A 72,089-nucleotide genomic window follows, 5' to 3' on the forward strand; every position below is an offset into this window, starting at 1 on the left:
AAATGATATCTAAGATCACGATAATAACAAAGAATAATAATGTAGCATAAATACTTCTAAGTTATCATGAGACACAAGATATTATGTGGTTCGACTTTCGTCTATGTCCACGGGGTAATGAGTGATTTGTTTGTATTAAGTTTTGGTGGTTACAAAGATCTCAAATGCTTCCCAAAGTAATAGAGAGAACTCAAGTCGAAGTAAATACTTAAGTTCTAAACATTAAAGAGGTATAAGCTTAAGACTAGATCTCCTTCTCCTAGATATTGAATGTCCTTAGTTTGTTGGTGAGGCTTGGTACTTATAGCCCCCTATGCTCCAGGTATATCTTTGCTATCTTTGGATCTATCGTTTCCTGATATACCTTCCGTGCAAATGGTACCTTCATTTGCCGCGTGCTTTCTCCAGTCGAACTCTTCCACCTCAGCTGACCCACGTTCCTTCGGGAACTTCCCAGCCTCAGTACATATTGTACCTTCGTTCACCGCTAACCTTTTCCAAACAGATTCTGCCACGTCATTCCTCTTCACGTGCTTTGGTTATGCGTGTAGATAAGAGATTTTTGCATTTAATGCTGATTAGATGCGTCATCTAACTTTGTCCCTTCGCCAGCTGCCCCTCCCTAGACTAGGTTTTACTTTTTCCATCTTGACCGTCGAGGTATCCCTTCTTGGGATGAGATAAAGTAGATATACAAAGGTATCTTCTGCTACTCAGGTTTATCTGTATAGCGAGGGCTACACAGTTATCTTGTATGCGACCACTAAGATCGTGACACGTGCTCCGCGGAATATTGGTATTCACAATTGGTATTGTTATTCATTGCATATATTTTGAACTACTAATATATGTGATTAGTATAACCTCTCATGACTTGTTTATGTTCTTGCTAAAACTATTCAAAAATGCCTGACTTTTGTATTGGTATGACTTTTATTAGTGAAACCGATCTTAAGTAATCACCTGAGATGGTACGATCGATTTAGTGTTATTGGTATGACCAACTCTGGGAAAAGGGGAACCGATCCTATGAAGAGGTGCAACCGATCACAAGAGGGGAATCGATCCTTGTATGAGGTGCAACAAGTTTTTAGTAGAAAGGGGACCGATCCTATGAACATGTGCAACAAGTTTTTAGTGAAAGGGGAACCGGTACTATGGACATGTGCAGCAAATACAAGTAGTTACCATAAGTATGTGGGGAACCGATCCTAGTACCTAGTCAACCGAATTTTGGTAACTAGCGTGACTATGCAAAGTACTCACATGGAGGTAGAACTGAAACATGTTTCGGCTCTTCTTGATCAATCACGTACTTCTTGAAAGTCAAATGAACCAATTCTAAACTTGTTTGGAAGTGTGGCAAATCGGTTTCAAGATTGTAAGTATGAAATATAACTTACAAAGTAAAGATGTCAACATACTTTGAACATGTGCAGTAACGCTTATCTTTAATTGTTCATTGATATTCCTTAATAGCTAAAGGAAAAATTCCGGATCGAAAAATAAGTTGAGAATATTTTAAGTAAGGTTTTTAATTTTATTTTTGGAAAATGAAAATTGGTAATGTGCATTTACTAATTGGAGATTTTCTAAGAGATTTTCGGTCAATGTTTGGACAAAGCATTTCCAGGAATTATGGAAACCGAATTTGGAATATATTGCATATCTTGAGAATTTTTTCGGTTATGGAAATTCCTTGGTGTCCAAACTTCCTTGTCTATAAATATCTAAGTTTGCATTTCTAGCAAACTAATCCTCAAAATTACCTCAGTTGTATTGTTACTGGTGGAGCCGCCTATTCGAAGTTTATTAGGCGAAATCTCTTACGGCCGCTCGGTTTAAAGACTTCTTTGGGATTGAGAAGCTCTATTAGTACCGTTGGTGGGAAACTAGATAATTGCGGTTTATCTTTTGTTTTCGATTGATTTGATTGACTAACGGTGATTGAACTTTGATTGCACCTAGTTTGTTTATGCTTGAGAATCTTCTCTTCTGATATAAGATTCACTCAAACTAGATCGAAGTTTCGACGGGGATCTTTAGACTGTTGGTAGATCTAAAGACGTCTTGTGATAATCCATCGTTAACAAACTCCGTTCAGTGTGTGATTGATCATAAGAGATTCAAGTTGATTATGTGCAGGTGTTTATTGAAGGTCTAAGAAGATTTGAAGACAAAGAAGACTTCGAAGATTTTTGATTTGGTTTCATAATCTTTGGTGTGCACAATACTTGTTTCGGTAAAAGAGGATCCAACTATAATCAGTTTATCCTTGTAGTAGATTGGATTGATTAGTTGTGTAGATCGGCATGATACGTTTCTTTGTGACTAAAAGTATTGATTGAAAAATCTTAACAATTACTTTGGTAGTTGTAGATAAGATAGATCTAAGAACCTGAAAAAGGAGTTTATTGAGATAAACAGAAGATCCTTTTGTCGAACTCACATCACTTGGTTGAAAAGAGTTGGTACCAAACAGATTTGTTGTTCCTTTACTGTTTGGAATACGAACCAAAGGAATTGTTCCAAGTACGTGACTTATTACAGGTCGGAGGCGTGTGAATACAGACGGAACTAGGTGAACTATAGGTTTAGTTGCTTGGTTTCAACTATACGAAGTTGGTTTGATTTTGTATAGCGGATTAATCCTGAGAGTATTTAATTCTTGACAAGGTCCCAGGGTTTTTCTGCATTTTCTGTTTCCTCTTTAACAAAATCGTGCTGTGTCATTTACTTTTATTTTCCGCAATTGTAATTGTTGTTATTATAATTTAAAGTAAATTACACAAATATTAATTCCTATTTAATTGATAGTAATCCTATTGTGTTTGGTTAAGTCCAAACCATTTATCAAGTAAACATACTTCGTTGTTGTATTGTCTCGATCTTTTATCCATGGTCAATCACACAAGTTATCTTGTTGGCGTACTGTCTCAATCTCGTATCCATAGACGATCACACGAAGTGTGAACCAATTTTTTATATTGTCTCGATTCAGTCTATAGACAATCACTTTCGGAGAAAGGACTTATAGGTGGAAAAGTTTTAGATTGAGGTATATTTGGGTACCCTCGTCTTTTCAATTGCTATCAGAGTAGGAAAACATGAAAATATCTAACAATCCGTGTTTGGTGCGATACAACCTATAAGAAATTGAATCCAATGGTCGATTCAGTTAACATAACGGTAGGATTTGACTACTTCAAAAGATCGTGCTGGAAGACACGAATGAAGTATGTAATACTCTTATTCCTAAATGTTTTAGGAATTGGAATTATGTATATGTATGTCTTTAGTGACTTACATAATTCTTTGGATCCGATAGAGTTGTATATCATTGTGTTTGTTACTAATGATACAACTCTATATGAGACAGATGTATCTTGGAAATGCATAGGATTCCTCTCAATATTTTTCATTACTATATGAACCACTGCTATTGTGTTCTTGAAAAATCTGGAATCTTAAATACATTTTGGATGAACCATCAAAGTACATATATGTACACTTTCAGAGCAAATACTGTCAATGTTTTACTATCTAAGATGCGATTCTGGAAAATATGAATTCCTACAAGGAATGAGTTTTCAGTTAATAATTTTATTAACAATGGATTGCTTCATACACCTCACAACTGTTTTAATGAAGCAAGTGATCTTTTGAAATTTGACAGGGTTTATGATTCTAATGGTATTTTTAACAAATATCATACTTTGTCCAAATTTATTAATGTATACTCTAATAGAAAAATCTTGAGTAAATCTCAAGTAATATTATCAAATTCTGGTAATAAAAGAGTAAACATACTTTTGGACAAAAACATGGAATCAATCCAAAATAAAGATCCAGTCCATGAAAAATCGGTTTTCCTAAAGAAAGACCTAGATATAAAATCGGAATTGTTTCCCCACAAGTCTCGGTTTCCGATTTTGATAGCATTTCCTGAAACTAGTTATTTCCGCTTTTTGATATCAAGTCTTCCTATAAAATATAACCTCTTACTATGTGTTCAAACACATTGGGGAAGATTGATCAAAACCGTAACTAGGGTTTTCCATATTTTCTCAAGTATGGGAAAAAGGAAATCAAGAATCAAATCTACTGATGATCGGGTCAGATTTGATGATATTGATAGGATCAGATTTCCTAACAGTACTGATAACAAGCATGAATTTGCACGTTTCGTTGACATCTTTTGCTTTAGAAAATACGAAACTCTCAAGGGTATGGAATTTACTACTGAAAAGAATTTTGATCTTGATGTCCAAAATAAGGATTATGTGAAGTTTGTTCAAGATCGAAACTGGGGAAATCTTTTTGATCTTGAAGAATATTCACCTGATATGGTAAGAGTGTTCTATGCAAATATACACAATGTTGATCACAAAAAACTCAGCTTTGTGACTCTTGTTGGTCGAGGAATCTATTATGTTGATTGTAAGACAATTTCTAATGCTATTAAGTACAATGTGGAATGTAATCACTTGATTACTGGAGTTCAAATTGAACACAATATCATTTCAACATGTATCATTGGAAAGAAGTCTACCTAAGAAAATGATAGATTACCAACAAAGGATATACCCTTTCATCTGAGGGTTTTCGGTAAACTTTCCTTAGCAACCATATTTACAAGTACAAGAGATAAGTCAGTTTGGGATAAGACGCTATTTTCTGTTAAAAGAAGATTCTCAAATAGATCTCCGTGGAATCATTGTAAGCCAAATGATCAAGATATCAGATTCTATCTCATCTTCTGGTATCAAGAGACATCTCGGTTTTCCGTGTATAATTACCAAGATTTGTGAATTGATCGGGGGAGATGACTTTGATGATATGATGAGCATAAATAATGTGACTGATAAGACTATAAGTCAAATGATTGGGGGAAAAACCCACAATGATGTGGTTAAAAAAATTCCACCAAATTCTATCAACAAGTCTCTTCTAGGTCATCTTGAAAATCTTGGTAAACAACTTGACTGTTTTCAGAAACAGCTGGGCTTTGCTGCTCGGAAAGATCCAGAAACTCTTGAAGGAATTCAAAAAATTGAATCAGAGTTTTGGAACCAAGAATCGAAAATTGAAGAAGAGCGTCAAAAAACACTTGGTCACGAGGAATGTTCTTCCCAATATCTGAGTTGCAAAATTAAAACAGACAGTAGTTTTTGATTTTGCTCATTAATTGTATTAGGTCTACTATGAATAAAACTATCTTATTATGAATAAAATTATTTGATTTATAATTTTTTTGTGATAGTTTTTTGATGTACATAGCATGTGCTTGAATGCTTTATCTTATTGCTATGTATGTTTTTGGGATGTTTGATTTCGGTTTTCTAATCTTGATATTCGATCTCATAATGTTGTGAACCCTTATGGTTTGGGTGACTTTTTGGTTTAGCAGGATTAAGTTCTAGCCCATATTGGTAGGATTTATCAAAGGATCATGAAGGATTCTGATAGAAACAATATGTGAAAAGTCACAATATGTTGAATCAGTTGGTTTAACATAAAAGCATATGTGTTTCGGGGTTTTCAACCTTTCTCTGGTAAAGGTTGGTTGTTGTTATTCTTTTGTTTTGCATAAGGATGACAACATAATGATATTTCGTTATCAATTCTCTTCTGGAAGAAGATGCAAACATATTGGAGAAGTGGATGCGAAATTTGAGGTAACAATCTTGTTAGTTAATTGTTTTTCTGTTTAACAAAAGCCTGAGTTTATTGCGTGTATCTATTGCTTTTGCTTAACAAAATTTCGGTACAATTGATATTTTATTCCATTATTTTTGTATGGATGTGTCTGTGATTCAATTGGTTCCGGTTAAGAAAAACAATTGTTGTCTTGCTTTATTGTGTGGTATCAATTGTTTGGGCTTACAAAATTTCGGTGCAATTGTGGTGCTTTAATGTCTATGTTGTTTCAATTGCTTCCGGTTGAGGTGAATAATTATGCAAATTGATTTATTTGGTTTGTATGAATTATTTATGGCTTAACGAAAGAAAAGGTTTTCAGGATGAATCGTTTAGTCCAATTCGATTCCGGATAAGAGAAAATAATTAAGTTAATTCAGATCTTAGTTAGACTTATCAAAGTGGAGGTTTCGGTTATTCAAGTCTAATTGAATGGCTTAACAAGAAATCCTAGTTAACTAACCTAGTACTTTCCTTGTTTAAAAGTTAAAGGTCTAAGTTATATGGATAATTAGAACCTGATGAGAAAAATAGAGTTATCGTTATTTTGGTCTTATCGAACAAGCGATTGTATTTGTATAATCGGTTTACCAACGGAACTAAGGTGCTTAGTCGATTTTTGGTTTGCTAAACTATTAGGGAAAATTGCTTCGGGAAATTGTTTCCTTAGTAACATATCAAAACAAAATTACTTTGTAGTTTAGGTTTTGATATTTGTTATCAAAAATGGTGTGTGGAACCCTCGTGCTTAACTCTATAGGTTGCAAGTCTATTGAGATCTGTAAGATCCTTTCGGTTTGTCCTTTATTTTTCATTTCTTTGTCATTTTGTGAGAAAAGGGGGAGAAACATATGGAGTAAACAAGTGATACTAGTATTGATTTATATTAATTGGTATCACTAAGGGAAAGGACATTGGTGTTTAAACACTTATCCAACGAAAGAGTAAAAGCATAAACTAAGGGGGAGTAGCATATCATATGATACTTGTAGTTATATGGACTACAAAGGAATAACAAAGACGTGCAAATTGATAAAATCTACCTATCTTACCTTTAGGGGGAGTATTAGATTTGTTATTATAATGTCAACAACATCATTTAGGGATTGAATGTATACAGGTTATTGTGTTGTTGAGTTCGGGAATCAAGCGTATGTGTAATATATTCTTGTAATTTGTTTATCCATATGATGTAAGAATTTTGTCACTAAAATTGACAAAGGGGGAGATTGTTAGAGCATAGCTCGGTTGAAACCACCAAGCGTTGGTATGTCAAGTTTGGTTGTCATATTTTAGTGAGCCAAAACTCATTTAAAGAGTCGCTTTATTTGTATAGGTTAGCTTGAAAGTATTAGGATATAAGACATTACAAGTATTGCGAAGACTTGAAGAAGTGAAGAAAAAAGGAGCTACAACGACAACATCATCCTTCCGCTCGAGGTTAGTGATATTTGACTTGAACTGTTTCATTCCCTAACGTATCTTTCAAGTCGTGCATATTGAAAACATACTGCGAAGCAGCATGAATGATTACACTCTAGTTAGACGTAGTATTAAGGAATACAATACAAGGTTTATTGCTTAACCATTAAACTTTTTACATAAGACATCGACATAATCGTTTGAATGATATTGTGAATAGGTATGGGTATAAGGTGAAGATTTCATCCTAGGAAATAATGTTTTATATTTGTTTAAAGGAAGTAAATTCACGAACTTGTTTTGTGAATCGAAAGGGAAATAGCTAGGTTTTATTGATATTTTTATTCATTGCATATTTTTTGAACTACCAATATATGTGATTTGTATAACCGCTCATGACTTGTTTATGTTCTTGGTAAAACTATTCACAAATGCCTGACTTTTGTATGTGTATGACTTATATTAGTGAAACCGATCTTAAGTAATCACCTGGGATGGTATGATCAATTTAGTGTTATTGGTATGACCAACTCTGGGCAAAGGGGAACTGATCTTATGAAGAGGTGCAACCGATCACAAGAGGGGAATCGATCCTTATATGAGGTGCATCAAGTTTTTAGTAGAAAGGGGAACCGATCCTATGAACATGTGCAACAAGTTTTTAATGAAAGGGGAACCGATCCTATGGACATGTGCAAAAAATAAAAGTAGTTACAATAAGTATGGGGGAACCGATCCTAGTACCTAGTCAACCGAATTTTGGTAACTAGCGTGACTATGCAAAGTACTCACATGGAGGTAGAACCGAAACTTGTTTTGGTAGAACCGTGAAACCCATGTTTGGTGATTGAGTGTTCTTGATCAATCACGTAGTTCTTGAAAGTTAGATGAACCAATTCTAAACTTGGTTGGAAGTGTGGAAAATCGGTTTCAAGATTGTAAGTATGAAAGAAGACTTACAAAGTAAAGATGTCGACATACTTTGAACATGTGGAATAACGCTTATCTTTAATTGTTTAAAGGTATTCCTTAATAGCTAAAGGAAAAATCTCGGATCGAAAAATAAGTTGATAATCTTTTAATTAAGGTTTTTAATTTTGTTTTTGGAAAATTAAAATTGATAATGTGCATTTACTAATTGGATATTTTCTAAGAGATTTTCGGTCAATGTTTGGACAAAGCATTTCCAGGAATTATGGAAACCGAATTTGGAATATATTGCATATCTTGAGAATATTTTCGGTTATGGAAATTCCTTGGTGTCCAAACTTCCTTGTCTATAAATATCTAAGTTTGCATTTCTAGCAAACTAATCCTCAGAGCCAGCAAAATTACCTCAATTGGGTTGTTACTGGTGGAGCCGCCTATTCGAAGAAGAAAGTAACCTAATTAGGCCAAACCTCTTACGGCCTCTCGGCTTAAATACTTCTTTGGGATTGATAAGATCTATTAGTACCATTGGTGGGAAACCAGATAATTGTGGTTTATCTTTTGTTTTCGATTGATTTGATTGACTAACGGTGGTTGAACTTTAATTGCACCAAGTTTGTTTATGCTTGAGAATCTTCTCTTCTGATGTAAGATTCACTTAAACTAGATCAGAGTTTTGACGGGGATCTTTAGACTGTTTGTAGATCTAAAGACGTCTTATGATAATCCATCATTAACAGACTCCGTTCAGTGCGTGATTGATCATAAGAGATTCAAGTTGATTATGTGCAGGTGTTTATTGAATATCTAAGAAGATTTGAAGACAAAGAAGACTTCGAAGATTTCTGATTTGGGTTCATAATCTTTGGTGTGCACAATACTTGTTTCGGTAAAAGAGGATCGAACTATAATCAGTTTATCCTTGTAGTAGATTGGATTGATTACTTGTGTAGATCGGCATCAATACGTTTCTTTGTGATTAAAAGTATTGATTGCAAAATCTTAATAATTACTTTGGTAGTTGTAGATAAGATAGATCTAAGAACCTGAAAAAGGAGTTTATTGAGATAAACAGAAGAGCCTTTTGTCGAACTCACATCACTTGGTTGAAAAGAGTTGATACCAAACAGATTTGTTGTTCCTTTACTGTTTGGAATACGAACTAAAGGAATTGTTCCAAGTACGTGACTTATTACAGGTCGGAGGCGTGGGAATACAGACGGAACTAGGTGAACTATAGGTTTAGTTGCTTGGTATCAACTATACGAAGTTGGTTTGATTTTGTATAGCGGCTTAATCCTGAGAGTACTCAATTCTGGACAAGGTCCTTAGGTTTTTCTGCATTTTCGGTTTCTTCGTTAACAAAATCTTGCTTTGTCATTTACTTTTATTTTCCGCAATTATAATTGTTGTTATTATAATTTAAAGTAAATTACACAAATGTTAATTCATATTTACTTGATAGTAATCCTATTGTGTTTGGTTAAGTTCGAACCATTTATCAAGTAAACATACTTCTTTGTTGTATTGTCTCGATCTTGTATCCATAGTAAATCACACAAGTTATTTTGTTGTCGTATTGTATCGATCTCGTATCCATAGACGATCACACGAAGTGTGAACCGATTTGTTGTATTGTCTCGACTCAGTCTACAGACAATCACTTTCGGATAAATGACTTATATGTGGAAAAGTTTTAGATTGAGGTATATTTGGGTACCCTCGTCTTTTCAAAAACACTTAACCATGACAGGACAGTGATCAGAGTAAACTCTACCTAAATTGGTGACTCTAGTTTGAGGAAGAGCTGTAACCCATTTATCATTCATAGAGCCCCTATCTAGCTTCTCAAATATAAAATGTAATGGGTTTTTTAATCTTTTGTTACACCATGTGAAAGGATTGCCATAAGAAAACACTTCATTCATATTCATCTTTAAAATATTTTCTCTAACAAAATTAGGAGGGAAAAACTATCAGTATTAAGACCTTGTTTCTCAGAGCTATCCAAGATAAAATTAAAATATCCTACTAATAACCAAGGATTGTTGTTGTTGTCATTCATATTACTCGGAAAGTTCCTTTGGTTTCTCATGCCAGCCAGATTTAAAGACCCATAGATAAAAGAAATAACACAATTCTTGATTGCAGGCGTAATGTCGCACAAGATATGAATCATGTTTAAAGAACTACCTAGTACTTCAATGCTCGATTTTTCAAAATAACCAAAAGAAAGACCACCCGATTTACCAACAACAGGAATGATAGTCCATGAATCAAAAGGCAAGTGATGAGTCTATTTTCCAACAGAATCAGCATCAACCATAGTTTCTTTGAGACAAACACTATCTAATTTATATTTCCTAATAAGATTAAACAGATGTCGCCATTTCTTATCAGAACAACACCCATTAATATTCCAACATAACAACTTCATCTTAAGAATAAGAAGGAAAACCAGCTCAAGATGATCAAAAACAAACAACAAAATTATGCAACACAAAACAAAAGCAATATATGGAGACTAAAAAAGACAAAGTGAACTAAAAAGACAGATTTAACTGAAAATAACGGAAATAATGAGAGATTGATATAGTTACTTACTAGATCATGAGCATAGGAGGTTTCAGCAGCCATAGAGTCGGAGTCCAACATCATGAGATCAATTTACTTTTCAAATTCCTCATTAGTGATAACAGGTTCATGAGGAAGATAAGATAACGGAGCCGGTTCAAGGACAATATAATCTTTGAAATCATCATTCTGAACAATATTACTCATAAAATCATTTCCTCAGCTTAGGGGCATAAACGATTCTGAAGAGTAATTCATTTCCGAAGCATCACTAAATATAAAACCCGAAGAAGTAACAATAGCCTGAGAGAAAGAGGAACATGAATAAGACCAGAACACACTCGCACCAGAAGAACCCATGCAGTAAGACTCTCCTAAGCTCCCAACATCAGAGGAAGCATCTGAAGGAGGGGTAAAGGGGGTAAATAAGATGAAGGAGGCCAATGAGGAGTAGGCATCATTGAGTAAGAAGAAGAGAAGGAGCTAGAACCTAGGGAAGCAGATTCAAAGGCAGTCCTAGGTCTCTTGCCTTTTCTATCATGAATAGTAGCATTAACTCCAAGGTAAATATTATCAAAAGGCGACAGATAACATGATGTGTTCAAATGTGTAGGAGCAAGAGAATCAGAAGACTGACCAGCATTTCTAGGCTCCCTAATGGTCAAAGTAGAAACTGAAGGCATAACATAGGAGAAAATATGAGAAGAAAAGGTCGAACCCCTATTACCTATGACCCCCGAAGGTTGAAGACTAACAGAAAAGGCAGACGTCTTGGATTTCTCCTGAGGAGAAACAACAACATCATCAGCATTAAAATTAACAGATTTCGCTGACTTGGAGCTCACACCACCTTTTTGATTCACCATCACTTTAGTTACAGCAACATGAGTAACCCGAGGGGATGGAGCAGGAAGGGCTCTGACATAGATTCTCATCTGAATCTCCTTAAATTTTTCTTCATCATGGTAAAGTACAAAACATTTCTTGCAAGCACGAAAAGGAAGCTTTGGGTAAAAACCAGTCATATAGTAAGTTTTACTATTAGTATTTAAAACTACCTTTCTTGCAAGAGGAGAGTTTAAAGGAACCATAAGATTTGCTTCATAATTATTTCCAGCTGGGGTGTCAACTGTCACAAAAGTTCTTATCTGATCCAGAACTTCCTTAGACTTTCCTTTGTTAATCAGATCTGTAGGAATAGTAATTTGAACCGGCATTGAAGTAGTGTCCCAAACCAAATCAAAAACAGACTCCAGATCACCTAAAGGTTGAATTGCAAAAAGTTGTCCAAACGGCAAGGTAGGTCTAGCTGCATATGCTATATCCCTATCTTGACTCTTCTTAAACATGACTACAAACAAATTTTGAATACCTATTCCTTGGACATAAGGTTTTGCAAGTTTAAAATCTGGAGAGTTAATGGTCCAGATTCTGTTAAGGTGATGTTTCACTGAAGTTTTATAGTAGCTATGATATTTATCACGTAATAAAGCAACAAACCTGTTAGGAAACTCTTCCACATATTCATCTAAGTCTATCACCCTAACTTGATCAACAACAAAAGCCATAGCAGTCTCAAAAACAGATAGAAGATAAAATGTAGCTAGTAAAACGCAACAACTCAAGAGGTGTAATGAAAAAACTTGAGCAACTAAGGAATATATAAAGTTATAACCTAGAAGATGCAATTAAACCAGTTCTTGGAATTGAAAGAAGATAGGCATGCAATAATGATTTAGACATCACGCTCAATTGGAACCATTAAGAGCAGGCAACTGAAAATACCAATATGCTTATTATCAATGCACAGAAGATCAAAGAGTAATAGATATTAGCCAAAAATACTGCCAAGTGTAGCAAAACTTCTGAGACAACCTCCCATTATCAGAGAGAAATTGTAGATTGATAAAAATAGAATTTATCGCCTTAATATTAAATTATCTGCTTAATGAGGAATTAAAAAGAAAACGCAACTTTTAATGCAATGTTGCAGCAATTTAATTCCAACAAGAAACCCCCAGTAAATTAATGCCTAAGAGCCTATCAAACAAACTCACAAAAATCATCATGAAGAAAAGACTTAACAACACTAAAGCAGACTTAACAGCGCCAAAGAAGATCAATTCTGAAATTACACTAGATATAGAGAACGAATATTTAATTAAATAAAATAGAATCAAATCCCTACACAGTGTAGGATCTCAATCTCCCCAAAATCCTTCGAATGACTAAACTTCACAAATTTCATATAGAGAAACTTCAGAATCTTTTAAGAGATAATATAAAATCATAATGAAGAATCAGTGAACCATACCCAATATCGTATCTAAACCAGTCTTCTCAACTATCACTTTTGATTTATCGAATCTCATGATGAAAACGCTGAATCTTTATGACTACACCTCCATTAGCTCATGATCTAAAATGAAAAAAGCAAAGAGAAAAACTACAAACAAATCAAAACAGTCAGAAGATAAGAGGGAAAGGATTAAAAAAAATCAAATAGCTTATAAGCACATGATTTATTAAACACAAAGGATACTGAAAATTTCAATTGGTCTGTATTGAAAATTAGGGCATAACTTAAGAATAACATCTAGAAAGATAAGAACAAAATCAGCAATTAAAAGACAGAAATATAGATTAAAATTAAGAGGTGAACATGAATTTATCAATGAATTATAGAGAATATTTCTGAATTGATCATGAAAACGAAGAAGAATTCAATTTTGACTAAGTCAACGTCGCATGAAAATCGCCTAAAATCACCTTGACCTTTCTCAGTATTCATTTCTCTGTTTTATTCAATTCAAAGAAACAGTGTTATCCTTTACCTAAATTCCTCCAAATTTGCTTACACTTTCCAGCCAAAAAGTTTCACTCCCAAGCTTCAAATAGATGTAACACAGTGCCCGCTATTGGCCAACAAACTCGCAAAGATTTGATAAAGAAGTTCCACAGTTTGAACGAGTGGGGACAATGTAGCAACAGATGGTCAGACGTTTCCAATACATCGTTGCATAAAGGGCAAACAATACTGTTCAGGTTAACCCCTCGGTGTCGAAGCATTTCTCTCGTAGGGATAGAGTTGTGAAAAACAACCCAAAGAAGAAAACTTACCTTCTGTGGAATGTAATTTTTCCAAAGAAATTTCGAAAAGGAGCATTCTGACATATTCCCAGCCAAAGTATTATAGAAAAACTTGTTATTGTAATTGTGAGTGAATTCTACCTCATCTTCTCCTTCCACTAGGGTAGGAACAACACCAATGTCCCGACGTAGCAGGTCCCATTCCAACTGCTCATTGGCATTTAGTTGGTGTCGAAAACTTCCATGCCATTGACCGTCTCTAATCATTTGTGCAACCGAATCATGTTTTCGAGAGCAAGCTTTGAATATTACCGGGAAAACATCTTTTAGACAGCCAACTGTTGACCATCGATCTATCCAAAATCTTACCCCTTTCCATTTCTAGCATTGAAAGAAATCATACTGTGAATTCCCGGCACCAACTTCATCAAATTACGCCATGAAATTCTTTATTGAATTACATTTTCATCAATCGGCATGACCATATCTTTATTTGCCTGAGTTTTTTGTTGAACAATGGTTCGCCATAAAGCCTTTTTCTGTTTTGTATAACGCCAAATCCATTTAACCAGTAGGGTCTTGTTAACAATTCTAAAATTATTCACACCCAATCCACCTTGCTTTTTTGTCAAATTCATCTTATCCCAATTAACCCAAGCCATTTTGTTACGCCCTTCGACAGCTCCCCAAAGGAAATTTTGCATCAATTTTATCATTTTCTTCTCCACGCAAAATGGTAGGTGGAAAAGAGATAAGAAATAGACTGGTAGGCTAGCTAGACAACTCTTGATAAGCACCATCCAACCTGCTTTATTCAATAATTTTTTCTTGCCAGATGCTAGCTTTCGTGCCATCTTTTCTAGAACCGTATCCTATGTAGAAGTGCTTCTCGAAGTTGCGCCTATTGACATGCCAAGATATTTAAATGGCATATTCTATATTTTATAGCCAAGTTCCTTATATAACTCACCAATACAAAGATGATCCCACCATTTTTGCATGGGAACTTATTAATGAACCTCGCTGCCAATCCGACCTCTCTGGAAAGACCTTATAGGTACATAAATGGATCTCGCTCCATGAGTTTATGTTTAAATGTGTGTTTAAAACCATATGGATACATTTACATTATTTTAAGATTGTTTGATTTAAAGGTATAACATTTTGGTAAGTGGATGCTCAATATGTTTATTGCTGCGCTAATTATTTTTTTGTCTGTATGACTGTCACTTACTTTGTTCAATGAAATCAAATGCACGTAGAATTGGATTGCAGAGATGGATAGACATGCGAAATCGATAGATTCAAACCACCTCCTGGAAATCAGAATGGAAGGATATTACGGGGAATCGGTTCCTCACAGGAAGCACTATAACCCTGGTTACCAAGTTGGTACAAATTTTATCCCCAACAATCAAATACCTGAAGTAGATTTCACCATAATTCACCTCTACCCAGATCAATGGTGTGAGAAAGCTAATGTCGTTTGAAAAGCTTCTCTGGTTTTGATTTCATTCACCTTTGATTTTGAAATTACAGACTCAATCTCTCTCTCTCAGGTGTTTTTAAACACTTCAAAACACGCTACCTGCTCAACAGGTGACTAACGTACATTTTAACTGTCACCTGGCAGTTACCACACGCACACACTACACATGACTTTATAATTTTGCACACTCACTTTTCACACAAGTTTAAGACTATTTCCCGACACCCCTCGCAAGAACATGGTCTATGTAGAGGCAGAGACACTGAGCTTGTACCTTAATGTGGAAACCTACTGCTACATAAACCCTTTGTGAAAATATCTGCTATTTGATCCTATGTTGAGAGAAAACGAACATTAGAGCTTTTGCAACAACTAACTCCCTGACATAGTGAAATGCAATCTTTATATGCTTCATTCCGTGATGAAATATTGGATTTTTTGTTTAGTATGTGGCTCCAATATTATCACACCACATAACAGGTACCCTTAGGGAAGGAAACTGTAGCTCATGAAGTAAGGACTGCACCCAAACTAGTTCTGAAGTAGCATCTGCTAGAGCACGGTACTCTGCTTCTGTGCTAGATCTGGAAACTGTCTTCTGCTTTCTGGAGCACCATGAAATAAGATTAGGACCCAGAAAAAATGCCATGCCATCAGTAGATCTTCTATCAGTAATATCACCAGCCGAATCAGCATCTGAGTAAGCTTGAAGTTGAAGAGATATAGAATTCTTAAACTGCAAACCATGAGAGATAGTGCCCTTTAAATACCTTTGTATCCTCTTCACAGCTAACCAGTCTGCATCAGTTGGGTTCTGCATATGTTGACATGCTCTATTAACAACATAAGAGATATCAGGTCTTGTAATTGTTGCATATTGAAGTGCATCAACTGTGCTTCTATAGAGAACTGGATCTTCAAATGGAGAATAATTTATCAAAAAGGTTGTTGTAGAAATAGGAGTGGCACAACTAGCAACATTATCCATATTATCCTTGACTAGCAGATTAGAGACATGTTGTTCTTGTGAGAGTAAGATACCTGATAGTTCTGTGTAGCATGAATGTATAAAAAAATGCAAGAGACCCAACTCTTTAATGGAAATTCTCTGCCTAAAGCAGCAATCAAAGAATCTATGTTAGCAGAAGAACTTCATGTCACCAAAATGTCATCCACATAGATTAAAATGTAAAGCACAGAAGTATATGTCACTCTAAAGAAAAGTGAAGTGTCAGTCTTAGCAGAATAAAAAGCATTCTTGACCAGAAACTGACTCAATCTCTCAAACCAAGCCCTTGGGGCTTGTTTCAAACCATATAGAGATTTTTGAAGCTTGCACACATGATTGGGAAGCATTTTATCTGCGTAGCCTGGTGGTTGAATCATAAAGACATCTTCAGATGAGTTACCATGTACAAAAGCATTCTTAACATCTAGTTGTCTTATCTGCCAGTTCTTGTAAAGAGATATAGAAAGAATGATCCTTATAGTAGTATGCTTGACCACAAGGCTAAATGTATCTTTTAATCAATCCCTTCTACTTGATTATAGCCTTTGGCCACCAGTCTTGCCTTATACCTTTCAATAGAACCATCTGCTCTTTTTTTTTACTTTTAAAAATCCAGTTGCAGCCAATCACATTTTAGCCTGCAATTGCATGCACCAGTTTCCAAGTACCATTCTGCAACACAACAGTGATTTCTTCATCCATAGCAGCTCTCCAATTAGGATCCTTACAAGCTTCAGTATAACAAGTGGGAACTGTAATATCTTCACACACAGACTGAACTTCTGAAGCATAAATTCTTGGTTTGGGTCTTGTGATGCCCATTTTACCTCTAGTGTTCATAGGATGAGCATTTGTAACAACATAAATAGGAGGTGAAGCAATATTAGATGAAGATGAAGTGGCAGATGATGAGATATCCGCTTCATTAGGAATAGGTTGCAATGTAGTAGCAGGTAATGACTCAGTAGCAGGTGCAGTTGGTGAAGTAACATTCATAGTTGGCAGAGAAGCAAGAATAGGATAAGAGACCAATATGGAAGCATAAGGAAAAACTGTTTCATCAAACTTTACATCCCTTGAGATAATAATTTTGATCTTGGAAACAACTTGTGATGATTAAACTTCCTGAGACATGGATAACAAGCACTGCCAAATGTGTGTAAAAACAGATAGTCTGGTTTGATTTGAAACAAGAATTCCAGAGATGACAAGTTTTGGAGTTTTGGTGTTGGAAGTCTGTTAATCAAAAAGTTTGATATCTCAAAAGCATATGACCAGAAAGTTAAAGTCAAAGAAGCATGATTAAGTAATTAAGGCCAATCCTGTTTCAACTATGTGTCTATGTTTCCTCTCAGCTGTTCCATCTTGAGCATGAGCATGAGGACAAGACACTCTATGGACAATGCCACACTTATCCAAATAAGAGGAAACAGTTCTGTATTCACCTCCCCAATCAGACTGAACAAACTTAATTCTTCTATTAAGTTGATTTTCCACAAATGCTCTAAATTTCACAAATGTTTCAAGTACTTCAGATTTATAAGCTAATGGATACAACCATGTAAATCTACTAAATGAGTCATAAAGGAGACATAATACTTGCAACCATTAATAGAACACAATGGTGAGACCCATACATCTGAGTAAATCAAATCTAAAGGACCATACACATTATTTGTAGAACTAAGTGGATAAGGTAGAGCATGATTTTTTGTTGATTGACAGGATGAACAAATAGTAGAGGATAAATGATAATCAATAACCTCATATACTGAAGACAGAACATGCTTGAGAGTCTGATATGCTGGATGTCCAAGTTTGTTGTGCCAACTTTGTGATGAAGATAGCCTAGAAAACAATGCTTGCTTGAGCTGAGCAGAAGTAAAGTCCATGTGATAGAGACCATCTTTAACAGTATCATGAAGGAGAACCTTGTGTGTAACCATATCCTTTATAAGAAATTTATCAAAGTAGAATTCAAAATAGCAGTTATTTTCTTTGGTGAATTGAAGAACAAATATCAAGTTCTTGGTAATAGATGGTACATGAAGCACAGTAGAAATAGTAAACTGAACAGAATTATTGGTGAATATGGAAGAACCAATATGAGTAATATTCAAACCTGACCCATTGCCAACTTTGACTTGATCAGAACCTTGATATTCTGAATGCATATTAAGATTTGAAAAATCCGAAGTGATATGATGTGTAGCTCCAGAATCAGGTACCCAGCTAGATGATGAAGAAGCACCTTCCTCATTGTAAACAGCAAAGGCCTCAGGTTTGGGGCACCAATAATCCTCAAAATCATCACCATATGAATCATAAGAAGTATGATATGCTTGCAACATTGGATGATCATTAGACATAAATCTATATTCGCAGTCAGGAGCTAAGTGTCCTGGTTTCTTGCAAAATTGGCATGCAACATAATAGTCGTATTTTGGTGTAGGAGGATAAAAGTTGTTTGAGCCACAATAGTGACCAAATCTTGCACCATGAAAATTTATACCTCCTCTGAATCCTCCTCTGAAACCTCCTCTAAAGTTTCTACTACCACCATTTCTATTTCCTATAAAGACAGAATAGCTATTCCTTCTAAAATTGCCACGATTGGAAGTATTATGCCAAGAAGGGTAACCAGAATTGTTTGGATATGATGTACCTGAATGATGTGTATAATCATTGTGTGGATAAGCAGGTGCACCAACATGTTGTGAAGATGGGAATTGTTGTGTTGTGGTTGTGACACATTTGCAGAAGCAGTAGTAAGATTCACCTTGGAGTCAACAACAACTCTAGCTTCTTCAAATAACAACAATCCAAGAAGTTCTGATGAAGTAATGAGATTCTCATTCTTCAACTGTTGAGTACAGATCGATGTTTTCAAAGCATTAAACTCAGACGGTAAGCCTTGTAGAATATGAATTACCAAGTCTTCATTAGATATTGCTCTACCAAGTTGAGATAATTGATGTAAAATGGAACGTGCCATATTGAAATAAACTAACATCGAGTTTGAGATCTTCTTCAAACTAATAAAATCAGTCTTAAGTTGTAATAGGCGAGATTTAGTAGATGAATTATAATTTTGTTCCAATCGATTCCAAATATCATGAGAAAAAGTGCAATCAATGACTTGAGAATGAATTTCTTCAGTACAAGCAGAAAATAACCAAGATAAAAGAGCTGAGTCTTGATTTACCCAATAAACATAAGCTGGATTAGAAACAAATTCATTATCAGGATCAAAATCGACGAAAACTGAAGCAGTGACGATAGCAACACCAGCATGAGATTTTTTTCTTACATATTTCACAGGACAGTGAAAGAATCCATCAATGAATCAAAGGAGATCATAGCTTTGTAGTAGCGGAGCTATCTGAGATTTCCAGAAAGGATAATTGTTTGCAGATAATTTCGATGGAGGTTTGAATGTTAATATTATATGTTTGTTTGAATTATCCATGGAAGATTGAAGATGATATTCAAATTTTAAAGTTAAAATTGAAAGGAATATGAAGTTAGGATTTTATCTGATACCATGTGAGAAAGATAATATCGTTTGACAAGCTTCTCTGGTTTTGATTTCATTCACCTTTGATTTTGAAATTACAGTCTCTCTCTCTCTCTCTCTGGTGTTTTAAACACTTCAAACCACGCTACCTGCTCAATAGGTGACTAACATACATTTTAACTGTCACCTGGCAGTTACCACACGCACACACTACACATGATTTTATAAGTGGGAAAATTAGGCGCAGACCCACAAAAATAATATTCTTATTGCTAGGCCCAATATTATTTTTTGTTTCCATGACACCCACAATTATATGAAATTTTGAGAAGTGTCTGCATAACAGGTTATGCATCAGGGGTAAGGGGTATAATTGACAACACAACTTGGATATAAAATATCCAAAAAACCGCGCCTTGGAATTTTACAAATTTTATATCGTCGGAAATCTTTTTAAGAGAGCTACACAACGAGTATAAACAACAATATCAAATTTAAGTATTTGCGAAAAAATCGAAGGCGATTGTTCTTTTAAGAAAAATTTTCAAAAATTTGATACCTAACCATTATGCAGCCACCAAAAACGATCCATAACACATTATGCAGACACAACAAAAGATGCGTAAAACGTTATGCAACCATATTTTGGTTCATGTATCTATTAATTTATGCATACATTTCCTTGGATGCATAAAAGATTATGCATCAATTCTTTTAATTCAGTGCTTACAAAAATATGGTTGCATAATGCTTTATGCATCCATTTTCTCGACTGCATAACATGTTATGCAGACATTATTGTAGGTGCATGACAAGTTATGCAACCTTTTTTTTTGTTGGTTTCAATACTGACAAAAAAGTAGTTGCATAGCGTGTTATGCAATTTCTTGACTGAATAACAAGTTATGCAGCTATAGTTGTGGATGCATGACAAGTTATGCAATCTTTTCTTTTTATTGGTTTCAATATTAACAAAAATGTTGCAACCATTTTCGCAACTGCTTAACGAGTGTAAAGAGTTCAATCATATGTTCGTCGTCAATACAATAAGTCCAAATGAAAAAAAAAATGAAATCTATTTGTCGTTGTTCTTGACCGAAATCGCAATCACACCGAAGGCTGCCCATACTTCTTTTTCCTATTTTTTCTGTATATGTAGTTGTTAAACTTACTACGTACGTACTAACCAAATACTGTCCAAACACATGCATACACAGAGATGGAATTAGGAGATTCAAGACTCGCAACTGGGCCACATGAAACGGCTAACGTAGAGCGAGATGGAAAGATGAGTGTGGATTTAGAGAATGGTCAAGTAAATACAAATGGGTGCATTGGAGTGAATGCAGCCTTAGAAAACGTGAACATGACTTAAAAAATGAACGCGTAAACAAAGGAGGAGAAACTACCGTAAATGCCGAAAATGGATTGGTGGATGGGTTGATAAACGTCTGTGAAATTAGTAGGCAAAGTATCCTTTGGACTTCCAACAAATAAGATTGCTGCAGTACCAGAAAATTCTTATCCAGCAAATAAGGATACACCCACAACCAAAAAACCAATAATATGTAGCCAACACACCGGAAAAGTAATTGTAGAAATTCAACCTCAACCGAACCTCTGAACTATAACATCCTTGGTCATCTTCTATATCCAATAAATGCAAAGACTGTGAAGCACAATATGTGTCCATACCACAAGGTATATAAACCCAAAATGCATTCTGCACAAGGAATAATTAGCTTCTTTTCTGATGGGTAAGACTATGATGCTTATAACCATCCCAATTTAAATTAACAGCCTAATAAACACAACACAATTAAAATTAACATCCTAAAAAACATATAAAATTCAGAAAACTCCTAAAAAAAATTCACCTGAAATCAGTTTACCATCTCCCTCAATTCGTCATTTTCTTCTTCGTTGCATAAACATCAGCTTCTTCATAAGCATACTCTGAATGCAAATCTTCATGAGGAACTTTCTCAATAGAAAAAACATTTTCACATAATTCCCAAAACAATACATTAGCTTGAGGTGACCTAATTCGATAACCTAACAAAATAAAACCAGTATCAGAAAAGGAGATCCGAACGGAGAAACAAGATTCCCAACATATTCTTAAATATAAAGAGCATCAGCAGCAATTACAAAATCATAAGAAGAATTTAAGGTTTTGATTTGACTAAGATTATTCCAATAAAGTTGAGAAACCATATCTAATTAAAAGGAAATCAGAAAAAAAAAAATCCTAAAACTGCAAAGAAACGATGAAACCTAATAACCAACACATGAAGTTCTTATGCTAAGTATCCCAATGTTAGCTACTCTGTGCCGAGAATCGGCGGTTTCTTAAAAAATCAAAAGAATAGAGAAGAAAGAAGAATGAGGAAAAACGAAAAACCATTTCCTTTTAAGTTTGAGTCTGTGAGAAATTTTTCTATGGAAAATGGGTGCGCGTGTGAAGTTTCACGCCCGTGAGTTTGAGGGTGGAAAAAAAGATGGCAAATGGGTTTGACAGTAGTTTTCACTTTATAAATTTGCACGATCACTTTTCACACAAGTTTAGAACGATTTTTTGGGGACCATGGTTCTATTTTTAGTAAGACATTTAGAAGTAAATCTATGTCACCCCTTATCTAGATATTTATATTAATACCTAAACTACCCTCCTAATTAATTTTGGATAATGATTAGTGAAATCATTAGTGAAATGATTAAGCTAAAGAAGTAGAATTATTGAGAGAGTAAAATTAGAGAAGATGAAGAAGAAAAACATGGAAAATAAATTTTTTTTCCAATTCACTAAGCTTAAGTATTCAAGTGATGATAGCTCATCTGATTCTTCATCTCCATCCTCTCCTAGAGTATTTGTTAATCTTCAATGATCTAGATATGAGTTATTTCTTAGATGGTGAATGTATTCTTCCACAAACTCAATCTCAAGATGAAAATGATGGATTTTCCCAACCACAACCGGAGGAAGAGTATTTGGGTACCCAAGTATGATTCAAACTTAGATAATGGTGGTTGAATTGGTCCAAATATTCATAAAATTGTAAATTTTTATAAAAAGTTCCTGCTAGGTTCAGGTAGTTCGGTTACCAAGTGTGAAGAACAGGTAACCGAACACGGAGTTCAGTTAATAAATGTCAAGAACATATAACCGAACACAGAGTTCGGTTTCTTTCTTCAAACACGCAGGTAGCCGAACTTTAGTAATAAGATTTACAGAGGTATGTTCTGTTAGTTCGCAAACTTCAACGCAACCAAGTTCCCAACTGAACTGCAGGTTAAAAGTAACCTAGTGTTAGAAGTTCGGTTGGTTCGCAAACTTCAACATATTTTGCGAATCAACTGAACTGGGCTTATATATGCATATATGCAATTAGGCAAACGTTCGGTTACTAAGAAATTTATTTCTTGGCGAATTAGGTAGAGTTCGGTTACGAAGTTTCAAAGGTAGAGTTCGGTTACAAAGAAAACTTAACATTTTTGCGAACGAACCGAACTTTTGGACTTCTCATTATTTTTGTAAACTAATGTTCGGTGATATCCTTATTTTGCGAAGGAACCGAACTTATGGACTTGTTTTTTTCTAATACAAGGAGTTCAGTTAAAAGTATTTTTTGCGAATCAACCGAACCCTGAGTTCGGTTAAGAAAAAATTAATTCGTGATAACCAAACTTTTTACGATGAAACCGAACGTTTTGCGACGTAACCGAACTAAAAATTCGGCTGAGACTTGTTTTTTGCGACGTAACCGAACTTTTCTCTGGAAAAAAAAAACCCTCCATTAAACCTCTCTGCAACTTCCATTTTCAACTCATTTTGATGATTACTTCTCATTTATTCAACCAAAGCGAATGACAAGTAATGGGTTTGTGAGAATATCTTTGTTAATGTTCTAAATTAAGATATATATATATAGAGGTGGTGGTGGTTGTTGGTGGTGGTGGTAATTGGTTGTTGTTGGTGGTGATAATCGGAGGTGGTGGTGGTGGTAATCGGCGGTGGTGGGCGGTGGTGGTGGGAGGTGGTGGTGGTGGGAGGTGGTGGTGGTGGTAATCGGTGGTTGGTGGTGGTGATAATCGGAGGTGGTGGTGGTGGTAATCGGCGGTGGTGGACGGTGGTGGTGGGAGGAGATGGTGGTTATATATATATATATATACATAGGTGGTTATTAGGTTGGTTTTAAATTAAATTAGGTTAAGGGTATGTTAGTCATTTCAACACTTTAGGACACCCCTTATAACTATATGGAAGGTGGCTTAATAAAACCATGATCCCCTCAAAAAAAAAATCTTGGTCCCTAAAAAATCATTCCAAGTTTAAGACTATTTCCTGACAAATGGTTAACTGGCTCAAGTGACCAAGCCCAAATAGATTTCGTCGACAAATGGGTGCACAAGCCCATATTCAGGACTCCAACTCAGCTGCAATTGGGAAACCATCATTGTTGATCGAATTCGGAAAATCAAGTAGGACATCAGGATATAATGATGGCCAAAGGAATGCCTACTTTGCGAGACTATACAACACCATATATTAGGGGTGTGCAACGGACGGACGTTTGCGAATTAGAGGTCACTCACGTCCAATCCGTCAATACTGCGGATTTGAAAAATCCAACCGTGTCCGGCCCAATCACCCGCGGATTTTAAATCCACGAATCAACGGATGATACGGGCCGGATGCGGATTAACCACGGATTTAGATAGAAAAAGAAAAAGAAAAAAAGTAAAACCCAAAATAATACATGGGAGAACTAGTTTCGAGTCCTCCTTCAATTGGATATGAACCAAAACCTTTTACCTTGATTGTACTAATAGAAAAAAGGATTTTCTCATCAACACCCCAAACATACGAGATCTTTTAAGTTTTGCTCACAGATGCTTCATATCCTGTTAAGCACTTGGGTAGTTGGGTTCAAAACGAAAATCTAGTTGTGTGCCTTCTGAAGTTTAATTGTGTTGGAATTGGATCCATTTGTTTAGGTACGTCCACTTCCTTCTCCTAATAGCGAAATCAAGAAACAATCTCAAGTGCCAGAGAATGCTGTAATCCTAATTTCAAACGATCAAGATCTGGTAATTAAATCTTTTATTGTTGGCATGTTTCATTTTGAACTGTAAACTTTTTGAGTTTACTAAGTCTGTTATAGTTTCTTACAATGGATATTTGTTCTTCTGGGTGTATGTTTTTACCGCCCCTAGAGTTTACTAAATATCCTAAATATTTCTATCAAATTCCCTTATTACCCTACGGTGCGGGAAATCCGCGAATTGTAAAGTCCAACCGCAACCAAAACCGTGTAAACGTGCGTATTTAAGAATCTCATCCGTGTCCGGCTCATAACTCTTGCGTATTGGGTTTCACCCGCAATTTTGCGGACGGATACGGGTGAAATCCGCGGTTCCGGTTTTTTTGCACACCCCTACCATATATGCATGTGCTAGGAGTGGTGGCCCCTGCGGCAGTGGTGCTTTTTGGCAACTGATGGCCCAAGGAGTGGATAGCTTCAAAGATGGATATTGTTGGAAATATATTTATTAAAACAAAGTTTTATTTCCATTTATTATTTTCTATTAATGTTATTTTTCATGATCTTAATGATACTCATAAAAGAAATTTATTCTTGTCATAAGTTCATTTACCGTTTCATCTTACAAGAGTAATGGTTTACATTAAACCATATTAATGTTTTAATTTAAAACATTATTAAGACCCCTTGACTGTAAAACAGATTTTTGGTTGGAAAAACGAAAGAGAGATTCATTTTTAATGTTTTTGGAGTTCTAAAGAAAAAATAAGAAATTTTGAGAGAAAGAAAACTATTGTGTGTTCATCACATGTTTTCTAAAAGTTTGATTCTGATCAAGAATAGAAGTGTACAAGTATCACATACTCTCAAAGTGCAAGAGTGATTGTGAAAGAGATTCTACTCGGCTGTTTTATCCTGGGGACGATGCGACATGGAAGAACTACTTGCACAATCTTGGGCAGCACCGCGAAACGTCTTAAAGAGAGCGACATGTTCGTGACTCAGCCATAACATTTTTTTTCTGTTTGGTTTATGATTGTTTTGCAGGCTATTTTCAGCAATTGTTCCAATAATTTTAAGACGTTTTCTTCTGCCAGGGAGATTAAATGAGAAACTATTGCTGAAACACGATAAGTATCATTGTTTGTTTTGTGTTATCAAATTATTAAGGTATAATTATTGATTAACAAATTATCTTGATGCTTGGATTTTTAGTTTCTTCATAACTAAATTTAATTTTGATGTCTATTCTTAATGGACCATAGGTGTAACATGTTATAGCGTTTTCTGTGTATCTCTTAAATGTGAACGAATTTGGACTTGAAATTTATAGCATATATATTAGATATCATGAGAATCTTCCGTGTATAATTTCAGAATTTTTGGAGTCCGAAAAGTATTTTTAAGATATTTTAACAAACCACATAACAATGCTGAAAATTTCTGACGAGTAGAAATTTAGTCCCGCATATTTTCGTTTTTCTGATCTTTGTGTTGTTATTTTTAATTCGGGTATAACATAAAAATTGTAGATAATGAACTTATCTTGAAAACCCATTTTTGAAATTTTCTATTTGGATTTTCGGTTTGAGAGATGTTGTGATTTTAAAATTGTTGTGTTTGTATGTCCAATATATGAGTCGTGATACTTGAGATACTTGATAGAGATTAGATATGTAAGAAATTGCATTAAGAATCATGGTTTGATCTTAGTAATTTACTCTTGTTTTGGTAATGAAAAAAAATAAAAATAAGATCATTACTGAAATCAAACAAGTGCACGGTAAATGTTTGATAATATGTTTTGTAGAAAGTTATAATCTATGACGTTATAACTATAAAACTTCATTTTTGTTTGATACTTGGAGTACTAATTTTTATTTGATTAAGTAGCTTTACAAGTGCATGCCTTACTTATTTTGGGTTATAAATACTCACATTTAGATGATTGTGACAGGTGATAATTTCACTTACATGAGCATGTTTTTGTTTCCCAATGAAAGCAAAAATTGCGAGCAAATACTGGAGATTAATCGATATATGGAGCAATGGTTTTGCTGATTTCTTTATTGGTGTAGAAAGAGTGGACAATGGTTTATGACCAATTGAGCTTTCAAAGAAATGAGGTATGTTTGATCAACTATTTGTAGTTATTGTGGTGATCAAATAATTGCATTCTGGATTGAAATAAATTGATTTTTCAATCTTAGAATGAGTTGTATGGAAACTAGATATCGAGAATTATTGTTTATGACAATATATGAGCGACTCATACAAGTTTGGAACTTATGAGATAGAATTTGACACCAAACCAAAACCGAAAGAATAAGAAACCTAGTCAAAAAAAATATGAATACCAACTCTCACCAAGAAATGAACATAATTTTAATTATGAAGTTATTTGATATGTTTGCATTCGGCATTGCAAGAATATCAAATATTGTTAACAATGCTTTTCAAGCTAAGTTAATGTGAATTGTGGATACGGTGAGAGGTGATATATATTGGTGTTTTACACCATATTTGTTTTGATAGATTATGGTTCAAAATTTGAACCGAGTTGTTTGAAAGAAAGTGGTGTTGATTTATACTCACATCTCTAGGATTCTCGGTATTGGTATGGTCTCAAAAGTTTGCTTCGGGTAGAACTATCTTGTTAAAGATGTTCATACCACCAAAATGAGAAAGAATCTAGTTTCATGCGCCTATCTTGTTTTTAACAAGATTGAGATTAAAAAAATTTGTTGAACTTGATTATTGCACTGCTACAATGGAAATACTATCAATGGAGTGTTTACATTAAATATTATATTATGCATATGATATGACTGAAACTTTGGAATGTTTGGAATATGAGAATTTATCTTGCTTTTATGAAATTTTTGAGTTAGTGATGAGTATGAGCATGTTGTGTTTTCCTCTAAAAATTTCGCAGGATTTTTTAAGTGACATGTATCAAATTTTACCCAACACACCGAAGAATGCAGACTCTCAATCTTGCTAGTTTTAAAAAGCATCAGATGAAATAAAATGTTTGAGAATTTTATAAGATATTTTTGGTATTTCACATAGTCTAACTTGGTGACCAAAAATGATATTTTCAGTAATGAATTAGATGATGTTGTCTGCACGAAAAATGTATGTTGGATAATTACTTTATTATTAATGAGAAAGAACACATAGTGCGTCAAATATGAATTTAGAGAAATTATGTGCGCTTAAAAATTATTTCTAATTTTTGTATAAATGAGGAAACTTTGTAGTCTTTGAATTGGTATTAAACACCGAAATCCGACGTCTAACGAAGTCTATAGAAAATTTTTAATGAACGTGGGTAGAAATACAATTTGCATAAGTAACTTCTCGATTTTAGATATTTTGGTTTTGATTTGAAATTTTATTTTGAGTCGAAAAATAGTGGGGGTTCTTTACCCAATGTCTGTTTGAATACTAAACTTAGATTAAAGAGCTAGCGAGAAATGGAGATCACATGATCATTAAAAATGGATTCGTAAGTAGTAAGACTAAAAAGAATTTTAGTCATATTTATTACCTTGTTTGAGATACTTAGCTCCTCATGATTTTAATCTTTGGAAAAAGTTTTAAGAACCAAATGTGTTAGTTTGACAAACATAGAAAGGGTAATTGAATTGATAATTGCTTTCATGTTGCTTGATTTATATTCTTGATTGGTGATATTGTTTCTATGATGCATGATTTGTTGTATATCATATATAGAAAAATATATTGAATAAGTTATATGTTGAATCCATGTAAACCAAGCATGAATAACTTTGTAGTTTCCATAAGAACGAAATATATATAAGTTGATTAGTCAACATTTATTTTGAAACAAGCTCTTAAACAATTGAATGAGAAATTTGATTACTTAGCTAATTCAGATAGTTTCAAAAGTTGATTAGGGAGACAAACGCATAAGACTGTTTGTATATATGCATAAGTTATTTGTTGAATTTGTACTCTAACTCATATGATGTAAATAAAACTGAGAACATGGCTTAGTTTATTATTTGACATAAAAGACTTGGATGAAGATAGTGTAAAATTTTGAATTGAAACATTTATTTTGTATCGATATCATTGCATTGAAAAAGATTTGTAAAGAAATAAAAAGATATAGTCTTTATAAACTAGTTTTCACTCATTTCATTCTAGTATTATAGTGATTATGATTGTGTGTGATTGAACTAGAAAAAGAAAATGAGTATGGTAGCATGGCATTGCTACGTGATGGACTATATGTATATTACTTCTGTAGTGGGGGTTACATGTAAGAATATTTACTAATAATCCATGTATGGGTAATTAGTAAAAAATTGAGAAGGTTATGAGGTGTCTGAAAAGAACCTTAACCCTAGAAATACACTATCTATAAATGTTTACCGCAATCCTTTAAGGATATTATTGCGATGCTGATTGAGATATCTTATCAAATGAATCCTTCAAGGGATAGAGTGATTCATTCCTCTACTAGATAGAGGAAGAACAAACATATTAATCCAATGTGATAGTACCGCGGCTGTTGCAAGAGTTGGGAACCATTAATTACAACGGTAGAGTCGACATAGAAAGGCATTTTTGATGCTATGAGAATGGATTATATATGGTCTGAAAAAAAAAGTTATCGTTAATACTTTGACGAAAGGATTAATAAGAAGGTGTAAATACATCTTATGGGCTGATGTTGTTGCCCATTGAGAAATTGAGTCATTTGTGATGGATACCCACCTAGAAATAGGTTGAAAAGGAATAATGATTCACAAATGATATGAACATAGTTGTTCGTAATGGATGCCCAACCTATAACTCAAGATTCCAAAAGTAGGTTCAAAAGGTACTCCCTACCTATGAATGGTGATCCCAAAGTATAGGTTCAAATGGGACTAAGTTACGGATAATATGTAGACACGAAATCATGCTTTTGAGAATTCATCCCACGGCATGATATCCTGAAGCAAGTTGAGGTTGAGTTTTTGTTTCTAAAACTCTTAATGATGTCTATATCTCTATTTAGAGTGGGGTACTTAGCTACATGAGTATTCTTGATAGATTCACCTGTATGGATGTGAAAGTGTGGCCACTTTCTATGAGAATTTGGGCAGTTCTCTAGATCATTCATTAAACCGGGATTCAAGCACAGGGTCGTAATGTGCTGGATTTAGACTTTACACTAGTATAGTTGTGTGTGTTAAACAATCTATTAATCTCCTAGATTTCAAAGACTTATGCTCACTATATGGTTAGATTTTGAGAGAGTCTAGCACTATGTAAAGGTTCAAAATCGAAAGATACCTTTATTTACGCACATCACTATATAGATCTTGGTCAATGTTTTAAAAATATAAGTGGGGGATTGTTGGAAATATATTTATTAAAACAAAATTTTATTTCCATTTATTATTTTCTATTAATGTTATTTTTCATGATCTTAATGATACTCATAAAAGAAATTTATTCTTGTCATAAATTCATTTACCGTTTCATCTTACAAGAGTAACGGTTCACTCTAAACCATATTAATATTTTCATTTAAAACATTATTAAGACCCCTTCACTGTAAAACAGATTTTTGGTTGGAAAACGAAAGAGAGTTTTTCATTTTTAATGTTTTTGGAGTTCTAAAGAAAAAATAAGAAATTTTGAGAGAAAGAAAACTATTTTGTGTTCATCACATGTTTTCTAAAAGTTTGATTCTGAGCAAGAATAGAAGTGTACAAGTATCACATACTCTCAAAGTGCAAGAGTGATTGTGAAAGAGATTCTACTCGGCTGTTTTATCCTGTGGACGACGCGACATGGAAGAACTGCTTGCATAATCTTGGGCAGCGCCGCGAAACGTCTTAAAGAGAGCGACCTGATCGTGACTCAGCCATAACATTTTTTTTTCTGTTTGGTTTATGATTGTTTTGCAGGCTATTTTCAGCAATTGTTCCAACAGATATGAAATAATTTTGGCCAAATGCCCATCAACAGCTGCAGTTATAAGTCAACAATCTCGTAAACTATCAACTATCTCTTACTAAGCTAAAATGCACACTGATTAAATCAGTGATGAGGGATTAGTCAAACAAGGAAAATTTTATTTTGTTTTCTTCACATTAGTATGTAGTACGTACTAGTAGTAGTTGTATTCTGATAAATAATAAACAAAAACTCTTAACGAACTGAGAGAAAAACCATGAGAAAAAACCGCCTCTCACAAACCCACTCCCTGTACATCTCCCGAGGACTGGGCTCATTGGGACCCACAAATAAATAAATAAAGCCCGTGGGAGGCGGTTTAGCCTGGGTTTTTTTCTCTCGGTCTGTAGAGAACTACTGAAATAATAATCAATATGGAGCTACCAATAGTGCGTTCGCAGTTCAATCAATCAATTTGTTTGATTTCTCTACAGTCTAATTTAGGGCAAAAGTTCTTAGCAAAATAAATAAATAAATGAAAACTTAAAGAGCCAAAGGTATAAAAAAACACAAAATTGGTTAAAAAAGACCAAAATCAATAATTCTTGGGTGAAAAGGACATTTAAATTTTGATACTGTTTAAATGAATAAAAATTTAAAAATAGCCAGGATGTAAACAGTTTCATCCTACCCATTTTCAAATACTTTTTTTTTATTTTTAATTTATATCAGGATGCATCCAGTTTCATCCTTGCTATTTTTTAAGTTTAAGTCAGGATGAATTCAGTTTCATTCTTGTTATATTTTTGGTGTCCATTTCACCATACTAATTTCACAAAATTGGTTAAAAAGACCAAAATCAACAATATCCTTGGGTGAAAATGACATCTAGGTTTTGATAATGTTTAAATGGACAAAAATGTTAAAATAACCAGGATGTAAACAGTTTCATCCTACCCATTTTCAAATACTTTTTCTTATTTTTAATTTACATCAGGATGCATCCAGTTTCATCCTCGCTATTTTTTAAATTTAAGCCAGGATGAATCCAGTTTCATCCTTGCTATTTTTTTTTGTCCATTTCACCTGTAATAATTTTACTCGTCCATTAGAATCATGTTTTAAAAATATTTGGACAAATGACCCATTTACAGAAAAAATGAACTTTCGAACACTTCAAATTTCAAAACATAGAATTGACGCTTTCACTTGCAAGAAGGCCTATCGCAATTCGTATGCATCAAATGATACCCTATAATTACTTACAATATTATTATGATCCGTTTCTCTAACACTTACTTCTTCAGTTTTGTTTTTCGGATTCTGTCAGTTTTGCCTTCAGTTTCATTCCGCAAGCATTTATTAGTAGTTTGAACACAGTTGAATCGGTTGGCGTAAAACCCTATGAGATGCCGCATTGGATGATATCCATTTCTACGGAGAGGAAGAAACTGTTCGGAAATAATGTTTGTAGTAACCAAAAGGAGTTTTGAACAGATAAATATCAGGGTCCAGATCCCATGTCCCCTTCTTCCTTGTGCCCTCATGTCCCTTCCTACAATGTATCGACACGTGTCTCTTCTTTACTTCCCATAATTCTTACTGTTGGAAAATTTCATTATTTTGAGAAATGAAAGCCGATTTCCTTTGTTGGCGTTAAACCAAATCTGAACCTAATATCTACTTGTTAATCAGCAATGTTTTCTGTTGAAAGGAAAAATCAACACAGTTCATAAATCATGAACGATTAAAAATAAAAACTATTCATGTGCCAAATGATCGTCAAGCACAACGCAAGCTGGATTTTGGTAAGAACATAGATTTCAGAATTTCTTTAGATGCTAATTCTAATTAAGAGTCAAATGCAGTGATAAATCAATTCGCTCGAGAATAAGCAAAGCACAAATTCCAGTAATGTTTGGAGAAGGGAAGGAGTGAATATCAATCCCACTTGGTTTGAAGGCTAGTTGATGATCGCAAGCATGAGTTTGAAGGATTATCTCTTAATATCCCATGTTCGTTACGATCATGTTTTAATACTCCATGCCCAGTAAGCTGAGGTAGATGGGGTAATCGTATCATTTTCTAAAACAACATCATCAAAATTTTATTCTACATGAATGATGGACTACTACTAATACCTTCGACAAAATACAAAAATCAAATCAAATTTTATTTTAAGCTTGGGTCTATTTTGTTAACGTACTGCAACTCACTAATGCATCTCATACAATTAAGAAAAGATGAACTTGTTAAAAAAATTAATATTGAGAAGGAATTTGATTCTCTTAGCGCCAACAAAGGAAAGTATTTTATCTTTCCGCTATTGTTTCTTAAAATAACAAAATCTTCAAACTGTAGAAAATATGGGAAGTAAATAAGATACACGTGTCGATACATTATAGGAGAGACACGAGGGTACATGGAAGAAGGGGACATGGGATCTCGACCCTAAATATCATTCCATCACCACCAAAATTCTTACCCAAAAAACACATACTTGCAGCCATATATAGAAGAGTGTGTCTCTTGTGCACTCTCGTATTGGTTGCCTTGGCATGACATGCAAGAGCACCAGTCACTAAGTTAGGCATGTTTTACAAAAATAACCATAGTGAATTTCAACCCGAAAATATTGATTACTCGATTCGTCATTGACGATATCCATCATGAATTCATTTCCTTAATTGTGAATTAACCTTTTCATTTTTAGCTCTATAAATATTAAATCTCATAGGAAATCGTTTATTATACCCATTGCTCTCTCTGTCCCCCTCTCTCTCTCGCAGATGATGTTTGACATGAATAGCAGTAGTTTGTTGAGGTGCCTAATTCTGGCTCTTCTAGTATCTTTATACCCACAAGTAGGACAGTGCAAACCGCATAACTCATCTCTGCTGCCATCGTCGGGGTTCCATCCCAGTCATGATTTCGTTAGAACAAGAGGTACCCGTTTCATGGTGAACGGGAAGCCACTGTACTTGAATGGTTTTAATGCGTATTGGTTGATGTCCATGGCATCTGAGCCATCATGCGATAAAGGAAAAGTGACTGACACTTTTGAAGAAGCTTCAAGGTTAAAAATGAATCTAGTTAGAACATGGGCTTTCAGTGATGGTACTTCTTACAAGCCTTTGCAATCTTCTCCTGGTTCATATAATGAAGAAACGTTCAAGGTGAGATCATATTTATTATATACCTTAAAATGTAGCCCTATATATTTATAGAAGCATTAAGGAGACTTAACATCAATGCTTTTGAAGGTAGTATATGCATGTACATCCTTGTAAATTGGGGATTTAAGGATGTTCACATGTATATACTGTATTAATTAGTCTTTAATTTGATTCACAGGGCTTGGATTATGTTATCTCTGAAGCAAAGAGAAACGGAATATATTTGATACTGAGTTTAGTGAACAACTATGATGATTATGGTGGCAGAAAACAGTATGTTCAGTGGGCAATAGATAAAGGGCAGTACTTGCAGTCAGACGACGATTTTTATACTAACCCTTTGACCAGAGAATTCTACAAGAACCATGTCAAGGTAATTTACATTTATCATCTTAAAGAATTAAACCCAAACAATAGCAATTTAACCCTTTCAAGTTCACCCACTTTTAAAAAGATTGATATTGATGCATTTCCTAACTTTCATGACTAAATGCTGGTTTGCAAAATGAACAAGAATCTAGTTCATTTATGAAGTAGTCTCTGTCTAATGTGTACTAGTACATGTGTAGGATGTGCTCACGAGAAACAACTCGATTACAGGAGTGGCGTACAAAGATGATCCCACCATTTTTGCATGGGAACTCATGAACGAACCTCGCTGCCAATCCGACCTCTCTGGAAAGACCTTGCAGGTACATATGTAGGACCGCGCTCCATGGGTTTATGTTTATGTGTGCTTAAAACCATATGGATACATTTGCATTATTCTAAAATTGTTTGTTAATTGCTGTGCTAATTGTTCTATTTTTTTTTTACTGGTATGACTGTCACTTACTTTGTTCAATGCAATAAAATGCATGTAGAATTGGATCACGGAGATGGCTAGACATGTGAAGTCCATAGATTCTAACCATCTGCTGGAAATCGGATTAGAAGGATATTACGGGGAATCGGTCCCTGACAGGAAGCAATACAACCCTGGTTACCAAGTTGGTACAGATTTCATCTCCAACAATCAGATCCCTGAAATAGACTTCACCACAATTCACCTCTACCCAGATCAATGGCTACCTGGCTCAAGCGAACAAACCCAACAACAGTTTGTCAAAAAATGGGTTCAATCCCATGTCCATGATTCCAATTCAATTCGGAAACCAATATTGTTGGCTGAATTTGGAAAATCAAGTAAGGCAGCAGGATATAATGTTGGCCAAAGGGATGCCTACTTTAGAAGACTATACTACACCATTTATGCATGTGCTAGGAGTGGAGGTCCCTGTGGTGGTGCTGTGTTCTGGCAACTGATGGCCCAAGGAATGGATAGTTACAAAGATGGATATGAAGTAGTTTTGGCTGAGTGCCCATCAACAGCTGCACTTATAAATCAACAATCTCGTAAGCTAGCAACTATCAGATAGTTGCCATGCCGACTGCTGAAACAGGGTGAATTAACAGGGATTTTTCATTATGTATTCCTTCCATTTTCCTTTTAGGAGTTGTAGTACTAGTACGAATTGTATTTTGATGAACTAAAATGAAAATGGATGGACCAGTGCTAATGCTTTGGCAGTTTAAATAATCAAGGTTTGCATTCTTGTGTTGGCCTCTTTTTGTAACATCCAAATACGACCGATCTGAGATACATTTGTAAAATAAGAAGTTGCTAAGAACTGTGACATTGTGGTTGAAAAGAAAAATCTTGCCAAGAACCATCATCGTTTTGCCTAGTTGGGCCTTCGTCTGTAATTAACCAGCGGCAGTGACGCTTGCACCTACAAGAGTCTCTATCGAAATCATATGCATCAAAATGGTACCCTCCAGTTTTGCAGTCATTGCCATCTTCTGCAGCTGATAATGGTTGCCATTCCACGTCGCAATAGAATAGAGTGCTGAAAAATATGTTGTTACCGAACCTCCACTCGATAGTTTCACCACTTCTAACTAATTGAACTCCAAGATCGTCATCTGCGGATTGACATTGTATTCTCATGATCTTCTTATCTCTTAATCTGTTAGAGATACTTACATTCACTTTCCCCAACCGATAACAGCCCGCGCTCTCAGCCTGGATTGCAATCCCCAAGAACATAATTAGCCAGATGGTGCACTGCAAGACTATCACGATATTACAATCACTAGTATTATTACGTCTGTTATTATTAGAAACGGTGTTTGAATTTGTAATAATACCAGTTGCAGCACAATTCATCATCATATTACTTATATCTAGCTATTAGAATGCTACTGCAATTTATACAAAATCATGTGCATAACCCAAGAATTATCTATTTATATTGAATGACAATTTGGTTAGTTAGTTGCTGTTACTCATCCTCTTTTTGTTAAACCCTTTAACTACATAGTCAAGGCAAAAGAAGGTGTTACATTTTACTCTCTGTATACACATAAAACACAAAACACAAAGATGGGGGCTTAGTAAAAAATAGTACATATCAACAATAATGTGCTTGTAATTTTGATTATTAACCAAATAATTCCAAATATATATGCTGTTGCTAACAATGTTAGTTGTGACATGGATTAATTAAGAAAATTGGATAATTTTAGAATTTTACTCTCATTTGTCTCTCTTTCTGAATTTTTTTTCTTTATCTCTATATGCATTAATGCTATTGATTGTTTTTTTCCATTTACTTAATGGTATTAATTAGGCCATTAATACTTACTACTCTACGACGGATGTAGATAGAATTGCAGAAGAGGAAAAGTATTAACATTTGTATAGTGTATATTATGTAAATTGAGATTGAATTTTCTTGTTCATGTTTTTGTTGTTTAGTTTTGATCTTTGAGTGAGATAATTAGGATTAGGTGTGTTGATATTAATATTAAGTATGGCGACAAATCAAACGGTGTGCCCAGCACCAATGAAAGCAACATCAAATGGGGCATGGCAAGGAGAGAATCCATTAGATTATGCACTTCCATTGGCAATCCTACAGATTTGTTTGGTTGTTGCTTTCACAAGAACACTTGCATTCATTCTTAGGCCTCTTCGACAACCTCGAGTCATTGCTGAGATTATTGTAAGTACTCTCTTATTCCTCTAATTGTAAAATTTAACATCAAAGAATCAGGGAAAGGTTTCATTTACCCTAAATGTTCTTTCAACCAATTTAGGATGATTGTTTTTGAGTACTGGCCTCAAAATGGCCTGGTTTTGCTTCAATTTTTTGTGCAATAAGTTGGCAGCATAAATTTTTTTGGCTTCTGAATCAAAAAGCAATGTATGGCAGAGAAAATTACTTTTTAACCTATCTTAGCTTCTGCAATCAGGAACTTGGTAGCCTCACGCCTTAGCGTAAAGAGCTGTCCAGATAGCAAGATTGATTTGTTTTTGAAAAATCTTTAGCCCACAATATCACCTAAATGAACCATATGTGATGTACAGGGAGGAATATTGCTTGGGCCATCTGCATTTGGTAGGAGCGAGAAATTCTTACACACAGTGTTCCCAGCAAAGAGTATGACAGTCCTAGACACCTTGGCCAACACTGGACTACTATTTTTCTTGTTCTTGGTGGGTCTTGAGCTCGACATACGTGCCATCCGTCGCACTGGCAAGAAAGCACTAGGCATTGCTATTGCTGGTATCAGTTTTCCGTTCATACTTGGAGTAGGAACCTCTGTTGTCCTTCAAGCCACAATTGCTCATGGTGCAAGACCTGCCCCCTTCCTAGTTTTTATGGGTGTTTCATTATCCATCACCGCCTTCCCGGTACTTGCCCGTATTCTTGCTGAGTTAAAGCTCCTTACTACTGATGTCGGTCGCATAGCCATGTCTGCTGCTGCAGTGAACGATGTTGCAGCCTGGATTCTTCTTGCTCTTGCCATTGCTCTCTCTGGTACTAGTAGTTCCCCATTGATTTCTTTATGGGTTCTACTCACTTGTATTGCCTTCCTCATCTTCGCCGTCTTTGTTATACGACCTATACTTGTACTGATGGCTAGGAGATCCCCTGATGGAGAACCCGTTAAAGAACACTACATTTGTGCAACGTTATCCCTTGTATTGGCTGCTGGTTTTGCTACAGATTGCATTGGAATTCATGCATTATTTGGTGCATTTGTAATCGGCATCATTGTACCAAAGGATGGTCCATTTGCTGGAGTGTTGATTGAAAAGATTGAGGATATTGTGCCAGGGCTTCTTTTACCGCTTTATTTCGTGTCTAGCGGTCTCAAGACTAATGTTGCAACAATTAAGGGAGCAGAGTCATGGGGATTGCTTGTTCTTGTTATCCTTACAGCTTGTTTCGGGAAGATTGTCGGGACAACGGTTGTTTCTGTAATGGTGAAAGTGCCATTTAGGGAGGCAATCACACTTGGCTTCCTCATGAACAGCAAGGGACTAGTCGAGCTCATTGTCCTCAACATTGGCAAGGACAGAAAGGTACATATAATTTCTTAGATGTATACTAAATGGTAGTATCTTTCAAATCTATAAATCAATCACGCGGCGACTTGATTTATGAATATTGCAGGTGCTGAACGACCAGACATTTGCTATCTTAGTGCTAATGGCGCTCTTCACCACCTTCATTACAACCCCAATTGTAACAGCAGTGTACAAACCAGCAAGGAAATCCAAACCATACAAGCATCGCACAATGCAACGTAATAATCTAGACACAGAGCTTACAATACTTGCATGTTAGCACTAGGAACATCCCCAGCATGATCAACCTTATGGAGTCTTCACGTGGTACCGGATCACGAGGCCTTTGTGTCTATGCAATGCATTTGATGGAGTTATCAGAGAGATCATCTGCTATATCGATGGTTCATAAGGCAAGGAACAACGGACTCCCATTTTGGAACATGAAGCGACCAGACCATGACCGGATGATTATCGCTTTCGAAGCCTATCAACAGCTCAGCAATGTATCTATCAGACCCATGACTGCCATATCTGCATTGCACAGCATTCATGAAGATATCTGCACCAGCGCTGAGCAAAAGCGTGTGGCAATCATTCTCCTCCCGTTCCACAAACACCAGCGTGTAGATGGTGTGATGGAGTCATTGGGGCATGGTTTTCACTTAGTGAACCTGAAAGTCCTGCAAAAACCTCCATGCTCAGTGGGAATCCTAGTGGACCGTGGCCTTGGAGGTGCAACACAAGTGTCAGCCAAAGATGTGTCATTCGACATCACTGCATTCTTCTTCGGCGGACGTGATGACCGTGAGGCCGTGGCATATGGAGCACGAATGGCTGAACATCCAGGAATCGTACTCACTGTAGTTAGATTTTTACCAAAACCAGGGAAGTCACTGATCACTGATGGGAATTCATAAAAATGGAGATCAAGTCATCGAGAGCGGAATACTAGTGGATGATATAGAGGAGAAGAAGGCCGACGAGGAATTCCTGAGTCAATTAAAAGGAACTTATAAAGAATCATCAATAAAATACGAAGAAAAAGTAGTAGGAGGAAGGGAAGAGATAATAGAAAAAATGAAGAGTCTAAGCAGAAGCAATCTCTTCCTTGTAGGCCGAATGCCACCTGCAGCACCACTTCTGGACAGAAGCAGCACTGACTGCCCTGAATTGGGACCTATTGGAAGTTATTTAGCATCATCAGAGTTCTCAACTCCTACATCAGTTTTAGTGATTCAACAGTACCACCCATCTATGAACAATCACTTGATTGATCATCCGGCACTTGCTGATGAAAAGGATGACCAGGATAATGATATGTCAGTATAATGCTGGAACCAGAGCATGCATCGGTGATTCAACTACTCTGGTCCATTGATTTTATTTATAAATGATGTAATAATTTTTTTGCAGTTGGTTAGTAGTCAGGTAAGCGTTTTTTTTTTGTATCTAGCTAACCTGACTTTTAACCAACCTTCAATGGATGTTTTGAATAAGTTTGGCCAAGAAGTTGAATTTTGGGGAAGGGGTTGTAATTCTTTTACATGAAAAACGGACCCCTCGAGTGCCCAACAGGGGCCTGGAATCCTGAGTCTGGATTCGTGGGTAACCTCTTGATTTTGTGGGGACAAGAATCTGAGAATTTTCGTGTATCAAAAAAAACAAAAAGAATAAAAGAATATGCTTATGCACGTGATTACATCATATTTGTAAAGGTCTCGATAAAAAAAAGTTGTTCAAGCAAACAAGAAAAATGAAGAAAGACATCGTAGCAGTCCTTGACCAAGATCAAAACCAAACCCAGAGTCCAGACCGGAGCAGCCTTCTACCGTCTCTAGTATTGTTCTTCTGGATGGATGTGTTTCTTTGAAAATACTTCTAGAATGTATGGTGCTACCTGGTAACGAAACAAAATGTGCAGAATTGAAATTCTTGAAGGATACAAGTACAAATAGGTTTTCTATTCTTGAAGGAGAGTTTTCATCTTACCCAGAATTAAAGGAAGTAAAAATCCAAGGCCACCAAAGGGAGCCGAAGTAGGCATAAGACATTCAACAAATGAAAGTTTCTCAACCATGTGAGGTTGAGTGTGACAAGTCTCATTTCCATGGGAAGGAACGGATGGTTCTAAGGTATTGATCTTGTTAGTAATACATCGTTTCTGCATAGAGATATAGAACTAATGTAAATCTGGATACTAGACAGTACATGTATCGGTTTACATACTGGCGTAAATTGTTATAGATCCGTATCCATGGTACATGTACCCAGTACACGTACCGGCACAACTATAGTTCGACAACGACTTTTTGGTACATATACCCGGTATGCATACCCAAAAAGTTTTGTGACTCGTGAACTCAAGTTGATACACATACCTAGTATGCATACCGAAAAAATTTTGTGAACTCCTGAACTCTTTTTTGTCTTAAGGGTATACAAACTCATTACACGTACCATGACAAAATAACTCACAAACTGGAAGTAAGTACGCGCACCAGATACACGTACTTACCTTGTCGAATATTTTCAGATGCATCAGAATTATTTCTATGAGATAATCGGCATTTGAACAACTCTCTATAAAAACACATCTAGACATATTTGATCACATTAACCTGTGGTTGTGACTCAAGATTAAAGTCTTAAATAAGAAAATGATTAAGCTTATAGTTCGTCTAGCTAGTTACAACTAACCTTTCATGAACAAGTCATTGTACACGGTTCGGTTTTGGTCCGTCCTAACCAGAGTTGTGTTAATCTCAAATCAAAGATTCATCTAATGGTGGATATTGATTGCTTGATTCCGAATCTACCTTAACTTAAATCTAAAGCAACCTTTGTTTTGAAAGTCTATATAAGGAGAATCTCAAGCAACTGGGATCTTTGAATCCCCAACACTTTTCTCGTGTGTCCTAGTTCTAAACTAGAGTTGTCGTCTCCTTTAAACCTCTTTAGGATTAGCGAGTAAAAAGACTTCGCTTAGGGATTCGTGAAGCCAGGTCCGACTATCTTTATCTTGATAGTTTGTGTATCCTGATCTTGCTACTGATTGTTGATTCTCACTCCGATCAAGTAAGATAAATAAAAGAGATATTTTATAAAAGGATCGTATGTTTAGAACGTAATTAGGGTCTGGTTCGTGGAACATGCAGTTGATGCGTTAGGGTCATAGACTAACTTTGACTGTTTGCATAATTTACCAAACTACCCTTATGAAATAGTTAAAAGACACATAACCTAACCCCCTTTAAAACTCGTTGAGGACTTTTCACAAACACTTGACTCACAAAAAATTGGTGATACAGAGGTGATGTTGTTGTGTTTTAGAGCTTCTTAACTGTAGCTATATAAGGTTCAACAATAACCCAAGTTTGTTAATTCATCTTATAACCTAAAACTCATCAATTCGTAACCATCTATAACCTGAAATCAATGGCAACTGTGCACAATCTACATCACAAACTCTTACCATATTTCAACTATGTTATACTTTTTAACCTCCAATATATCTTCTAACTATCACGACTAGACATAAGGTCCAAGCATACGAGCTATTAGACCCATAACTACTCGTGTGAACAACTTGTTGCAATGAAAAACATGAGCAGGTTGTGGTGATGAAAATTCAGGGAACCACTCGATATTCTTGTTGGAACTGTATTGAGTATTTGAAACATATGTTTATTATGAAAAATGTTGATGGAGACAATGATATGAGGGTTTTAAATTGTTGATGTTGTTTTGCTAATCACTGATTATGTGATTGAGTATTTGAGACTAATGGAAGAATGGAGGTGGTTTGGAATAAGGTAGGTAGTTCTATGGTTAGATCTGTGGTAAAATCGAAAAATTCAAACATAACAATATTTTCACGGACTTTGTTAGTCTGCGGCCCTAATCCATTAACTGCATGTTTTAGGACCCAGACCCTAATTAGATCTTAAAGTTACGACCCATTTACAAAATATCTCTAGATATAAATCGCAAAATTCTTCGTTTAGATTTTGTGATTCCACATGTATATTCCTCGATAACAATTCTTAATTGAAATCAAAGTAGGAATTACTTGTGAGATAGGATGCTCTTCGGGAGTCGTAAGTACCGAATTTTGAGGTTTGTTAGACTTTGTCTATTGCAAACAATTTCCTATCTCACCTTGATCTTTGATCAAAACGGAAATCACATATAGGCTTATTTGTGGGAGGAATATTGGTTTAATGTCTTCAATTGAGTTGAAGCAACTATTATGTTGTAAAGGATGTCAGCTAAGGGAATCAATTACGCAGAGTCTTGCGATATTCAAGAGGCGTAAGGAGCGCGACTGTAACTGAATCACTGTGACGATAGATTCGGTCTCAACTACATTTCAGTCCAAAGTTTTGATAGTAGACTAGAGTTTGTAGCGGCTTAATACAGTTTGGTGTTCAAATCTGGACAAGGTCCCCGGGAATTTCTGCGTTTGCAGTTTCCTCGTTAACAAAATTTCTGGTGTCTGTGTTATTTCTTTTCGCGCATTATATTGTTTATCTTTATAATTAAAATATCACGGGTTGTACGTAAATCAAGGTTAATCAGGTTTAATCAGGTTCGCAGACTTATCTCCGTTTACATATTGATTGTGAGAGAAAGAGATATAAACTCTTCTTATAACTCCTGATTGAGATTCATTAAGTTATAACTCTCGGAATTGTAATTGAGTTTAGTCCATACAGGTTTCCTAAGGAAAAGTTGGTGGTGTATTTTGGTACCCCCGCATTCTCAGAAATAAGAAAATAATCCGATCAAAATCACCTAAGAGTATTGCATATTACCAAAAAACTTACATTCCAGTGTAGTCAACGTCGTAAGAAATATCGCCAAAAAATTAAGAGCATCGATGTCTGTATTTCCCGGCTACGAAATTAAGTGTGTTTGGTTGCATAATATTGGAGGTAGGATTCATGGGGCTAGGGGTTTGGTGGAACTACATTTCCTTCGGTATATTTAGTTGTCCAAATCCCTCAGATTCACGTTTCCTTTAGGATTTATAATTGAAAACGCAGGGGTAATGCTCTAACAATAATTTCCATAAATCCCCAATTTTGAATCCGAAAATCATCCTCCCCAAGATTTGATAAGAAAGTTTAAAAAATCCATAGACCTACCTCTTATCATCATTAATACCTAATATTTTTATATCTATCATAACCATAACCATCATCCTTTCTTACTATCGTGTTTTGCTTCGCAGACGAATCAAACACCTCAACACCTCCTTATTTATTTGTTTAACATCATTATTACTTATTTTATTTTATTTTATTTTCGATAATTATATTATTGTTATAATTATTATTTGTATTATTCATTAATCAGTGTTTTTATTAACAATAGAGCATGAGACTTAAAAGAAGGGATTAACAGTGTCCTGAAAAATTAAAGCAAGGCGAAATGACACATTGGATTTTGAACGTGGAATTTATGAAAATCAAAGAATTTTCAATTAAGTTGCTAAATGTATCATAAATTTACTTGATTTCTCGAAAAAGAATTCTTCATGATATACGTGACAGAAAACAAACAAACTAGAGCTTAATAATCCCGGGGTGAGATCTACCGTAACATCATCTCTTAAACTTCGAACAATCTCCAATGGTGGAGTGTTATTCCAGACGCTAATTAAAACTCTTGTACTAGCATTCTTGGCTAAGTTATCATCCACATCATTCGTTTCCCTATTCGTATGACTATATAAAAAATACTCCAATACATTCCTTGATATCGTAATGTTACTCATAATAGTTTTTAGATATCATACAGGAGAATCAACTCCCTTACAGAGATTGATCGCATACATTGAATCATTTTCCACCTCAATAGCAGCCAATTCCGCCATAGAGGTTCCACTGTTGAAAAAATAAGCTTCAAAGCAAGCAACGAACCTCCCGCTTCATCTCGCAGCACACCACCGATACCTGCATTATTCAACCCATCAAAGGATCCATTAGTATTGAGTTTAACGTAACCAGTCCTAGGTGGACATCATTGCACATGTATCTCCATTATTCTTGAAGAATGAATCACACTTCTTATGACGACAACACTCAAACACTGATGATTATCCCTTATAGCTTTGGAAATGATAGACGTGCAGTCAACTTCTTTGTGACTAAAGTAGAAAGTACCCTTGGCTATTCACATGTTCCACAACATATGAGGCAAGAAGGAATCCCACGGCTCCTCATATTCCATATCACCAAGTTTCAACAACTTCATAAACCAGGTGGGATTGAAAGGCTCCAGTGAAATTCTAACTCCCTATTTTGTAATAACAAACTCCCCAGTAAGTTTAGAATTGGAGGAATTAAAAAGCAGATGAATTGAATATTCAAATCAGCCTTGCATAAATCACCAATTGAATTATTTACCAAATTCCTCTTATGAAGCCTTTCTTTCGCCTGTATTTTGTTTAATAACAAAATCCACACAAAGTTTCTCACATTTTGAGAAAATCTTAGTTTCTAAATATTCTTCCAATAATTATTAAGAGTCAAATTAGAATCAGAGCAAACCTGGATATAAAAGCCACTTTTCACAATGGCTTCTTTAAAAAGAGTATGAAGCCAAATACGTTTGTCAGCATCAGAATCTGATAAAGGTATAACAATAGACTAGATGTTGTGAATAATATATCGAGGGATACCACTATCAATAGCATCAAGGTCCCAGTTTTTATTTACAGGTATATAACATCAATAACGAGTAAATTAATGTTTAACATAATTTATCATGCTAAAAATTAATCGATTCACCATTAACAAAACACTATTTCACACTGTCTCTAATTAGATCTCTTCCTTGAATACTACTTCTCCAATTATGAGAGCATCTTCAACAATGGGTGTAAAAAATCTCACGTGGAAGTCTTATTAAGATTTTTATTTAGGATATTTTACAAATATAGTAAATATATGACTCCATAGTTAAAAAATACTATCTCCAATAGTAGAGGATCTAATCCTTATAATATTTTATATGATAAGATCTTAACCATTTATCTTTATTTTAACTAATTTCTAAAAAGATAAAGTAATTGAAAATATGACGTGGAGGTGCAAGCAAAGGTGTAAATAAGACTTTCTTTAACACCTTCATATTTATTTTCCCATCCCTCCTAGTTTGTAGGATCCAACCATTGGAGATGGATTTATGTTAATTGGCGGTCTAAAATCCTACGTGTCATGAAAAACAAAAAGATTCACCCTCTATTGGAGATGCTCTGAGAGCTTCTCGTTTTTAGCTCACACTCCCGTAAATTATTATCCTTGAAATATTTAGCTTTAAGCAAATGAGAAACAACATAATTTGGATTCTCAATAATTCTCTAAGCCATCTTACCTAGGAGCAAATTATTTTGAGAAAGATCTCTAATTCCTAACTTTCCATAAACAATAGGTGTACAAATTTTATTCAACCTTATAGCGTGCATCTTATCTTTGTCTTTGGCATCATTCCACAAAAAATGTCCCTTATAAAGCATAGTTTGGACAACTTAGGCAAGTTAAAAAGAGGTCCAGATTTCTCTTAGGAAAAGCTAAATCTACGTCTGTAAAATGATGAGTTAATTAAATATCAATAATAGATGTTGTATTAGTATTTCATAATAATTTTTTTTATAATTAATCAAATAAATATGCTTTCATTATTACAATACATAATAAATTTATCTTATATTAAATCAGTAGACATTAATTGTGGTTGTGATGGTGGGTGGGGGTGGTGGATCAATGGTGGGGATAATGGTGGTGGGTGTTGGTGAGAATGCTGGAGTGATGACGTTAATGGTGGTGGTGGAATAAGTAGTGGTAGTGGGATGAGAAAGATTCCCTAAGGTAGATAAATTACTTAGTTACCCTTGGTTTATTTTTTATTTGATATTTTTTTTTTAAATTTAAAATAATACTTGGTTAATACAATAATAATAATAAATTTATTTTATATTGAATCAGTGGACATTAATATTGGTTGTGATGGTGGGCGGGGGTGGTGGATCACCGATGGGGATAATGATGGTGGGTATCGGATGTGAGAATGGTGGAGTGATGACGTTTAATAGTGGTGGTGCTGGTATAAGTAGTGTTAGGAAAAGATAAATCTACGACTGTAAAATGATCCGTTTAATTAAATTCCAATAATAAATATTCTATTAGTATTTTAATATAAATGTTTGCTTACTTGATCAAATAAATATGCTTTCATTAATACGGTACATAATAAATTTATCGTATATTAAATAAATAGACATTAATGGTGGTTGTGATGACGGGTAGGGGTGGTGGATCAACGGTGGGGATAATGGTGGTGGCTGTTGGTGAGAATGGTGGAGTGATGACGCTAATGGTGGTGGTGCTGGAAGAAGTAGTAGTAGTGGGATGAGAAATGTGTCATAAGGTACATAAATTATTAAGTTACCTTAGTTTATTTTTTATTTGATATTAGTTTTTAAATTCGTTTTTCTTTTATTTTTTTAATTTAAAATAATACTTCCATTAATATAGTACATGAAAATTCTATATTATACTGAATCAGTGGACATTAATATTGGTTGTGACTGAGGGCGGGGGTGGTGGATCACCGATGGGGATAATGGTGGTCGGTGTTGGACGTAAGAATGGTGGAGTGATGACGTTAATGGTGGTGGTGCTAGAAGAAGTAGTGGTGGTGGGATGAGAAATGGTGTCCTAAGATAGAAAAATTACTTGGTTATCCTTGGTTATTTTTTTTGTTTGATGTTAGTTCTTAAATTTATTTTTATTTTATTATTTAATTTTTTTAAGTTAAAATAAATATTATGGGCCATATATTTGTCGGGTCGGGAGAGGAAAGAAAATGAACAGTTGAGGAGTATAAGGAAACCAAGCTCATTCTGAAGGTTAGATACCAAATCAATATAAAACGCGGTTATAATTGAAAAAATTATTTTGCATAAAAAGATGGTTCAGAAGGCTTTATTAGAAAACAAAAGAACTAACGTTTACACTGAGTTGATTGGTAGTCGAGCGACAAGCTGAGCCCAACCCTTTTTGACATCTAAAAAATTATTTACATGTAAATTCTAAATAATGTTTTATTCTGCATCCATACCAAAAAACTGTAATTTGTTTTATTTTTTTGCGTACTAATCTAAATTTTGCATTTGGACAAGTTAGGCAAGATAAAGAGCGGATGGGATTTGTTTAGGGAAAAGATATATCAATGGTTGTGGTTGTTTACATTATTGTTGTATCATTAATTTCACATAATAGATATTTTACTAATCTCTCATTATAAATGAAATATATTTTCATTAAATAAGTAATAAATTTGTTATTAATCATTACAGATGATCGGGGTGGTCTTTGTGAGTGGTGGTGCATGGAGGCGGTGACGATATTGTTGGTGGTGGAAAAGGTAGTGGTGATGAGTGGTCCCGGTGATGGTAGTGTAGGTGCTCAGTGTGTTAATGACAATAATGTTTATTCTATGTCGTTGGGACATAAGTAACATTTAATATGGAAGTTGTGGTTGAGTGTCTTAATGTGAAAATAATATGGTTATTGATACAAAAGAAACAGTTGTACAGGCTAACCACAATTTTTTTCCGATAAACAACCTCTGAAAAGCCGCACGATGATAGGGATAGTAAAGGTTTTTAGTTGGTCTCACTACATGTTTCGCCCGATGATTAAAACATAAAAATTAAAAAACATGGAAAATAATTGTCATTTTATATAGAAGCAACCAAAAAATGTCAACGATTAAAATTGACATACTTTTTTAACTTACTACGGAGGCCGTGCCGTTACGACGCGGATGAAATTCTAGTTCCTTCTAAATTTGTCACTTCTCTTAATAACTATAATATGCAATTTTATAGTGTTCATAACATGAACAGATACATGGTCAGTTACAAAATTTATGAGAGTAGACTTCCCAGCAAAGTTGGGAGTATTACTCTTCCAGATTTACATTATATTAGTAACCCTTTTAACAATACTAGAGTACTTATTAATTCAGTCCCACCTAGAGCTGCACATGAGTCGGTACAGTCCGCTTTTTTGTTGGACCCGGTACCTGTACACGTAGTTGACCGGTTCTTCAATTTGAGGACCTGTACATGTACCTGGACTTGTACGTGTACCTGTAAGACCGGTCCGGTTCCACTCCCTGCCGGGTTTTTACCTAAATTTTGAAACACACAGTGTATGACAGTAGTATAGTAGTATGACAGTAAAGTAACAAGCTAAGAGTCTAAGACTAAGTTCAACATTACAAAGTTCAAAATAACAATATTAAGTTCACACACTTCAGTTCAAAGTTAAGGTTTAAACATCACAGTATCACTTAAGTTCAAAGTTCAACATTAAAACATAGTACTAAAAAGTAAAAACAACATTTCCATAAGTCTGTTGTCTGCGAAAAGAAATGAAATGCAATCCTTGCAAAGGATGGGGGACTTCTCGAACAATGGCACTGGCTGCACTGACATGGAGTTTACTTCAAGTTATTTTTAGCAGAGAATCCCATATGGCTGCAACATGGAACAAAAAAGTAAAAAAAGAAAGTAAGCAAGCAATACAAGAAAACTTGAAAAGTAAGTACTATCAAATAGAAGAAAACCCAATATATTACCTGCCTCATCTTCAACAACATCATCAGGTATATAGCCACATAGAAGATCAAGAGCAATGGGCTTTTGAAGAAATCTTTGCATACAAAGCAATGCTTCAACTGTGCTTGTAGACAAAGAAGCTCTCCATGGAGTCAGCACGCGCTTCCCGGTGCTAAAAGTTGATTCAGAGGCCACTGAAGACACATGCATGGCTAATATATCTCTTGCCATGTATGAAAGTATGTTATACCTGCTTGTATTAGCCTTCCACCAAGTCAATATGTCAAACTGGTCAGGTTGACCTATTTCACGCATTCCACCTTCAATCACATCTGTCAAATACCTGTCAAGCTCAGTTTTTCTTGCCTCTTCAACACAACTTGGGCTGTCCCAATACTGTTTCCTCCTTGATTGAATTCTAGCAAACATACCATGAGATTTCACACTAACTGGATTGGCAACAGTATGAGCATCACCACTTGACCCCTCCTCATGAACTGAATACAAGGACTTATAATCTTCAAAGAGTTCCTCAAATTCTGATTTCACCTTTCTCATAACTCTTTGACCTCCCATGTATTATTCTCATACAAACAATTAAGAGTAAACTCCAAACCCTTTTGTTTCTCTCTTGGATCCAACAGATGAGCAATAAACATTATAGAATTCATTGTTCCATACACACCCCAATACTTATGGTACTTAGTACACATTAGACGAGACATACTAGCAATAAAAGGATCTGATGCTACATTGTTTCTAAATTCTACTAACTGTTCATTGATGAGTAACAATTGCCATAAGAACATATGAGTAGTGACTTGTGTAGATGCAGAAAAGTTGACAGTAGCATCGAAGAATACCTTTAGACACTTCACAAGACCTCTAGCATATTTCCAATCTTCTTGATAAGGAGCATGTTGACGAGGAATCTTTTTCTTCATCTTTTCCTTGTTCTTGCTTGTTGGATCCAACTCCTCAACCTCTTCTTCCATATCCTCAAGGACCTCAACCTCTTCCTCTTCTTCCATATCCTCAAACACATTTTCTATGAGAACATCACTAGCTATAGCTGCTTCAATATCATCATCAGTAGGTAAAACAGATTCTTTTTCTTGTTCAAAGATAAACCTTTCTTGAAAGTCCTTATCAATTTGTGCTAACATTGCAAAAAAAAATTCATATTTTTCAGCAGCGTCTAACATCAAGTAAGTGCTATTCCATCTAGTGTACACATCTAAAATCAAAGATTTCTTACAATCTACCTTTGCTAGGGAAGCACATTGTTTAAATTTTTCGTACCTAGAAGGAGAACTAAGAACGTATTTTACAACTGACCTTATTCTTCTAACTGATACATTAAAGAGCCTTAATGCATCTTTAATGAAAAGAGCAAGAACATGGGCTGCACACCTCACCTAGAGAAAGAACAAAACAAAAAAGATACTGTCAACGTCAATGCTTAAAAATGCAACACAAAAAGATACTCAGAGAAGCTATGTTCATGAAACAGTCACCATTTATATCTATATTTCAGTAGCTCAGTTGACAACAAAACCAAAGTACTAATTTTGACTAAGATGAATAAAAAGTGCAGAAGCATAATATCAAATGATATATTACAGATATGCATTATATTTATATCTAAAGCAAGACATTACATGAATAACAAGTGCAGAACATGATAAGAATGTAACATGGACTTACATGTAAATATTTGGCTCTAATTGGTGATCATGTCCAGCCAATGACAACATTTTTCACATGATTAATAGCTACTGTGTTGGCGCTGACATTGTCTAGGGTGACACCAAATACATCTCGTAGACCCCAATCCTCTAAACACTTCACCAACTTCTCACCGATTTCATTACCAGTGTGACCTTCAACTTGGCAGAACATGAGTATTCTCCTTTGTAACTTCCAGTTGTGATCAACATAATGAACGGTTACACAAGTATAGTTATAATTATTTGGTGATGTCCACGTGTCTGTTGTCAAAGATACCCTCTGCTTAGATGTCAAGAAATAAGTCTTTAGGTTATTCTTCTCTTACACATACATTTTCAATACATCCCTATAAATTGTCATACGCCCTGGAACCTTGAATCTAGGCTCTGCCACCTGCATCATTGCCACAAAACCTGACCCTTCTACTGCTCTAAAAGTTATTTCATCCTTGATTATCCACTCAACAAGAGCCCTTCTTAACTTTTCATAGCTGTAAGAATGAGCAACAATTTTACCATCTTCACCTGGTTTTGGGGGTGGCATCAACAGAGTTTGTTGTCCCGTGTTTTTCTCTACCTTCCTATTTGGATTTTTAAGGCATCTCTTCAAATGCTTATGTAATCCAGAAGTTCCATGTACGTCATTGTCAGCAGCATACAATCCCTTGCAATGATGACATTCAGCTTGAACGTCACTTATCTTGGTCATCTCCAACCAAAATTTAGATCTCACTTTACCATGCTTCTTTTTGTTGTCACCAACTTCAGTTATACTTGTTGGCATAGGTTCATCTCCATCTGTGTCAGATGAAGCTTGAGAGGATGATCCAACTTCAGTTGTACTTGTAGTTTGAGTTGAACTTGGTGTAGGAACAGTTTCTTTTGGTCTTTCAATGCTATTACTGGAATCATCTGGTGCTTTGCGCTTCCCCATTTAGCACCTCAAAGGCCTGCAAGAAAAGTAAAGAACATTATATGCAGTATATTAGCCTTCTGAGTTCAAGCACTAGTTCCTTACAAGAGTGAAAGGTGCAGAACAAGAGTGAATTACTTGCAATAACAATTCATCCAAAACAGAAACAACAAAGGAAATCCAAGACATCTAAACAACAGAAACAACAAAGGAAATCCAAATTCAAACAAAATTCATTTCATTAATTCATAATTCCATATCAACTAAATATAAATATACAAAGCAAACAAATTATAAATCCCAAATTCCGTAAATAGTACACTAACAAGCAACAATCCAATCAATCTTAAAACTCCAATTGAATCATATTCTATATTACTAAAACCAAATAAGATCACAAAGCATTCATGATTAAACAAGAACCCAAGATTCAGTTAGGGTTTCATCATCCTTGTTAACTCTTTCATTCAAACTACGTAATTACAGAAACCATAAGAAACTCAGAAAAGATCTATCACTTTATAGAGATTCAGTAGAAAAACAAGCAAAGAAAATTTCTACATTTTCTAATCACCAGATTATGTAAATAAAAATAACCAAAAATGAGATTCAAACTAGGACTAACCTTGAATCTGTGGGGGAGTGAAAATTGATAATGGAGATTGACGATCTGTGTAGAATGGAGATTGACTGAAAACCTGTGAGACTGTTGGTTGCATGTTGTTGTTTCTCTTTCAGGAAATCAGACAGAGAAAGAAAAAAAATGAAATTGGCTCGAAGTCGAAGATAGATTAGAGTAGACTAAACCTAGGAGGGACGGGTAGGATCTAATATCATAGAAAATATCAACGGCGTTAATTTACCGGGACTAGGGCTGAACATGGTTTCGGTTTTTCGCTGGAACCGGACCAAACCAGACCAATTAGGAAGAACCAAACCGAACCATTTACTAATGTATTGGTTACGGTGTAGAAAGTGGAAAACCGATAGTGTTGATTTTGGTTTGGTTTGACCTCTAACCGAACCAAAAACCATTAGAAAACCGATTAATTTTTAAACTTAGTTTCTACCTTTAATTTACAAGTATTAGATTCTACCCATTGATTTAGAGGATAAATAGAAACCCTAAATCGAATATTTCATTATGATACTCTCCCTCTTTCTCTTTCTCCTTCTCTCAGTCGCCTCCCTTCTCCACCCCCAACTACAGTCGCTGCTATTCGACTTTTTTCTTCCCGTCTTCCTTCTTTTTTATTTGTCAATAACTAAATTAAGATATATTATATATCTTCTTTTGATCTCTAGAATTAGAGTAAGCTTTAACTATTCTTGATATTTTTTGTATTTTTTTTGTCTGTAAATTTGTGTAAACCAATACTATCGGCAACTACGATTTTTTTATTTGTAGATTTGTGTTTTGTTTTTTTTTTTGGTTTGACATAATTATTGGTTAACCAAAAACCACTGGGACAAACCGAAACCAACTGGAACCATTTGAAAACCAAACCAATGGTTAATGGATTGGTTTGGTTTAGATTTTTAGAAACCAATAGTATTGGTTTCGGTTTTGGTTTGGCTAGAAACCGAACCAAAACCGACCATGAACAGCCCTAACCGGGACTTTGGGTCCGGTACATGCCGGGACTACCCCCAGAACCAATACCTGTACCGGACTACTCCATGTATCAACTTTCAGAACCGATACATGTACCGTTAACTCCGGGCCCGGTTAGGTTCAACTCCGGTTCTTTCGGTTCCGGACCGGTACAGGTAAAATGGATCGGGTCTTGTGCATCTCTAGTCCCACCCATTGAACATGACAACCTAAATACAAACCAAGTTCGTAGATAAAATTGACACTTACCGATTGAGCTAAGTATCTTCCCTCTCTTTTCTTAAGATTGGCAGAAATAATAAGAAAAAACTTATGAAGATTATAATCCTAACCAGACCAAGCACAAAATTTATTGAATGAGACGCGTTAAGAAAATATCATACTATCATCATCATAAAAAAATGAGACACCTTAGGATCTCCACTAGTAACACAAAAATATCACAGTTTTTTGTTTAAACATTATGATCTATGAGTATGGAAAACACTTCAAAAAAACATTATAAAAAGATAAGGGGATAATGGATTCACTTATGTCAAGCAAATTGCATTCAAACAAATTGATCTCCTGAACCCAGCACGATTTTCCCCCTGGTAGAGACGCTTTTATTCTAGGTAAAGAAGTTTTTCATTCTTTTAAGCGAAAAGGTGGCTCTAAACGGTGGATGGCTTTAAATCTGGACTTTGATAAAACATATAGTTGGATTTTTTCTGTGTAATGGAGTGAAATACTTTGAGTTCAATAACTACTGGATAAAACTGTGTATGAATGTATTTATATTGTGTCTTTCCAGGTTTTGATTTACGTGTGCCCAACTAAGTCCCTTTGTCCCTTTAGGGGCTGGAGACTTTAGGAATAAGAAAAATAAATGTTTTATGAAGCTCCCTATACATCTTACCCGTACTGAAAAATTTTCTAATCATGACAATCACATAGGGTCCAATGACATCACAATATTTAAAAAATAAAATGCTCTGGAAGCTACCAGGACTCGGGGACTTGAGAAACCTAATTGTCTAAGAGACTGCACAATTTCATAACCAGGAACCATCTTTACAAGCTCATCACTATCATCAGTATTAATCAATTCAGGAGTCAGATTAGAAAACTCAGTATCATCTCTAGGATTCTAACTTAATTTTCAATACTAGGTTTCTAGACTTTGGTTCACAAAAAAATTCATCGAGTCTATAACTTTGAAGATACTCGTACGAACATCTAAGCATTCTAATTCAATACTAGGTATATTCTCAAAAATCTATAGAGCAGCAGACAAGTTGTTTCTATCATTAGAAATTTAATTAAATTTTGTAAGTGACCAAAGACAAAATTTATTCCACTTCTTAGCAGTTTTTTGAAGATTAGCAATATTAGCGTTAAACCCATCATTTCCAGTAGGAGCATTAACCACATTCCTATTAATTATCCTTGACTACCTCATGGAACCTATTATCCCCAATCCAAATAGCTTCCCCCTCTCCTAGGATGAAGCTCAGTTAAAACAGTTATACGATTTAAGTTATAATAAAAATTGTGTTTTACCTAAGCAGCAACGAGTCTAATTCTCTAATCACTATTGATCAGCACCATGTCGAGGCTCTCTTTGATTCATCGGATTTGAAATCCCATTGCAATACAGATTCGTTGAAATTAGTATAACTTTTACCCGTCCAAATACGCCACAAGTCTTTGTGAAATGATATAATGACATAGTTTTCTAGCTTTTAAATCTAGATATATCTAGACATGAAGAGTTTTTTTTTTAAATAGTGGGTTCCAGTCACACCGAAAAAAACGATATCACCCGAACAGTATATGCCATTTGAAGTAGATCAAATTTTAGACAACATATAACGTTTTCATTTCAAAAAGTTGCAGTAACTGTGCGAAAAAAAATTCATCTAACTAGTAGTATACTACTAGTACGATACAACTATGACCCATGGTTTCATTCGCCTTACGAATGTTTCGGCATTTGGTCAAAAACAGTTTTAGTGTTTTGTCCAAAATGGATTAGGAGATTGGTAAGTAATTATCATCATTGTTGTTAAATACTCGTAGCTGTTAATACCGGAATTTTCAGTAAAATATTGCCACAAGAAATATTGTAATTTTACGAAAAAAAATTCTTAAGTTGAATCTATTCAAAGCCTTGGATCTGTTTCCAAAGAGGAGTTCCCAAAACAATCAGTCTCCTGTACTCTATTTTGTTTTCTTTTTTGGTAAGAAAATCCCATTTTTGATTAAAGTAAAAGAGAGAAGAGCATCCACGAGTAGGCATGTCAACGGATACCGATTAGCCGACATCCGATACCGATAATCCTTAGCCGTTACTGCTACCATCCGACATAGTGGTAAACGGATATCCGATACCGATAAGATAACGGATAATCCATTATTAACGTAACGGTAGTGGAACCGTGTATTTCCGTTATCCGGAAACATGCGTACTGCACGTGTAAATTCTTATACCTAGGGTTATTATGTTTGGTTTATCTCATTCTTCACTTCAGTTTTATCGACACAACAGAGAACTCAGAGAGAAAAATAGAGAAAACTAGGGATGCTGAATCAAGCATCATCTTCTCTACCTTAGAAATCATCATCTTCTCTGTGTGATTACTGATTAGAAACTAGGGTTCTCTTCTTCAATTTCCTTTGAGTTTAATTTCAATCTTCAAAACTCAATTTTCAATTTAGGGTTTCTGAAATTAGGGTTCACAATTTCAGATTTGTGAAATTAATCATGTCCCAAAGCGAAAGAGGAGCATCAAACCATGTTGGGTCTTCACAAAATCTCTCTTTTTCAGTTGCATCACATTTACCTGCTGCTGCTGCATCCAACCAAGTTCAAGCTTCTGGAGTGAATTCAACACCTGCTTCTATTACACTTGAAATTCGTCCTAGAGAAGAAGAAGAAGATTTAGAAGTAGATGAAGACCCAGTTATAGTTGAAGAGAAGAAAAAAACGCGCTCAGTAAGGTCTGATGTATGGGTTGATTTTGAAAGGAAGGTTGGAAAGAAGAAAGTAAAAGGTGGGAAGGAGGTTGGGGTACTGATAGCTGAATGCAAACACTGTCACAAGAGAATACCTTCTCCCAGTAACTAAGGAACCAGCCTCTTGCATTACCATGCCAAAATCTGCAAAGAAAAGCCTGACAATAAGAAAGGACAAAACAAGATTACTTCTGTCAAAACAGGTAATGCTCAAACCAAGTTAGCAAATTGGAAGTTTGATCCTGTTGTTACTAGGACACTAGTTGCCAAAATGATTGCTAAACATGGTTATCCAATCACTATAGTTGAGCATCCTTATTTTAGAGAGTTTGTTAAGTCTTTGAATCCTACTGCTAAGCTTTACACTAGGAATACAGTTAGGGAAGACATCATGAGACTAACAACTGAGTTCAAACTGCAATTACAAGAACAATTTGAGAATATTACATCTAAATGTAGTTTAACAACAAATATGTGGTCATGTAAGCATACAAAGGATGGTTATTGTTGTGTGACACTGCATTACATATATGAGGAGTGGAAACTGGTTAAGAAAACACTAGCATATACGTTAGTGCCATCACCACACTCTGGAGAGGTTCTAGCATCTGTAGTGAAATCAGTGTGTCTAGAATGAAACATAGATAATAAGCTTTTTGCTGTAGCTGCTGACAATGCTAGCTCCAACAATGTTATGATGGAACAGTTGAAAAAATGACTTGATAGCAAATACTGTTTAGTTCTTAATGGGGATATGTTCCAAATGAGGTGTTGTAATCATATATTGCACTTAACTGTTGGGTGGGGAATGAGAGTAGTTGTTCCATTTATAGATGCAGTTAGAGAGTGTGTAAAATATGTCAAGTCAAGTCAGGCTAGAAAAGAGAGATTTGAATGTGCAATTGCCCAAGTTAATCTTCCTGCTTCAAGGTCTGTCGGTTTAGATGTGGATACCAGGTGGAACTCCACCTTTAAGATGCTAAAGGATGTAATTTTTTTGAGACAAACTTTTGCTAGGCTAGCTGATTTGGATGATAACTTCAAGATACTACCAACCTCTAAGGAGTGGCAACAAGGAGTACACATATGTGAATGTTTGAAATTGTTTAATGTCCTTTCAACCAAATTTGCTGGGATTAAGTATCCCACAACAAATTTGTATTATAATGGGGTTCAAGAAGTTAATAGATGCATTAAGCTCTGGGAATCAAGTGAGCATGAGTATATCAAAGGCATGACCAAGAATATGACGATGAAATTTGATAACTACTGGAAAGAAAGTAACACTTTGATGGGAATTGGAGTTGTTTTGGATCCTAGGTACAAAGCTAGATGGGTGGAGTTTGTTATGAAGAGAGTATATGGTGTCAATCACTATCAAAGTCACTATAACAAATTTGAGCTTGCACTCAATGCTCTTTACTGTGCTTATGAAACAAACACCACAGTTCCAGATTATTATGATAGTGGAATGAGTTCAGTTGGAATGGAAATCTCTGCAGCTACAACATCATCATATGAATTTGGTTATGATGATTTTATTATGGAAAACAATGTCTTTGAGGTTCAGAAGTCAGAGTTGGAGACTTACTTAACAGAACCAGTTCTTCCTAAAGGCACAACCACTGAAGAAATGAGGTTTGGTATCTTAAGTTGGTGGAAGAATCATGCTCCTAAGTACCCAACTCTCTCAAGGATTGCAAGAGATGTATTGGCAGTTCCAGTGACAAGTGTAGCTTCAGAATCTATGTTTAGTATTGGTGGCAGGGTTCTCACATCTCACAGGAGTTCATTAGCTCAATACCTTGTTGAAGCATTGCTTTGTTTGGGTGATTGGCTGCCAGATCTCACTCTCAGTGACAGTGATAATTGTGTTACAGGTACATCTTAATCTTTTTTTTTTTTTTTTTTGCAATTTATTGGCTTATTGCACTGACAATGACATTTCCAGCTTAAAATGTCTAACACTTTTGATTTTTCTTTCAAAATACAGAAGTTCAGGACTAAGGAGTAAGGTAAATGCATTTGTAGATGCAGTTGGCACTTGGGACTTGGCAGAGGAGAATCTGGAGATGGAGGAGGAATGCATTTGCAGTTGTTGACTCAAATGGAGATGGAGATGTCTTTTTTTTTTGCAAAAAAAAACATGAAGATTATGAACTTGTTTTCTTGTGTGGCATGAACATCTGTATGTCTTTTTTTGGTGTGGCATGGATTTAGAACCTGTTTTATTGGATTTTAAAGCTGTTATGTGTACTTGTTATGTGTTTTTAGCCTGTTTTGTGGTTGTCCTGTGACATACCGGATGGCAGCGGAAAAATATCCGTTATCCGGTAAGTCCAACGTAACGGTAACGTTTTTGAATTTCCTATTTCCGCCGGAAATGAACGGATAATGGATATCCGCTAACTTTTAATGGTAACGGCAGCAGCAGCGGCATAGCCTATTTCCGTTACGTTAGCATCCATTGACAGCCCTATCCACGAGCAGCAAACCAATATCATAATAATATATATATATATATATATATATATGAAAAGAAGAAAAAACATAGAAAATGCTTTCCAAGTGTGTGTATGGATGGAGTAGGCCATTCCATCAAAAGTATCATCATCATCAACATATATTCATAGCAGCATCTCTTCAAATACTTAGAATTTCAATTTCTCAACTATTTTCCCATTTGCCGTGTTTCACTTTTTTCCTATTTCGGTTTCCTTTCAAACCAACTCTTCCCCTGTGAAGAAAACCAAAAACAAACAACATCACAAGAAGAAGAAGAAGGAACACATACTCTCTCTTCTTTGTTGCTTTTACTCATAAGGCAACTTCAAGAGGTAAACAAACGAACAAAAACCTAGGTATTTTCTTCTATCTTCTTCAATTTCTTCTGACCGATGGTTTCGTTTTCATCATGATTTTTTTTTTTTTTTTTTTTGAATTGATTAGAGATTTCCCCCTTTTGAATCTAGTAAGTTAAAGAAGAAACTGTTGAAATTTAACAAGGTTTCAAAACTTAGGGCATGGATGGTGGAGTTTTTATGCTCTTCTCTGTTTGATTGATTTTTGCCTTTTGAATTTTCAGGAGTATTTTTTTCTTTCTTCTGTTTATGTTGTTGTTTGTGGGTGGAAATTATTAGGCAGTGATTTTTCGTTATTAGTTATGGATGGAGGTTCCAATTCTAGATTAACTCGTTAGTCATCACCCAGTTTGTTCAAAGAAGGATTTCTCTTGGAAATAATCGTTGAATTTACAGAAGGAAATGAAGAATTCGTGACATTTTCTACTCAATTTTTGGAAAATTACCTGGTTTTAGGTAATGAGGTTTGTTCTTGAACAATAAGGATGCAGTTCAACTTTATATTTGCTCATGCTCCGGCAGTATTAGGCTTTCTGTATAGCGTTTTGTTTGTGAGAGAAAAGTGTTACTGGCGGAGTTCAAATCTCTATTATTTAAATAGAAACTTGAACTATTGTTTCTGCTCTGTTTGCGAGAAAATATTGTATTTTTTTTTTTCTGTTGGGGGTTCTCCAGGATTTGTAGGGAACTGTCTGTTTTGTTGGCTTAAAATGGGTTTTGTTCAATTTGAATTGAGTTAGTGAATTCCATTAAGTTTAGCTAACAGTTATTTGTTGTTCTGGGGTTCCCCTTTCGTGAAAATGAATTGGGGTTCTACACTATTGTTTATCTTTGTTTTTAGGTCATGTTCTTTCTCACCGCTAAATTAGTCTAGTTATAGTTATTTCGGCACCAAGGGTGCCACGTTTTTAACAAGTTTCACTATGTTGTATGTAGATTGATTGGGTCTTACTAGAATGATGAGGTCATCTGAAGAGGGGTTAGGACAGCACAGAGCCAACTCCGTCCCAAGCGCAAGGGAGGACAGTGAATATGTAAGCTTGGTTGTGTCAAATGGACCAAGAATAGTTGAAGGTGATTATGTACAGCGTCCAGCAGAAATAAGAGTTAGAGATCACATCTGGTGGATGAAAGTCATACTATGCGTCATTCTTTTGATATTGTTGGTGATAGTCTCTTTTAAGTGGGGTATACCATTTGTGCTCGAGAAGGTACATCTATCCTTGCTGTTGTTCTTTCTCTTAGATTCTGTTGCCTTATTTTTCTTGTTCTACTGCTGCTCTATTTTAGTCATCGAGCTAGGTTTATGACCACATTAGTATCCATGAAACCTACATTCATAGTGGGATAGTTGGACAACATGCTCACACCTACAAACAAATTAGAACAAAAAAGATAAGAAATGAAACTTTCTCGAACTTGTGTTTCCAATAATAGGCCAGGTTAACTTGTATTATCATGAAGGGTTGGATAACCTAAATCCTTTTCTTGTTTTGCTATTGTCTTGTTTTGTAGATTCTCCTTCCGGTCATGGAATGGGAAGCCACGGCCTTTGGGCGGCCAGTCCTTGCTTTTGTTCTTGTTGCATCTCTGGCACTTTTCCCTGTTCTTTTAATTCCTTCAGGGCCCTCTATGTGGCTTGCAGGGATAATATTTGGTTATGGTCTAGGGTTCGTAATAATCATGATTGGAACTACTATTGGAATGACCTTGCCTTACATGATTGGTCTACTTTTCCGCGAGCGTATCCATGTGAGTTATTGCTCTGTACTGCTTCCGCTCATTTCAGAATATGTACCCAGTCATCCTCATTTGTTTTACATCTCCTTTCATATATATATTGATCTATCTCAAAAAACTCTTTAGCAATGGTTGAAGAGATGGCCCCAACATGCGGCCGTAATTGCAGTAGCTGGGGAAGGAAGCTGGTTCCATCAGTTCCGCGTGGTTGGTCTTTTCAGGGTCTCACCATTTCCATACACAATTTTTAACTATGCCATTGTGGTAACGAAGATGAGATTCGGGCCGTATTTATGCGGGTCTATTGCTGGAATGGTACCTGAATCATTCATTTACATCTATAGGTCAGTCAGGAGTTTACTATATTGTGCTTCTTTTCCTTTCATTTCTTCCTAGTATATAGATTTTTGGGAATTCCTATGGATAACTGGTATCAAAATTCTCAAAAGATGTGGCATGTGACTGCAGTGGGAGGTTAATAAGAACATACACAGATGTGAAGTACAGGAACCATCACCTGACAACAGTGGAGATTGTCTACAACACCATAACCTTCATAGCTGCAGTCATTACCGTGGTTGTTTTCACTATTTATGCGAAGCGAGCCTTAAATGAGCTCCAAATGTCAGAAAGAGAGGTCTCCACGGCAGGCAACCATGGTACTTTTGAAATGGAGAAGCTTCCACTTGAAAGACCAAAACAGCTGGATGGTATCTCACCCTCTCTTCATAACCTATAGTTTTTTCTACAGGAGTAGATAAATACTGTAAAGAATTCATGGTAGGAAGGAATGTTTTGTTATGGCCTTAGTGTTTATAAATTACCTTGGGAAAGAGAGCAAATAGGAGTCAGTTTTCTTTTTCTGTTAATGGATGCATACAAAAACAGCATATTGATTGATGATGACATTGATGTGAGAATTGAGAAATGAAGATAGAAGGAAACTGAGTAGCTATCCTGTTTCTCTGTAATCATTTAACCCAACAACAGCTCTTTCTTTCTTTCTTTTATATTCCCATAAATCCATCTTGTTTTTAAGTTATAATTTTTCAGAACCCTGGTAGTGGACTAACAGGTATCTTACAACTCTCTCTATAAGCCTAAGTTCACGGGTTTTCTTCACAAATTCTGTTTTGTCTGACTTGTATGTCTGCATGTGCTTCATTATCTATGGCTATGGGTACATAATGTTAGCAGTTTGAGTAGTAGTGACAGACTGAAAAACACCTGGGGAAGAGGATATCTTGATTCTTGCCTGAACTCTGATCTGGAGCTGGGGTGTCTCATAATGAAATGAAGACGGGCAGTTGTTAAGTTTCAGAGAGGCCCAAATACTCCCCTGTCTGTTAAAGTGGATGAGAAAGATGATGCACTACACACATAAAGACATATCTGACAGCTAATTAGTTGGACACCCTCTTTAAAAACTCATGAGAAAATGAGAGTTAAATTTCTTGCAGTGAAAATTGGATATAGTACCAAGTTCGCTAAGAAAGAACCACCGAATAGGTAAAAACTCTCATTGAAATGAGTTTTTCTAAGCACCATCCAACAAACCAACTATATTTGTACTAAATGAAAATTGGATATATTTGTTGTTTCTTACTTGTTTGGGTTTCTTTGGATTTAAGCTTGAATTCAAACACCTGAATCTGTTCAATTCTGAACAAATGTATGTTGTTTGTTTTCCCTCCTTCCCTTTCCTGAAATCCTATCAAACCCCAACTCCACCTACACTTCTACATATCCACAAGCACCATCCTCACCAACTTCTCAAATTCTGTGTCTTCATTCTGGCATTACACCCTGTCTTCTCCATACCCCACTTACTTGTGTGTTCCATCACAGCCACTCACTTACAGCTAATTTGCAAATATCCATGCCAAATTTCCATGGTTGAGTTTTTGAACCCAATTGGATCAACAACATACAGGAGAAGACCAAATTTCATTAACAAGAACAAATATATGAGAAACACACATGATTTCATTGTATAACTTCATAAAGAAAACAACCCCCACTGGATGGGTTTAGGGTTTGAAAAATCAAAATCTAAAGGTATCAAATAATATCTAAGTGGACATTGCATTGTTTAGAGAAGAAATCATTGTTCTCAATAAGAGCTTTAAACATCTCATAAGAAAAGTTTGGACTATTTGGATCACTTGTTTGTATAGGAGATGATGAAATTGGGGATGAATCCAATCCTTTTTTCTTCTTCTTCTTCACATAACCACAACACATGTAACAAGAATTTATCTCTATATCAGTATTAACAGTAGTTATACTCTTGTTCTTACCTCCAGAAGCAGAAGGATTTGTAGAAGAGGAATTGAGATTGTTGTTGTTTGAGGAAAGTTTCTTGACTTTTGTGAAGGGGAAGAAGAGAGTAGCAAGTTTAGCCTTTTTGCTCACTTTTCTTTTATTCTTTCTTCTTCTTTCTCCATTGATTTCTTCATCTTGTTGTTTTTTGATGAGAAAGGATTCTTTTTCTTCATCTGCTTCTTGCTGGTGAATAATACCTTCCTCTTCGGATCTCCTCTCCATGTCAGAAGACATGAAACCAACTCAATACCAATACAAAAACAAATAAATTAATTGCATGATAAATACAAGAAAAAAATATTTAAAAAAAAATAAAAAATACCAAAAATCAGAGCATAAAAGTTAAAGAAATCATCATGATTCGTTTAAGAAGAAGAAAATCTTTGATTCGAGATTGATTACGGTGGAAAAACATTAGGGTTCCTAATTCCTAAAACCGACCGAGTAGGGAAAAGTTGTTTTTGGATCTATGTATATGTGTACCTGATTTTATTTTCCTAATATTTTGGGGAATAATGTTGGATTAACTCAGTTTTTTTTTAAGACTCAGCAACGTAAAAAGTCATGTTTAATCTAACTCGATCGACAAATTTATTACTAATACGTCTCAAACATTTGTTACTTGTGTAGTTGTATCTTTTTCGCCGACGCCACACTCTTTTTACCCACAGCGGACTACACGTAAAAAGACCCTTTCTTTTTTGTCTAGTCAGATATATATATATGTGATATGTCGGCAATCGGCATCCACATTTGGTTGGGTTTCTGCTTCGGTAATATTATATTCCTCTGCGGTTGCAAACTTGCTAGTTTCTTTTTCTTTTGTAAAATCAAAGTACCTTTTCATTAATGAAAGTTTAAGGGTATAACGAGTTCGGACCGAAATTATAAGAATACAAGAGAATATAACGCATAAATATAATATCGAGAAATCCGACAAGTGAAAAAGAAGGATTACCGGAGTAAGATAAATACAAGTATGAACTAGAACCTAGTAGATCGGAGAAATAATAGTTTTTCTCGTAATCAAATTCCAACCATTTTGTTTATTTTTCTTCTTTATAAAGATGTGCTCCTAAAGTAGGAGCGATTTACTCAAATCTCTTATAGTTAGTGATGAAGATTTCGTTGTCAAATCATCTTTGGTGAAAATTCCAATGAAGATCTTGTCACTGGATAAGCAAAGATGAAGATTCCAGTTAAGATATCGTCGTTGGAGACAAAAAAAATGAGGATTTCGTCAATGGAGAACACCACTAGTGATCTAAAAACCAACCAAGTAACCAAGAATGGTCAATAAAACCTAAATAAATCACTTGAAAAGAGGAGGCGGAACCACCATAAGAGGATAAAACTCACCAAAAGGTAAGAGAAAACGATGAAAAAACTAACTAAAAGCAAAGAACAATATGAAAACAAGTAAATAGAATGAATATCTCGCTCATATACGGCTCAAAAGGGACCAGATCTGAGCAACATTGGATGCCGACAAGTTTTTCCTTTTTTCTCCCGTAGAAAGCTAAGAGACGAGTGAGAGCAAGATAAAATTTGTTCATGAAATGTAATTTTTCATGAACATGTCGGAATAGTATTAACTTGCTAGCTCATTAAGCTGTCCAGCGTGACTATGCTGGATATCGCTACCCGTACGTATATCTACCAAAGAAAATTGTTGGACATCTCCATAACATGATATTGTATGGATTGGTTTCTTGGAACAACGATTTGGAAAACAGGCTGTGAGAGAAGCGTCTCTCTAGGAGTATAAAAGAGCGTTAGGGGTCAATGCAGCATTTTAATTTGAAAAGAATAGGAGCATTTCTAAGTTGAGTTTGCCACGAGTACTAAGGGGTGAATATCAAAGAAACAAAAGTCATAGGCACCAAAGTTATGAAAAATTGTAAAGATACATTGGACGAAGACTTTGTTATTGAATCGCTTTGGTTAAAAATGATCCTTAAAATATGAAGTAGTAGTACCAATTCAAAATAATATTTTTTTTCTCTTTAAAACAATAAAAATGTTTTAGGATAATCAGCGGTGAAGGAAGGAAATATAGAGACAAGACGAACAACCATTCTATTAGAGAGATTAGTGGTTCTATTACATAGATTATAATATATACATATAAAATGGGTAAGTGGATGGATCGCACGTCCATGGGCCATAGGCCCTGTAACACCCCCCTTGTGCGGTTCAATAACAAAATTTTATACATGGTGCTTCACATATACTGCTTGGAATGTATTTCTTCTTGACGTCCTCTCCTTGATGGCTTGTGCCGAAATCAATTGCCTTACTAAAACTTTCACAAGGAAAAACCCTGTGGGATAAAACCTTTGGTACAACTCTTCACATGTTGTCTCTTACATTACATGTAGTTCATCACATGCAATAGGATCTTCACAGATCGATGAGTCTAAGCTAATTTCCTCGTTAAAACTTCGCCAGGGAAACCCAGAGGGATAAAACCTGAACTAAAGAAAAAGAGTACAATATTAGGTAAACTTAGAACAAAATGGATGCATATTCGTTGCCTCATTAAAACCTTGACAAGGAAAACTCAGTGGGATGAAACCTTGACAAAGGGAAAAGAGTACAACGTCATAGATACCAGAAAATATGATCTATTGCAGATGATCACTTTGATCCATTGAAGTTGACTAGTTGTTTCACAACTCCTAAGACAGAAAATCCCCGTGAGAGAGACAATAGCCTTAGCTGGGAAATTACATTCACAGTGTTTGTTGTTGTCTCATAAAAACCTTGCCGAGCAACAAAACCCTGTGGGAAAAAGTAACCTCGGTGAAGGAAAAGAGTTCAACACACCATTAGATGCTCCTCCTGATGTCAGACAATTTTCATTAGTCTAATGCAGTCAAAAGGAGTTTATCACACTTTACTTTGGTGACTTGGATGTTTATAGAACCATGTTGTTGATTCTAGAAGTTACGTTTCTTAACAGACTATCGCTATTCATTTCTTTGATTGTGATATTTTCAGTAATATCAACGCGATCTTTATGTCTTCAACGTTCAACATACTTGATTTTTAGTGTGGTCTCGCTAAAAACCTTGTCGAGTAACAAAACCCTTTGGGAAAAACTATTCTTGATCGAAGGGAAAAAGAGTACAACACATCTTCAATTTCGAAGTAAAATATGTCGACATCATATCCTTGGATCCTCCCCCTGATGTCGGTATCTCCCCCTGATTACTTTCAGAGTTGTTCCAGACAGTTCTTTTAGTCATGTATTTTTCGAAACTGAATATCGGTAATTACGTAGAACATAGTCCACCATATTTCCCCCTGATTACTTTCGATGGATAAGAGATTATTGTTCCTTCATAATCAACAACTTTTGAATTGTACTTTCATTAGCATTCATTTTAATGTCTTTGCAGGGATGAAACAAATTTATTTCAATGGTTAGTTCTGCTTCATTCGAAGAAGAAGAAGAACAAGAAGTCATGCCCCTTGTTACTTTTAAGTACATGATTACATTTACTATACCATTCCAATGACGTTGCGTTGGCGCTGAGTTATATCTAGCTAACAAGTTCACTGAGGATGTAAAATTTAATCGAGTACATTATTATACTAAGTACAACAATGCTTCTATTGTACTTAGATATGGGAATTTCATCTCCCAACACATATTCGTCATCTTCCTTTAGACGAAATGGTCACTTACTTACATTTGAACCTCGACTAATCATGGGAGTGCTATCAGGATGCATGTCTTTGTTAAATTTCCTGAAAACTTGAGACATATGCAAACTGGTGGAATAATATACCACAAGCTCAGTATTCGATCGAGCTTTCCCTAGATTTTCATCTCAAATTCGGATTTTAAATAGCTTTTAAGGTCTCTTATTACATCAAGAGTACACATCATGTTTGTACCATCAACATAAATAGCTACAATTCCAAATCAGGAACTTTCTTATGAATACGCAAGGAAAAATAACTTACTTTTTTATACCCTCCAAATCAAATAGACACTTAGACGGGTATACCACATCCGCCTGATTGCTTAAATCTATAAGTGAGCGTTCTATCTAACTGTAAACGCACTCTGTGGTTTAGAGTCATTTGGTTTGGGCAACAAAAGTCTATCAAGTACTTTTGTAAATATCTTGTATCTCTTGATTCTTTCAGAGATACGTAACAACCACATACATATGCTGCATTTCATGTCCTTTTGAAATTACCAAGCTAACTAAGTAGAGGAACTCTATAACGTTCATTACAAGAACAATTCCAGGGCTTTGTGAGAAACCTCGCGCCACAAGGCGAGTCTTTGTACTTTAAGACTACTTTCTTCTCATTTTGCTTTGTGACAAATTAATTATGTATGTCCAATAGGCTTTACACTTGGTTGGTTAGCACTACCACACCAAGTAACCGTATATTTGTTAAAGAACTAAGTTCTATATGGATTGCTTAGGCCAAATATGTTATTTATTTGAAATTAATCAAAATAAATCATGGTTCGATCTCATTGTGCTCTACTTCTGGAGAAACTATGTATGGATTATATCATCAATGTGCACGCATGATCCTTCAATTGACTCATGTGCATTCTCGTCATCCGTCAGGATTCATTGTTCTGTAGAATCATTTAAAACTTAGGAGCATCCTCCAGTATTGATTCATGGACATAAATAGAGACAATCAAATGAGATTATTTCATTAATGATATAAATTAAGTTATGCCTTACTCATCTACTACCTTTCTAGGTGAGCATTGATTGAACCTGACGGTATCTCCATCTTTCTTTATGGAGCCACAGACTCAACCAAACTTCCACTAAGTTTAGTTGCAACACCTTAATCTATGGTGTATATCACTTATTGAGGATTTGTAACTTTGCAGGTAGGTTAGCAGCTGGTACGTGTGATCTCATCACTTTAGCGACATCAGTGTACATTCTGAAAATCGATTATTCTTTGTCACTTCACATTTACATTTGTGGAGTAAAAGAATCTATATGAGACACAGTGGGAACACACCACGACAATTCCTTTTGTTCCCATAGAAAATATTTTTTCTCATCTCCCCTTAACGACGGGAAGACCGTCTCATTAAAGTAATAACCTGCAAATCTAGCGGTAAGAGATCTCCTGCCAAATGTTTTAAAATTCGGATAATTGTTGGGAACTCATTTGCAACATAACTACTTAACAGTTTTGAAGACCCATCATAGTACGATGTGGAGTCATAATGGCACGTATATAGTGCAACCAAAAATGCGTAAGAACACGAATGTCAGGCTTAAATCCAGTTACCAACTGGTACACAGAAAAGGTTAACTAATATTGGGTTCTAAAAAAAGAATTAAGTAAGATGCGTATAATATTGCATATACCCAAAGCAATAAAAGATAGGTTGGTATGCGTAACTTATTCCTTAGACATCATCTGTAATATTTGATGGTAGTATGTGCGAGACCATTGGGTATAGCGTGCTCTATATTGAGCCTATTAAACATGCAATATTCATCAAGTCCTTTTGATGTTAAATTCTCTAGCATTAACAAGGGTGGTGAGCCTTTGCACTTTGGATTGTGTAATGTGCTAGGAGTTCTACAAAAATTAAACGCATCGCTTGTTGTGAGCAATAACTGATTCAATGTGTCGAATCATCCACCAGAGCCATAAGTCACTTGAATGGTCCGCATTCTGCATGGATATATGTTCACTAACAACACTTTATTTTTTTTGAAGAATGAGTTATTCAACATTTGCATCTAAGTAAAACAAGATGGTCTCAGTCATGTTTTATTAAAGAAATACTTTGTAAGGTGAGTGACGTGCTTTCTTACTCTAAAGCATAATGGGGAGAGGCAGTGCAAATCTAGTAACTTTAGAGATCATTGATGGTGATAGATGTCATAACTTCACATTCTATTAGTTCATTTTCTTGTACACTCAAATGAAGTGATGCCGTGTTAGTACTTTCAAAGCAGAACATCGTGTCACAGCCAATGTGCCGTATGATTATGTCAAAGTCTTTATGAATCAATCCAAATCAGTTCATTGTTGGGGTTAATATGGATTTATTAATTTACAATTCACTAGATTGACACATTAATTTTCTAAAAATATGCTTCTTTCTATATTCATTAAAAATAATTTATAGATGCAATCAACTTCATTCTCACTGTAAGTCTCAAAAAAAAAGGAAATAGTTCACGCATGAACACTCTTTGCACTAAAGAAGATATGATTAGCCCTTAGTACATACATAGCTTAATTAGACATTGAGTCTTGAGAGATTTAATAAGTGGTATGGCCTTATTGTATAACAAAATTCGGGTTCAACTCAATTACTTTAGAGTGATATATGTTACGTTTCATCCAGATATATCTCAAGTGCTTTAGAAAAAATATGTCTCTTGGGAATGATGTACTTTTCATCCCATAAGCTCAGAAATTTGATTTAGTTCAATTAAATAGTCAATTGGCACGGTAAAGTTCTTGCTTCCATTAAAGTTGATGTGAAAATTGGTTGCTACTATGATACACACATTATATTGTATATATCAACACCTCTGACCAGGTACATCTTAGCTTCATCCCATATTCAGTTGATACCTGTACTTTGGTTTCATTACCACTGGGAAATAATACATCTTTGTCTCATGATATATATGTCCCTTTACACATGCTTTATATGAGTCATTGCGTCTAACCCAAATTACTTCGGGGTTCTTTCCATTTTCAACTGCGCTACAACTAGCTTAATTTGAGAAATTTCTTTATCTCAATAGGCCAAGAGAATCTCGCTACACATGTTAACCAATTACTTTAGGTTGAATAGATTACTAAAGATAGTTCTCTTGTTGTCATATTTCAACATATACTGGTTCGTTAGTATGATGGATAGAGAAATGTAAATTTTCTAACTCATATCATCTTTTGTGAGTTCTTCCATAAAATTTGGAATACATGTGATTTTATTTGCAACATATCTTTTAAAACTACCGATTAATAGTCAAGCAAGTGATTACATTCCACGGAACATTCAAATTTGGAGAAAAATATCATGAATGATTTAAGTAATTTCATTTAGAGCATTACATAATCTGAAAAATTAATATGTCGCACTAAAAACGTAGAAATTATGCCTTCAACTTTGAACAATACATTATCATCTGTAGAAGGTTTAGAAACCCAGATATGATACTCAAGTACTTTTGAGTTCAAAGGAAAATAATCAAATTCGAGTCGAAATAGTTTGGCGGATAAAATTAAAACGGAAGAGATCATTTTAATTAGACCCTTTATCGTGGTGCAGACACCAAACTTCTTAATGATCAAAACGGGATGGACTTTCAGGAACCACATTTCTTAATGATTCTATAAGTGAGTCATTCTATAAAAATGTTAACTTTATCTTCATGGTGTCTAGAGCTTATTCTCAACTTGCCCTAACTTTCTCTATTCTAAGAAACTACTGATGAGGTAGGATGGAAACGATATCAATAGCATGTCATCAAAATTCCAATATAACTAGGAATTTGTTCAACAACCCCTATATTATCTCATAATTTTCATGATAAAGATTTCATTAGCTCTCCCTTTGTGTATTTGTAGCTTCACAAAAAGCCTACGTTATCTTCATATCCGGTAGCAAAGAAAAAATTGTAGTAGTTGCGGACGTCATGCAACAGTAGCTACGGACCTACGGTCGTCATGCAAAGACGAAAAACAAACAGGGAAAATAGGTTTTCTTTCCTCGGATATCACTGACACCATTGCTTCCATTTTTAGAATTAAGGGAGGCAATCATCATGTACCACCCCCGTACATGATGACCGGTACACGATGACCCCAAGCAAGTCGTAATGCTTATCGGTGTAATTGGTGCCCCTTCAGAAATATTACTGACGTCCATGATCAATCGGGTTTGCTAAATACTGATTATTCACGGTTCAATTCTTTGGCGTGAACCTTAACATAATTCTTCTTGCTATAAGATAACCACGTAGACTTGATAGGACCCTGTTTACACATGTAACCAGGTGAGAATATTATCATGTGTGTGACGCTACACTTTGGTTTCTGTTTGCACAACAATTTTTGTATATCACATGTCAAGTCTCATATATTTTTCTATAAATGCAAAATACCCGTAAATGAGACGGAAAGAACGAGACAAATTTGCAAGAATGGAAGTAGAAATCGCTGATTCTAGCATACGAACAGAGGCAAGAATGAAGGCCACATATAAAAAAACTGCAAAGAATTTATTGAAACAGTGGAAGAAACTAAACTACAAATCATCGTATAATAACAAACTGAATTAACAAATCATATACTGAATTAACCACATGAAGGATGGTCAACAGAGATTATGTCATGTCATGGCCCGACCAAACTAAATATTATCCAAAATACGCAGTAACGGGGACCATAAATCTCAGCCAACCTACACATTACATAGCTTCCCTGGCCCAAGCTATCTCTCTCCCCTAAGCAAACCCTCCTTCTGGAAGTGTAGTTATGGGTCATTTGGGTTTTAAAGGATTAAAAGACCAGGGCTATTTGTCTGGTTTTCAACCAAGTGCGGAGCCAAATAAGTTTGGACAAAAGTCATTCTTCTCCAAATTTTACCCCAAATAGTTTCTAACGACTATCCTAGGGTTCTACAGCTCTATTATGGATGTATTTAATGGAGGAGTAGTTCTGTTATGGATGAACGTAAAAGTTTTGAACCCTCAATTGTTTAAAATATATAAATATAATATTCATCGAGCCTACGTTGATTTTGGGAACAGATCATCTATAAATTTGTAGGTACCATAATTAGTTTTCTTGAGATAGTTAATGGGGTCGTTTGATTGAAACAATGATGGTGAAGTTAAGCTAAAAAATATTAGTTTTGGTCCTTCTGGAGGTGACTGTTGGGAATCTTGATGTTGGTCCTGCATGGTTTTCGTTCCTTTAAGCTGACATACTGCAGTCATTGTGAAATCATTAGTGAGCCTACT

At 35.3% G+C, this 72,089-nt stretch overlaps 3 protein-coding genes and 2 pseudogenes across 5 annotated transcripts; 4 read left to right on the forward strand and 1 right to left on the reverse strand.

The window, feature by feature from the left end:
- The first annotated feature begins 14,641 nt into the window (after window positions 1-14,641).
- On the forward strand, window positions 14,642-24,284 carry LOC113350719 (annotated as a pseudogene).
- Window positions 24,285-33,499: 9,215 nt separating this feature from the next.
- LOC113353022 (mannan endo-1,4-beta-mannosidase 4-like) lies at window positions 33,500-35,326 on the forward strand. The gene is made up of 4 exons (XM_026596744.1): window positions 33,500-33,874; window positions 34,053-34,247; window positions 34,444-34,566; window positions 34,738-35,326. The coding sequence occupies exons 1-4, from the start codon at window positions 33,500-33,502 to the stop codon at window positions 35,290-35,292; spliced, it is 1,248 nt and encodes a 415-aa protein (XP_026452529.1). The 3' UTR covers window positions 35,293-35,326.
- A 211-nt stretch (window positions 35,327-35,537) lies between these two features.
- On the reverse strand, window positions 35,538-36,089 carry LOC113350720 (self-incompatibility protein S1-like). Its single transcript, XM_026594847.1, has one exon. It carries the CDS (start codon window positions 36,087-36,089, stop codon window positions 35,538-35,540), a length of 552 nt encoding a protein of 183 aa, XP_026450632.1.
- Window positions 36,090-36,689: 600 nt separating this feature from the next.
- LOC113353023 lies at window positions 36,690-39,643 on the forward strand (annotated as a pseudogene).
- Window positions 39,644-58,727: 19,084 nt separating this feature from the next.
- Window positions 58,728-61,803, forward strand: LOC113347102 (TVP38/TMEM64 family membrane protein slr0305-like). 3 transcript variants are annotated; one of them, XM_026590691.1, is made up of 5 exons: window positions 58,728-59,025; window positions 59,962-60,236; window positions 60,541-60,777; window positions 60,892-61,109; window positions 61,234-61,803. In XM_026590691.1, the coding sequence occupies exons 2-5, from the start codon at window positions 59,982-59,984 to the stop codon at window positions 61,502-61,504; spliced, it is 981 nt and encodes a 326-aa protein (XP_026446476.1). In that variant the 5' UTR covers window positions 58,728-59,025; window positions 59,962-59,981; the 3' UTR covers window positions 61,505-61,803. The 3 variants fall into 3 exon arrangements, with proteins under 3 accessions (XP_026446476.1, XP_026446477.1, XP_026446478.1); XM_026590692.1 differs by having other exon boundaries at window positions 58,728-59,001; XM_026590693.1 differs by lacking the exon at window positions 58,728-59,025 and adding an exon at window positions 59,163-59,481.
- Window positions 61,804-72,089: the final 10,286 nt, after the last annotated feature.

Source organism: Papaver somniferum, chromosome 2 (genome assembly GCF_003573695.1).
Source record: "Papaver somniferum cultivar HN1 chromosome 2, ASM357369v1, whole genome shotgun sequence".
Classification (NCBI taxonomy): Eukaryota; Viridiplantae; Streptophyta; class Magnoliopsida; order Ranunculales; family Papaveraceae; genus Papaver; species Papaver somniferum.

Bases quoted from the DNA above. Each gene is read 5' to 3' on its own strand.
- LOC113353022 (XM_026596744.1), top strand. From the start codon at position 33,500: ATGAATAGCAGTAGTTTGTTGAGGTGCCTAATTCTGGCTCTTCTAGTA. The intron at 33,875-34,052 runs GTGAGATCATAT...TTTGATTCACAG, and splicing joins ATAATGAAGAAACGTTCAAG to GGCTTGGATTATGTTATCTC. The intron at 34,567-34,737 runs GTACATATGTAG...AAATGCATGTAG, and splicing joins TCTCTGGAAAGACCTTGCAG to AATTGGATCACGGAGATGGC.
- LOC113350720 (XM_026594847.1), bottom strand. From the start codon at position 36,089: ATGATGATGAATTGTGCTGCAACTGGTATTATTACAAATTCAAACACC.
- LOC113347102 (XM_026590691.1), top strand. From the start codon at position 59,982: ATGATGAGGTCATCTGAAGAGGGGTTAGGACAGCACAGAGCCAACTCC. The intron at 60,778-60,891 runs GTGAGTTATTGC...AAAACTCTTTAG, and splicing joins TTTTCCGCGAGCGTATCCAT to CAATGGTTGAAGAGATGGCC. The intron at 61,110-61,233 runs GTCAGTCAGGAG...ATGTGACTGCAG, and splicing joins TCATTCATTTACATCTATAG to TGGGAGGTTAATAAGAACAT.